General features: G+C 36.7%; 6 protein-coding genes across 10 annotated transcripts in view; 2 read left to right on the forward strand and 4 right to left on the reverse strand.

Moving 5' to 3' along the window:
* LOC133663577 (protein NipSnap homolog 2-like) overlaps positions 1 to 2,753 on the forward strand; it is a 42,791-nt gene extending 40,038 nt beyond the window's left edge. The window contains exon 13 of the transcript XR_009828379.1: positions 2,655 to 2,753. The gene's annotated coding sequence lies outside the window, so the exon portion shown is untranslated. The remainder of the gene's footprint in view (positions 1 to 2,654) is intronic.
* LOC133663578 (phosphoserine phosphatase-like) overlaps positions 1 to 6,415 on the reverse strand; it is a 20,708-nt gene extending 14,293 nt beyond the window's left edge. Inside the window, exon 1 of the mRNA XM_062068145.1 lies at positions 6,397 to 6,415. The gene's annotated coding sequence lies outside the window, so the exon portion shown is untranslated. The remainder of the gene's footprint in view (positions 1 to 6,396) is intronic.
* Positions 1 to 22,908, reverse strand: part of LOC133663576 (phosphorylase b kinase gamma catalytic chain, skeletal muscle/heart isoform-like) — a 29,520-nt gene extending 6,612 nt beyond the window's left edge. Inside the window, exons 1-10 of one of the 5 annotated variants that reach the window (XR_009828377.1) lie at positions 22,484 to 22,908; positions 19,156 to 19,265; positions 16,194 to 16,372; positions 15,894 to 16,089; positions 15,656 to 15,819; positions 13,005 to 13,095; positions 10,723 to 10,876; positions 10,240 to 10,365; positions 6,397 to 6,714; positions 2,328 to 3,000 (exon numbers count right to left, since the gene is read on the reverse strand). Coding sequence is in view for 2 of the 5 variants with exons in the window: in XM_062068139.1 (XP_061924123.1) it covers positions 6,448 to 6,714; positions 10,240 to 10,365; positions 10,723 to 10,876; positions 13,005 to 13,095; positions 15,656 to 15,819; positions 15,894 to 16,089; positions 16,194 to 16,372; positions 19,156 to 19,238 (1,260 nt within the window). In the remaining 3 variants the exon portion in view is untranslated. Of the gene's footprint in view, positions 1 to 2,327; positions 3,001 to 5,800; positions 6,715 to 10,239; positions 10,366 to 10,722; positions 10,877 to 13,004; positions 13,096 to 15,655; positions 15,820 to 15,893; positions 16,090 to 16,193; positions 16,373 to 19,155; positions 19,266 to 22,483 lie in introns of those variants that run through there. The other 4 variants (XR_009828376.1, XM_062068140.1, XR_009828378.1 and 1 more) reach the window with 4 other exon arrangements.
* Positions 22,909 to 24,918: 2,010 nt separating this feature from the next.
* On the reverse strand, positions 24,919 to 42,117 carry LOC133663945 (coiled-coil-helix-coiled-coil-helix domain-containing protein 2-like). The gene is made up of 4 exons (XM_062068685.1): positions 41,938 to 42,117; positions 32,288 to 32,534; positions 27,763 to 27,913; positions 24,919 to 25,242 (listed from the first exon to the last, which is right to left on the reverse strand). The coding sequence occupies exons 1-4, from the start codon at positions 41,985 to 41,987 to the stop codon at positions 25,232 to 25,234; spliced, it is 459 nt and encodes a 152-aa protein (XP_061924669.1). The 5' UTR covers positions 41,988 to 42,117; the 3' UTR covers positions 24,919 to 25,231.
* Positions 42,118 to 43,978: 1,861 nt separating this feature from the next.
* Positions 43,979 to 53,376, reverse strand: LOC133663946 (protein FAM98B-like). Its single transcript, XM_062068686.1, has 8 exons — positions 53,178 to 53,376; positions 52,901 to 53,007; positions 48,031 to 48,156; positions 47,671 to 47,915; positions 47,515 to 47,595; positions 47,334 to 47,450; positions 44,485 to 44,631; positions 43,979 to 44,409 (listed from the first exon to the last, which is right to left on the reverse strand). The coding sequence occupies exons 1-8, from the start codon at positions 53,219 to 53,221 to the stop codon at positions 44,257 to 44,259; spliced, it is 1,020 nt and encodes a 339-aa protein (XP_061924670.1). The 5' UTR covers positions 53,222 to 53,376; the 3' UTR covers positions 43,979 to 44,256.
* A 12,772-nt stretch (positions 53,377 to 66,148) lies between these two features.
* Positions 66,149 to 72,089, forward strand: part of LOC133663574 (BICD family-like cargo adapter 1) — a 47,735-nt gene continuing 41,794 nt past the window's right edge. Inside the window, exon 1 of the mRNA XM_062068137.1 lies at positions 66,149 to 66,470. Coding sequence (XP_061924121.1) covers positions 66,192 to 66,470 — 279 coding nt within the window. The 5' untranslated portion in view covers positions 66,149 to 66,191. The remainder of the gene's footprint in view (positions 66,471 to 72,089) is intronic.

Here is a 72,089-nt window from a genome sequence, read left to right on the forward strand (position 1 = left end):
ATTTAATGGACCACAATGGAAATAAGCCTTTTGGCTTTTTGTGCCATACATTTGCCTTTTAAAGCATTATGGATTCAATTATTTAAGATGTCAAACTTATCAATCAATGTAAGTAAGTATATATGTAATATATACATATTTTGTTCATTTTAAGCATACGTCGGCGCATTAATTGCGCACACACACCACAATGTTCGCTTTTTCTATGTAATATATACCTATTTTGCTCATTTAAAGCATACGTCTGCATATTAATTGCACACACACACCACAATTTTCGCTTCTTCCCTTCAACAACACTGACTACTACTCATGGCAACCTGAATGAGAGACATTGGACATAAAACAATCACTTACTGTACAATGGGTGCTCTCACTGGGATGACTGATGGGATGTTTATCTTCCTGTTAAAATGAAGAATTATTCATAATCCTCATGATGGGTTGGCTACCAAAGTTGACCAACTTCTCGATATATGTCCACAATCTTCTGCAATCCAGGCGAGAGGCATGATTTATAATCTAGAATTAACTTTCACCAACTCAGAGGCGATGCAGCAGCTTAGCATGTCAATATAGTGGCATAAGCTGGTTAGCTATAATAACAATATTGCTAATGCTTGGTTAATATTCAGGTCACAAGACGTAAAAAGAGTATTGTTGGTGCTTTTTGGATTTTTTTAGTTTAATGGCCGCAATGGTTCTCATTAGCTGAATTTTATTTACGAGTGAGAATGCATACAAAAAAAAAGTATCTTGTAAGGACTGTGAATGACAAGGAAAATTACAAAAAAAGCGCAATTCCCTCTAAATAAACATTTGTTTATTAGGTTTTAGACATAAAGATAGCCAAAAGTGCATCAAATATTGTTTCCCCCCAACAAGTAAAAAAAAAAAAAAGACTAAATAAATACAGAAGAAACCAGACAGCTGCAGTCCTGAATGACCCCAGTGAGATACGACCAACAAGCACAAAAGGGCTCATCAACCACCCACATTTCAATTGTTTCAATCTGGGTTAATTTGGAGATCAGTTTCTCCTACTTATTTTAGAAAGGCACCTCACAGTTCTTGAAACTTTGCAGAACAACCATTCAATGTCAGCCTAATCTTTGTCATTTTGAGAAAATAAAGAACATCTTTAATCCAGTGTTGCCTTCCAATTTAACTCAGAGTCTTCTAGCCAACCAAGTAGTGAATGCTACAAGATTCTTTTTTGGATTTGTTGAGGGTAGGTGACTGAGGTGCTACCCCAAATAGTCCACTTAGAGCAGGGGTTTTTAACCTTTTAGACCTCGGGGCCCAACTTTTCCACTACAGAGGGGCCATAGGTCTACTCAATTATTAACACTGAATATTCATTAATTATATCTAACCTACTTCTAATTTATAACTGTCAAATAATATGAAAGCATGTGTTTATCACAAAGAGTTTTATGAAGGCTTATGTCAGGCTGAGAACATAAATAATCAAATACACTGCAAAAGAACAGGCTCAAATAAACTGATGAAAAATAAATGTACATAGTTATGCAGTGCTAAAATAAAACAACTGAATTAATAATGTATGTTTCTTCACTAAAATGTCAAAGTCCTTTTTGTGCATGAGAAACTTCTGACTTTGGCTTCAGACTGCTAAAATATATACATTGGAACAAAATTAATACTATAGTAATGTTTCTTTAATACACTGTCAATAAAATTTAAGTTAATTGAAAATATAGCTTCACCACTTAAATCAGCTATAGACTTCTTCTGCTTGTTTGATATTATCATTACTGCCACAAGTGGTGGAAACAGGTATTACACCTGAGTATGCTGCAGGCCATACAGACCACAGTTGGGAAACCGATATTTTTTGGCTTCCCAACAATGGGTAAAATAACACTGACTTAGAGGATTCGGTTTACCGTATAAGTCGCCGTTTTTTTTCATAGTTGTGCGACTTATGTGTGAAATTAACACATTACCGTAAAATATCAAATAATATTATTTAGCTCATTTACGTAAGAGACTAGAAGTAAAAGATTTCATGGGATTTAGCGATTAGGAGTGACAGATTGTTTGGTAAACGTATAGCATGTTCTATATGTTATAGTTATTTGAATGACTCTTACCATAATATGTTACGTTAACATACCAGGCACGTTCTCAGTTGGTTATTTATGCCTCATATAGCATACACTTATTCAGCCTGTTCACTATTCTTAAATTATTTTAAATTGCCTTTCAAATGTCTATTCTTGGCGTTGGGTTTTATGAAAAAAAATTCCCTCAAAAATGCGACTTATGTTTTTTTCCTTCTTTATTATGCATTTTCGGCTGGTGCGACTTATACTCTGAAAAATTCGGTACTCCTTTCGCCAGTGACCACAGACAAAAGTGTTCATGTTTGTCCAGGCAGGGCCAAAATATATATATATATTAAATTAGCTGGAGCCTGTTTACGCCATTAAGACAAAATAAATCAATCTCCCGCATACTGGGATTTTCAGTATGCGACCCTCTGTGGAAAATGTTTGGACACCTCTGTTCTATGGTGGCCATTCAGAGGCGTAATGGTGTATGTAATACTTGATTTATTTAAAACATCATGCATTATGTGTCACACATTGTGTTCTAGTCAAATTGTAATGTTTTTGTGTGTTCCACAGGGCTTCGGTGGGCATGAAGAACCTCAGGAGAATTAAAGACAAGTTCCAGGCTTCATCTTGTGCAGTAATATTTGAAAAGCAATAAAGTGTAACATCAACATTGCCATTGATTTCATTTATTTAAAAACAGTTTGAGCTTTGCGACACAAACGTGTTTTTTGATCAAGCCGAGTTGTGTTGCCATGGTTGGATCATGTTGCATGATAGGTGTCACAACATGTCCGCAGCTCGATTTGAGCGATGTTGAAGCAGCAGAATGGAGAGGAGGGCAACGTTTTCTATGCCCAGTGACTCATTCCTTCATGCTCTTTACACATTCTTTGTTGGCCGAATCAAACACGAGAAGCTAAAAGCGACCAAAATAGCAAGGAATAATAAAGCCTTTAATATTTGCCGTTAAGACGTTACATTTCATTTTCACATGATGATGGGTGTTAGGAGTTAAATGATTAATTGTGTGTGAATGACAGCCAAGTAAACCGTCCAAATATGGTTTTCCAAAACAAGTCTGATAAGATACAAGTTAAAACTAGCAAGACGAGTGGTGATCATGCTTTTGACAGGTCCCTATGCATTTCAGCAAATGGCACTTAATATTTACTACTCCGCATGAATTAAAAGGTAAAATGACACATCCAAATACAAGTGTTTCTACTTTTGAAAATCGTTTCTTATTGTGATTAAATCTAGGGGCATGACTGGTATTTTGGTAGTCTTAAATCAAGGGTTGGGTAATGTGACGGCCGGAAAAACAAGTTGAACAATTTCGTAGCACGTCTGTATGAAGGTTTGACGCAGTAAATGTAAGTGATGTTTTTGCATTTTGAATTTGTGAACACATTTTTTTTGTCATTGAAATAAACATAGTGAGCAAAATGTGTATTTAAAAATTCAGTGTGTAGAATTTGTTTAGAAAAAAAATCACTATGAAAATTCAGTTCAGAAATTTTCTATGTAAAAAAAAAAAATTCAGTGGAGAAATATTCGTTTTAAAACTTTAAAAGGGGAATTGCACTTTTTTTTGTGGAATTTTGCCTATTTTTACAAGACATGACAGATGTATTTTTTTGCAATGCATTCTAAATAGTAAATAAATGCGATCAAAAGTCTGCTTACAATGGAGCCTAAAGGAGCCGCTCTATTCTACCTACAAAGCCCATAAAAACACCTCCATAAGGACTTGTATACAAAATGTAAGTATATATCAGGGGTCGGTGAGCCGCATGCGGCTCTTTAGCGCCGCCCTAGTGGCTCTCTGGAGCTTTTTTTAAAAATGTATGAAAAATGGAAAAAGATGAGGGAAAAAAAATAAGTTTTTGTTCTAATATGGTTTCCGTAGGAGGACAAACATGACGCAAACCTCCCTAATTGTTATAATGCACACTGTTTATATTAAACATGCTTCACTGATTTGAGTATTTGGCGAGCGCCGTTTTGTCCTACTAATTTTGGCGGTCCTTGAACTCACCGTAGTTTGTTTACAAGTACAACTTTCTCCGACTTTCTAGGACATGTTTTATGCCACTTCTTTTTCTGTCTCATTTTGTCCACCAAACTTTTAACGTTGTGCATGAATACACAAAGGTGAGTTTTGTTGATGTTATTGACTTGTGTGGAGTGCTAATCGGGCATATTTGGCCACTGCATGACTGCAAGCTAATCGATGCTAACATGCTATTTAGGCTAGCTATATGTACATATTGCAGCATTATGCCTCATGTGTTTGAGCTCATTTAGTTTCCTTTAAGTCATCTTAATTCAATTCATAACTCATGACACACTATCTGTATGTAATATGGCTTTTAATTTTTTGCGGCTCCAGACAGATTTGTTTTTGTATTTTTGGCTCTTTCAACATTTTGGGTTGCCGACCCCTGGTCTATATGTAATGTAGTAACAGGCACATTTACAATAACATTTGATATTCATGTATTTTGATCATTTTAAGCATACGCGGCGCATTAATTAAAAAAATGCATCATGACGTTCACTTTTTCCCCCCCACTAAATCACTGATTATTACTCACTGCAGATTTTATGAGAGCCAACAAGCATAATAAAACATCTCTTACTGTACGATGTCTGCTGTCATTAGGATGCCGACTGCTGGGATGTTCATATATTGCCATTTACATAAAGAATGACTCATAATCCTCGTGAAGAAAAGAGGGGTGGAACCAAGCGTCCTTTCCTGTCATTTGCCATTTCCAAGGCTAAATTGGCTGTCAAAGTGTACCACCTTGTCGGATTACATCCTCATCCTTCTACTATCCAGGTGAGAGGCATGATTTATGATCTACAAATAAAGTTTGACGAACAAGGAAACAGCTCATCAGTCGATCATGTCAACATTGGCATGCAAGCTTGTGATCACGGCGCTGGTATAAATAGTTTGTCTGTGTTAGCGCTTATAATAACAATATCACTAATACTTGGTTAATATTCAACTCACGAAATGTAAATGGAGTACTTTTGGTGCTTTTTGGATGGTTATTTATTGGGTTTTATGAGCGGAATAGAGGACCGCCCAGTGCCTCCGCTGTAAGCGGACTAATATTTACGTTTATGAGTCCGATAATATCGGACTGCCGATATTATCGGCCGATAAATGCTTTAAAATGTAATATCGGAAATTATCGGTATCAGTTTCAAAAAGTACAATTTATTACTTTTTAAAACGCCGCTGTGTACATGGGCGTAGGGAGAAGTACAGAGTGCCAATAAACCTTATAAATATAGGTCACACTGACGGTGGCCGTATAAACAACTTTAACACGGTTACAAACAAGCGCCACACTGTGAACCCACACCAAACAAGAATGACAAACACATTTCGGGAGAACATCCGCACCGTAACACAACATAAACACAACAGAACAAATACACAGAACCCCTTGCAGCACTAACTCTTCCGGGACGCTACAATTATACACCCCCCGCTTCCCCCCCACCTCAACCTCCTCATGCTCTTTCAGGGAGAGCATGTCCCAAATTACAAGCTGCTGTTTTGAGGCATGTTAAAAAAAATAATGCACTTTGTGACTTCAATAATAAATATGGCAGTGCCATGTTGGCATTTTTTTCCATAACTTGAGTTGATTTATTTTGGAAAACCTTCTAACATTGTTTAATGCATCCAGCGGGGCGTCACAACAAAATTAGGCTTAACAATGTGTTAATTCTACGACTGTATATATCGGTATCGGTTGATATCGGAATCTGTAATTAAGAGTTGGAAAATATCGGCAAAAAAGCCATTATCGCACATCTCTATTTATGAGTTATAAAGTAAAAAAAATATATACATCTGTCGTCATGATCGTGAACAGCAAAATAAAAAAAGTGCAGTTCCCCTTTAAGACAGAAACAATCGATCTTGTCTCAGAAGCAGCCAATGAGGCGCTTCAGTCCTAATTTTCCCAGAAGTGGGTCTTGAGCTTTGAAGCAACAAATATTTCTGCACCAAATTTTAAAACACTACATTATAACATAATAATTTTTTAAACAATGAAATTGTCAGCCCAATTTGACGTAAAAAAAAAAAAATGTTGGAAAAAAAAAAAACGCAAAAAATTCAGTTACATAAATTTAGTGTTCAAAACCAGCTTTAGTAATGAAGACACAAATGATCCTCTTTACTTATGGGCGGGCAAGCTAGCGTGTCAGTTTGTTTTGTTAAATAAGTGACAGACATGAGTATTGTTTACCTATTGTTAGCCTCCTTAAGTGGTTGGTGCCTCACCGTTTTTTCCTCCACGTAAAATTCACACCAGCCGAGATGACCGTTTTGTCATCACCAGAGGGGATGGACAGGCCCGTCCGCCTCGGCCGCCATGGACAGCAGGATGGCCTTGGACGTGTTCTCGAAAAGAGCCGCTCGGTTCTGCGTCTGGCCCTTCTTGACCCAGTGGCCGTACATCTTGAAGGCGCACGCGTCGATGAGCTTGCGGATGGGCTTGAGCGCGTACGGGTCGCTCTTCATCACCTCCTTGGTGACGGGCTTGGCTCTGCGGTAGTTGCAGTAGATGCGCATGGTGGCCAGCACCGTCATGCAGATGACCTGATGGACAAAGTGAGAGTTGAAGGTGTCGCAACCGTTTCGCACTAAAAATTCAAAGCAGGCGAGGGCCATTTGGACCATTTTCATTTTCAAAAACAATACAATATGTAGAATTTTTTTAAAGCTTTAGGGCTCCCTCAAATTCTAAAAAAATTTAAATTAAGTCTTACATGTCCTGTGTAGGGATGTCCGATAATGGCTTTTTGCCGATATCCGATATTCCAATATTGTCCAACTCTTTAATTACCGATACCGATATCAACCGATATATACAGTCGTGGAATTAACACATTATTATGTCTAATTTGGACAACCAGGTATGGTGAAGATAAGGTACTTTTTAAAAAAAATTATAAAATAAAATAAGAGAAATAAATTAAAAACATTTTCTTGAATAAAAAAGAAAGTAAAACAATATAAAATCAGTTACATAGAAACTAGTAATTAATGAAAATGAGTAACATTAACTGTTAAAGGTTAGTACTATTAGTGGACCAGCAGCACGCACAATCATGTGTGCTTACGGACTGTATCCCTGCAGACTGTATTGATATATATTGATATATAATGTAGGAACCAGAATATTAATAACAGAAAGAAACAACCCTTTTGTGTGAATGAGGAGGGAGGTTTTTTGGGTTGGTGTATTAATTGTAAGTGTATCTTGTGTTTTTTATGTTGATTTAATTTAAAAAAAAAACGATACCGATAATAAAAAAACCGATACCGATAATTTCCGATATTACATTTTAACGCATTTATCGGCCGATAATATCGGCAGGCCGATATTATCGGGCTTCCCTAGTACTGTGTATATTTTTTTCCCCCTCAATGCTTGAATCTCTATAGCACGAGTGTCAAACTCATTTCAGATCCGGGGCCACATAGAGAAAAATCTACTCCCAAGTGGGCCGGACTGGTAAAATCACGGCACGATAACTTAAAAATAAAGACAGCTACAGATTGTTTTCTTTGTTTAAAAATAGAACAAGCACATTCTGAAAATGTACAAATCATGTTTTGTTTTTTACACTTACATGTTGCGGTTAATAGTATTCTATCTTTATTTGTCGTTATTTATACTTTCTGAATAAATGATGTGATAATGTTCATCAGTTAACTCATTGGTGTTACTTTTCAATCTATCAAGATAAAAAAATAATACAAAAATCAAATTACAGGTTGTTATTTATGTTGTTTGCTCATTTTCCTTGACTGGTGCACTAACATGTGGTTTATTTTTTGTACATATGTAGCATCATCTACAGAGATACAAATAATTGCTATTGCGACATCTAGTGGACACATTTAGAACAGCTGTTTCTTACATTCAAAAATTTCGGCTCATTTTTATACTTAGCAAACTCATCCCGCGGGCCGGATAAAACCTGTTTGCGGCCCTGATCCGGCCCGCGGGCCGTATGTTTGACACCCCTGCTCTAGATCAACTTCCGATCTGTCGATATACATTTTCAGTAATTGGAGCCTTAAATAGGTCAATAATTCATAACAACATTGATTTTGATTCATTGCTATTTTTTTTTTTTACAAAGACAGTTAAAAAAAAATATTAAAAAATATTTTTTATTGTTTTACTTTACTACATTAAATCTCTAAAACGGCACCCGTGCTCTAGATTAACTTCCAATCTGTCGATATAAAGTTTTCGTAATTGGAGCCTTAAATAGGTCAATAATTCATAACATTGGTTTTGATTCATTGCCTTTTTTTTTTAACAGACAGTTAAAAAAAAAAAATATATATTTTTAATTGTTTAACTTTACTACATTAAATCTCTAGATCAACTTTAGATCTTTTGATATAAAGTTTTACATTTATTGTTATGTTTTATGCTGTTTTTGTTAAAGAAAACCCTTTTTTATGGCAAAAACACAAATATCCTCCTCCAAAGTAAAGTATTTGATGTGATGTTATTGTAGCCTTAAATAGGTCAATAATTCATAACATTGCATTTGATTCTTTTTTTTTTTTAAACCATGACAGTTAAACAAAAAAAACTAATATTTTCAGAAATCCAAACAGATCCGACTCATAAAAATGTTGTAAAAAAGTAATACTTTATTTATTTTTTTACTTTTAACCTTGAATCTCTAGATCAACATTAGATCTGTCAATTATAGTTTTTTTTGTTTGTTTTTATGCTATTTTTGTCATAGAAAACAGTTTTATTTTATGGAAAACACACAAAATAGGCGACATTTTTCCCAAAAAAATATCAGTGGAATATTTGATGTGAAGTAATTGGAGCCCTAAATGGGTCAATAATTCATAACAGCATTGCTTTTGATTCATTATACATTTTTGAACAATCCCACAAAAGTTATACTTTTTTTTTTTTTTTAACTTTCAACCTTATATCTCCAGATCTATCCGTCGATTATAGGTTCCAATTATATTTTTTTGTTTATTTTATGCCGTTTTTGTCATTAAATTTATTTTATTTTATGGCAAATCTACAAAATATGCAAAATCCCCCCCCCGCCCCCCAAAAAAAATAACGTAAGTAGAATATTTAATGTGAAGTAAAAATAGAGCCTTAAAAAGGTAAATAATTAATAACAACATTCATTTGGATTAATTTTTATTTTTCTTAACAGACAATTTAAAAAAAAATCACACTATAATACTCAAGGATACTAAAGGGCCCCTATAAAAGTGTTAAAAATAGGTCATACATTATTGTTTTTACTTTTCAACACTAAAGTCTCTAGATCAACTTTAGATCTCTCCGTTGATTATACATTTTCATTAATTTTATGTTTACTTTTATGCTGTTTTTGTAACAGAAAACTGTTTTATTCTATGGCAAACACAAAATATGCAATATTTTTCTCCCAAAAATATTTTTAAGTTGAATATTTGATGTGATTAGAGCCTTAAATAGGCGAATAATTCATAACGTAAATTTTGATCATTATTAATTTTTGAACAATTAAAGTTTTTAAAAATGAAATCCCACTAAGATTCTCAGGGAACCAAAAAAAGTAAGTCATACATTTTTAATTTTTATTATTTTCTTTCTACGCCAAAGTCTCTAGATCAACTTCAGATTTATCCGTCAATTATATGTTGTTGTTTTTTTAAAGTGTGTTTCTTTAATGCCGTTTTTGTCATAGAAAACGTTTTTTTATGGCAAACACACAAAATATGCAATATTTTCCCTCAAAAATATTTCAAAGTTGAATATTCGCTGTGAAGTAATTAAAGCCTTCAATGGGTCAACAATTCATAACATTGATTTTGATTCATTATTATTTTTTGAAAAAAAAAAAAATCCTACGTGGCAACTTTGTGTTATTAGAGTCGACTTTTTCTTGTTACATTTCACCTCTTTGCTCTTTTATTCCACATTTTTTTTCCTGTAATAGCATTTTTTAGAATGTGCCCCTTAAAAAGTTAGTTGCGGGTTGGAAATGGGCCCCGGGAGCCACTTTGGACTGTTCTGCAGTCATTCAAAAGTTTGTTTGACATTTGAGCAGGTGTTTAAGGGTATTTCAATCTTACCTTGAACTTCCTGTATGGACTGAACTGTCTGACTTCGTGCACGACATACTGGGAGAAGAAGGGATGATTGAGCGCGTCGATGACCGAGTAACGCTTCCTGGGGTCCACCACAAGCATCCGAGAGATCTGACAAAACACGGGAAAGAGTTGATCACTCTTCTGTCATTTCCACCGGGTAATACAGTAGGTAAGGTTGTATTTTTTTGCCTAATTTCTGTGAGAATCCTGCATGTGACTCAAGGTTCAACTTTATTGTCAATTCTCAACATGTACAAGACATACGAATATAAATTTAAATTTCAGCATTGGCGCATTAAGGAGTGGGACTATCCAGGACTAGCTGCAGTGTTCTAAAACAACCACCGGGTATCAGCGGTTTCTTTTTTCAGACTTTTAGACGCTTATAGTGAAGGATGAGGCAAAAACACAACCTTACCGACTGTACTGGGAACAGAAAAAGCAAATATATAATGGATGCCCAACCAAATCCTTGACAGTGTCTGAGCGGTCTTCCCACTCGGGCGATGAGAAGTCGTAACTCCCGGCTAAGATCATACGCAGCATCAGCATCTGTTTCCTGTGCCAGAAGGGCGGCGAGCCGGCCAGGAGTGTGTACATGATCACCCCAGCGCTCCATCTAACCAGACAGAAATGGCCGTGTCAGCATGTATTTATGACATATCATTTACACCAATAAACACACTTTGCCAGGGATGTCAACTTGTTTAGCACAGGCTGCCTTTTACTGTAAGCTCATGAGCCCTGTGTCAGCATTTCTACAAATCTGATTACACTATTCACACGTAATATTTATAGCTCGTCAGTATCTTAAATCAGAAAAATCACAGTAACAACTTGTTGCATAATTTGAATGACCTTTAATTAAATATGTTTACTGTCAGAATGTCACACAGGAACATTGTTTAAATGTTTTACTTGAATAATGTGTGCGCTCAAAATAAATATTGTGATTAATCTGCCTTTATGTGTGATTAATGCGATCATTTTTGTGATGAATCGCACAAGTTGACCTGCTAGCTTTGACAGCCCTGATAGGGGTGCACAAAAAAAATCCATTCACATCTGAATCACGATTCCTATTCATTCCAATTCTAAATTGATTCCTAATTTTCAAAAATCGATTAAAAAAATATTTGAAAATGTTTTTAGGCCTTCTCCATGCAACCAGAAGGAGTTCTTCTAACCCAGGCCTGGGCAATTATTTTGACTCGGGGGGGCCAAATTTAGAGAAAAAAATGTGTCTGGGGGCCGGTACATCTGATTTTTAGGAACACTAATACAAAACCTCACAATAATGTCTAAATGCTAAAAACGTTATGACAAACCGCCTTAAAAAAAACGGAATGGAATTTTATTTTTTTTTTTACTGAATGAGACACCCAGAATGTACATGAAAATAAAGAATGTTGGATTTACAATATTAACTAGTAACGATAAAACACTGAACAGTGTTTCCCATAAACTGCCAAGATACCTGTGGCGGTGGGGGCGTGGCTATGGGCGTGGTCACCGTGACATCATCGAGTAATTTGCATAATGTACTACAATGAAATGTTTTTCTCTAAAAAGGCTAAAAAAAAGTAGACTTACTAATTAATAATAACAGTTTTGTTTTAAACGTCCATCCATCCATTTTACAATATAATTACAACACTTTATGTACATATTTATATACAGATTTGAACAATAAGTTATTCACTGAAATATATTTATTAATTGTGGTTCTTACAAAAAATATATCTTATAAAATATAAAAGCTAAAATGTCTCTTAAAGCTCTGCCCCTTTAATTAGTGCATACTAAATAATTTTACTTTAGCCTACTACTACAACCATATTATTTACCAGCAACATAAAGTGAAACAGAGGCAGAGGTGTCCTGCCACAGTCAGTAACAACTAAACAGAAAACAGTAGTAGTCTAATACAAATAAGGCAACAAGAGAAGTATCCTACACTTCTCTTTTGTAAAGTAAATCTGAACAGCCTATATGGGCATCTACATCAACTATATGATTTGCCTGAGAAGCTGGACAGGACAAAAAAAATAATAATAATTTTTTATTTTTTTTTTTTTTTTTTGTATTTGTGGCGGACGTAATTCTTTCGTGGCGGGCCGCCACAAATAAATGAATGTGTGGGAAACACTGCTGAATATTGACAACATATGAACGTCACACCCCCTTTCGATCGACATATTTTACAACGCAACAAAAATCAAACAAACAGCAAAATATGAACGCGAAGGGTAAAAAAAAAAAAAAAAACACCTACAATCTGATATATCTGATATTAAATTTAGAACTTTCTTGTAAAAATCAGTGACTTAGATTACCATAGTAACTAGTATATAATGCAAACGCGCAGATCCCAACCATATAGTTCAAGACTTACGGTAATTTGAAAACATCAGTGCATATCATAATGGCAGCTACAGTTTCCATCTTAAAAATCTAAAAAAATTATTTGGGAAAAGCTTAACGGGCCGTATGCGGCCCCCGGGCCTTAATTTGCCCAGGTCTGCTCTAACCTGTAACCAGTTTTGAAAAAGTTGGATTATAATTATTATACCAAATAATACATTGTGAGAAACGGTTTAAATTAAGAATCGTGTTGAATGGAGAATCGATTCTGAATCGAATCATCACCCCAGGAATCGGGATTGGATCGAAGATTAACACCACTAGTCACTGATAATATATACAGAAAAAGACAGTATTCCAATCGCGAGGGAAGTGATTCTCACATGTCCACAGCAGTTCCGTATCCGTCATGGTCTGAGTCCATGGAGCACTCAATGATCTCGGGAGCCAGATAAACGGGAGTCCCACACACCTCTGCATGAAAGACAATGATTAAACACAAAGTGACACTTTAAGGACAACATGTGGCAGTTCGAATAATCCCATTCAACAGAAGTTGTGTAAACATTTTCTCTGAAGACTTTTAATGCGTGTTAATACATCACAACATATCATATCAACCCTCAGATCCAAGGCAAACACTAAGTGGAGTAATATTCCTGCAGGTATCTGCAGATCTAATTTAATTCATTTTAATGCAACATAAAATACATTTAATTCCCCTGTCCTAAACACTCACAAGTTTACAGTTTTCTTTATAAGCACAATTGTAAGTATTTGACAATTATAATGTTGAATAGTTGAAACGTCTCAATGAACAGTAGCCAAAGTAAGCACTGATGTACTCACAATATATAATAATGCAAGTAACCCTTTTAAAACACAATAAACATATTCCTACCATTGTAATTAGAAGGTCAATAATTTAATTATCCTAAATAAGTAAACAAACACAAAAATACAATGGACTCTAAATCTGCGTAAGCAGAAATTGCACTTGAATAAATATTGAGCATTTTGAAGTGCAGTTTTTCTCCCCAATTGGAAAAACTGTCAGGCGGCTTGTTTTTGTTAGAATAATTATGTATATATTATTACACTAACTTTAGTACGCTTAAAGTCCGTTGCTTTAGTTATTTAGCTATTGTGCTGAAGTTACACTTTTCTAATCTGTGCTAGGACAAAAACTTCTTGTCTGAGGGGTGGCCTCAGCCGTAGATGTTATCTTTGTTCTAACAGCCAAGGACTTCAACGACCTCAACGAAGATAAGATGACAGCACGCAGACGAAGCAGAGACTTCAAGGACCTCAACGAAGATAAGATGACAACACGCAGACGAAGCGGGGACAAGGCGAAATCACACGGCCCCCAGCACATTCCGTCACGTATTGTGCGTCCTGGACCTGCTTTGCATAATATATGTGACCACTCCTTTTAGAGGCGGCCTTAGTGTTGTTGACTGTGGAACTCTTGAATAAATAGAGGCACGCGGGAGCTGAACCTTACAGCGTAGGGTGAGACTGTGACTAAGTGTGCAGCTCCATGCGTTCTCCTCATGAGCTAAATTGAACTCTGTCTCTGCATGATTCCTTGCTTCTTGTCTGATTAATAGATGTCATCAGTGTTTGAACCTGACAGTTTTGTCATCTTTTTTGTTGCCAATGCCATCAGCTTCGTTTGCGCTGATGGGCTCATGTTGTTCATTCAGTTTGAAGATGAAATGTTAGAGTGTCCGCCCTGAGATCGGTAGGTTGGAGTTCAAATCCCAGCCGAGTCATACCAAAGACTATAAAAATGGGACCCATAACCTCCCTGCTTGGCACTCAGCAACAAAGGGTTGGAGTTGGGGGTTAAATCATCAAAATGATTCCCGGGCGCGGCGCCTCTGCTGCCCACTGCTCCCCAAGGGAATGGGACAAATGCAGAGGACAAATTTCACCACATCTAGTGTGTGTGTGACAATCATTGGTACTTTAATCTTAATCTAATCTTAAATATTCCCACAGGCTTTGTCATAATCTGTTTTACTCCTAACTAACACAGACATACTGTAGCCATTTTCGATGCCGTGAAAAGTTACCAAGTTTATTTTCATTTATCGCTCCTTTAATCGACTTATTGACTAATCTGCCCAGACCTTCAATTGTATGATTTTTTTAAATGCCTCTGGACATTGTAGTTACATATTATTAATGCCATTTAAGGCATTAATTTTCACAAAATCCATTTAATGACTTTTATAACTTTTTAATGACATTCGAAAGCTCTCGATTAAATGAACTGTGCTTGTTTCTACTCCTTTTCAGACAAGTGGTAAATATAACCAGAGATTAATTTAACTCTTGTAATAAGCATGTCAGAAACAAATAAACCATACGACTGTGATAAAAAAACAACTACAAATGCATGGTCGTTGACAACCACAATGTATCCCACTCCAATTCGGGTGGAATGACCGTTTGTGCCAGCTCTCTGTGAATTGATACATTGATATTGTTTATGTAGTATCTGTCAACTTGTGAAAGTACATGTCTTGAGAGCGTGGTGTGTCAACAAACATCCAATTCTATGCCCCATAGTTGCTTAGGGGTGATTCTTAGTTAAAAATTGGACATTAAAAGTTAGACCCAGAAACAGATGGCGTGAGAAGGGAGGCCCTAAAGGGTCCGGAGACATAAGGGGAAATGCAGGAATTCAGAGGAAGTAGCTGAATATAAACATCTAAACTCCAGCTCATGTTGGCCCCCATGACAGAAGTAGGTATAGTGTGTGGGCACAACATACAGTATATGGAACTTGTTACCTGTCCAAACCCACACGGTTCAGGGCCAGACTTGTAGGCGTCAACGTTAAAACAAAGGACGTAGAACAGGGGCTATAAAGAAGGGTGTGTTCTGGCACACGAGAGAGAGGTTAAGTCTTTGTTCAACGAACTTCACCGGCGTCATCCTTGATCCGTTACACAACCCTGCCGCCCTTCTGCCCGGAAAAAGGCGGCAAGGCCAACAATACACCACATTTACAAGCTCTAACCTTTGAGTTTCTGTCCTGATTGGAGTTGCACGGCGAAGCCAAAGTCGGTGAGTTTGATGTTCATCTCGTCGTCCAGAAGGATGTTCTCAGGCTTGAGATCTCGATGGACGATGTGCTGCTCGTGGAGAAACTGAACCACTTCCAGCAGAGCACGCATGATCTTCCTATGGAGAAAACCCTTAAGGCTGGTGAGGGTGAAAGCATGAAGACGAGGTATGGGGCGGATTTGTCGAGTCACCTTGTTTCCTTCTCACTCAGAGTCACTTTCTCTGTGAGGTAATCAAAAAGTTCCCCCCTCCTCATCCTGGGATTTATAAGACAAGTATTCAAATTAAATAACAGAGTTGTAAGTGGAATATTCTTACTTGAGCTTACGTACAGGTCAAAAATCAAGAAGTAGAAGGCATTGGATTCATAACAGTCTTTTAGCTGTACTGCAGGGAAATACTGAATTAGACATTTAAACAACTTGGCAAAGGTTAGTGAGACAACAAGTGAACAAAGTTAACAGTTGTGTTTGAGTTCCAAGTGTGCTTACTGATGTTCTCCTGTCCAAACACTTTCTTGAGGATGTCGATCTCCTTCACCGTTGAATCCCGGATCTCCTCGATCTCCTGCGGGGTCGTCTTGTCTGAAGGGGTGATGTCGATGATCTTCACGGCGTACTCCTGAGACGACCGTTTGTCGACGCAGCGACGCACCACACTGCTTACTCCCCTGCGTGGCAGAAGACGCCTTACATGTTTAATCTACGCTTGTGTTGCAAGTAGACTTGTTGACGTGCACCACCTACAAAAAATCTACAATTTTATTAGAAAATATGTTACGCAGCAGCAACATGTGTGGCATTTGAAAATGGATCTAGTAGAATATAGATCAGGCCTGGGCAATTATTTTGACTCGGGGGGCCAAATTTAGAGAAAAAATGTGTCTGTGGGCCGGTACATATATATATCGAAGCTGTGAAAATCTGACGTACAGTATGTCTGCTTGGGTCCTATTTTTAGGAACACTAATGCAAAACCTCACAATGTCTGATTGAATGCTAAAAACGTTATGACGGACCGCCCGAAAAAACGGAATAGAATTTTAAATTTTTTTAACAAATGAGACACCCAGAATGTACATGAAAATAAAACATGTGGGATTTACAATATTAACTATGAAGGATAAAACACTGAATATTGACAACACATGAACGTCACACCCCCGCTCGATCGACATATTTTACAATCAAGTGAAACGCAACAAAAATGTAACAAACACAGCAAAATATTAACTCGAAGGGTAAAAAATAAACCCACCTACAATCTGATGTATCTGATATATCACAAAGCTTTAGAACGTTGTTGTAAAAATCTCCTTCCGCGTCTGTCCCTGACACCCGCATTTCAGGCTGGCCGCTCTGTGGAAACGCTCCCCACCCACACTGCTTGGTGCCTCGTCTGAGCTGCTGTGACTTAGGTTACCATAGCAACTAACTAGATTACCATAGTAACTAATTAGATTACCATTGTAACTAGTATACTATACCAAAGCGCATATTCCAACCATTGAAATACTTTGTATAGTTCAAGACTCACGGCCATTTAAAAACATCACTGCGCATCATAATGGCAGCTGCAGTTACGATCTTAAAGATCTAAAAAATTATTTGGGAATGTCCGGCGGGCCAGATTGCAAAGCATAACAGGCCTTAATTTGCAGAGGCCTGATATAGATCAACATAATTGCTCAGATCAAGTCATACATTTATCCCGGCTACTTGTTGCTAGGCAGACTTTATAGGGCTTAACCGTGACTGCCCCATAAGCCAATAAAATATTTCCGGGAACAAACCAGGCACACTAAGGAAATTATTCCAAAAATAGCAACAAATATGGTGAATGTCGCTATTGAATCATTACTCTGTACTGAATATAAAATACATTTAGAAAATAAAAACTAACAGCCTTTTAAAGGCCAGCATTTTAAATATTATTGATATGTGCAATTACTGACTGATTTGTACGCTAACCGCTTTCCAGTCCGTAGTTTTCAGATTTTCCAGTGTCTACTCCACGTGTGCTGCTCTATACAGTGTTATCCCCATCTGTGGTGTGCCATTCCAGGGGTGTCCAAAGTGCAGCTAATTTTTTAGCGGCCCGCGGAGTATTCTAAAAATACTATAAAAATTAAATAAATAAATAAAAAGAACATAAAAAGGTGGAATATTTAATATTTTGTGTGTTTACAAAATAAAATAAACTATTTGACAAAAAGGTTATAAAACAAAAAAATTTAAAACAAATAATAAAAACTGAAGTTGAACCACTGATTTAATTGTTGAAAGTAAAAAAATAAATACAAATTAAGACTTATTTTTAACACTTTTATCAGTGGAGCACTTTTAAATTCCCAATAATTACAGTGGGATACTTTTTTAAACTGTCATTGCTCCAAAAAAGAATAATGAATTAAAAGCAATGTTGTTATAAATTATTGACCTATTTTAGGCTCCATCTTCCTCACATCAAATATTCCATTTTTTATTTTTGTGGGGTGGGGGACATACTGCATAATTTGTGTTTTTGCCATAAAACAGAATTTTCTTTGACAAAAAGGGCATAAAACAAACAAAAAAACATCTTACTTTATATCAACAGGTAGAGTTGAAGTTGATTTTGAGATTTAAGAGTTGAATAATGTTAATAAATATATCCATTACTTATTTATAACATCTTTATGATACATCAAAATGGCCCCCACATGCTTAAATTTTTTAGTGTGCAGCCCTCAGTAGAAAAATGTTTGGACAACCTTGCTATATGCTCTGTGCTGCCTCCTTAGCAACAAATAAAGCTGTTTTGAACTTGAATCTTGTGCATGACCGCATGAAGGAGAACATAAGAGTGTCCGCCCTGAGATCGGTAGGTTGGAGTTCAAATCCCAGCCGAGTCATACCAAAGACTATAAAAATGGGACCCATAACCTCCCTGCTTGGCACTCAGCAACACGGGTTGGAGTTGGGGGTTAAATCACCAAAATGATTCCCGGGCGCGGCGCCGCTGCTGCCCACTGCTCCCCAAGGGGATGGGACAAATGCAGAGGACAAATTTCACCACATCTAGTGTGTGTGTGACAATCATTGGTACTTTAATCTTAATCTTAATATTGGCTCAGTGTAATTCTACACCCTTGCAGCTACGACCAAAATGCTTCACACTGAATTGATGTTTTATTGCTTTCCAGCATTTGTGTCTCGTTCCTTCACTAATCAAAAGAGATGAAGTGATGTGCAGTAATGTGAAAACCCGCTCTGAACATACCTCACCAACAGTGTCGCTCAAGTAACAGCGCTACAGATGGAGGGGAATGACAATGAGGGCACTCATTGTCTACTCACATGCCTCAGGGATGTATGGAGCACCAAAGGCATGTTAACTAAATTCTCACTACATCTACTCTCATTGATTGTGGATAGTGAAAGTGATGTTTTAATCTAAAAGTACATACGGTACCTTCCCAGAATCTCCTTGGGGTCATACTTGTCATAGAACTCCTGGGCACCCACCCAGTCAGGGATCTCTTCTTCTTTCGTCATGATGGAGTGATCAACAGTCGTATGTCTCTAGACAAAAGAAGAGGCAACAAAATGTCAACACATCATTCCACAGGTGCCTACTGCTTCCTGCACCGCGCCTAATGTTGTGCATTGTTGTATGTGCCTCTTTAAAGCCAAGTGGGGGCGCTGTTCCGCCAGATATGTTTCCAGGTAAAACTAAGATAGACTATACAGCACACATGTCAAACTCAAGGCTCGGGGCCAGATGTGGCCCGCAAAGCCCTGGAAATAATGTGAGGCAATACAGTACTTCATCTTTCTTATTAAACATACTCGTTCTTTTCCAATTTTGACAGCAAAAAATACATGTACTGCATACAATTGCATGTCCTTTAAACTTGAGAATTATCTGACCATGCATAACATATTATATAAACCCAAGGACTCAGAATAAAACCAAATTCTGTCTTACCCAACAATGTTAGTATTTGAATATTGTTACTTCAAAACTTATACATTTTTAAATTTAATTAATTTAATTGACAAGCAATTCTATTATGGTCATACTTTTGTTTGCTAGCGGCTACGATTTCAGTACTATTGAAGATCTTTGCTCCTTCTCAACTCTGTGCTAATATTTGTTTCACAAAACACAACCAATAGTACGTTAATGTTAAATCTTACTTGTGAAAAGTAATCCCCCGATTCCTATTTTCAACAGTCCGCTCATTTGAGCAGGAAAACGCTGAACACCTGTCAACTGTCAGTTCAGGCCAGACCTGGGCAAATTAAGGCCCGGGGGCCACATGCGGCCCGATAAACTTTTCAATCTGGCCCGCCGGACATTCCCAAATCATTTTTTTAGATCTTTAAGATGGAAACTAGCTGCCATTATGATGTGCAGTGATGTTTTCTAATGACCGCAAGTCTTGAACTATACAAAGTATTTCTATGGTTGGAACCTGCGTTTATGGATGATATACCAGTTACTATGGTAATTGAATTAGTTACTATGGTAATCTAATTAGTTACTATGGTCATCTAATTAGTTACTATGGTCATCTATGTCACAGCAGCTCAGACGAGGCACCAAGCAGTGTGGGCGGGAAGCGTTTCCACAGACGCGGAAGGAGAGTTTCACAACAAAGTTCTAAAGCTTAGTGATGCATCAAATATATCAGATTGTAGGTGGGTTTATTTTGTACCCTTCGCGTTCATATTTCACTGTGTGTTGCATTTTTGTTGCGTTTCACTTGATTGTAAAATATGTCGATCGAAAGGGGGTGTGGCATTCATATTTCGTCTATATTCAGTGTTTTATCGTTCATAGAAAAATGTAAAATTCCATTACGTTTTTTAAGGCGGTCTGTTATAACATTTTTAGCATTCAATCAGACATTATTGTGAGGTTTTGTGTTAGTGTTCCTAAAAATAGATACATAAAAATAGACACATTTTTTTCTCTAAATGTGGCCCCCGAGTCAAAATAATGGGGCGGTATGGCGAAGTGGGTAGAGCGGCCGTGCCAGAAACCTGAGGGTTGCAGGTTTCGCTCCCCGCCTCTTGACATCCAAAATCGCTGCCGTTGTGCCCTTGGGCAGGACACTTCACCCTTGCCCCCGGTGACACTCACACTGGTGAATGAATGATGGGTGGTGGTCGGAGGGGCCGTAGGCGCAAACTGGCAGCCTCGCATCAGTCAGTCTACCCCATGGCAGTTGTGGCAACAAATGTAGCTTACCACCAACCCTTTTTCGATTACGCATGCACCTCCTGGTACCCTAGCACCTCCAAAACCCTCAAATCTGAACTCCAAACATCCCAGAACAAGCTAGTCAGATTACTTCTAGACCTCCACCCCAGATCACACCTCACTCCTACCCACTTTTTCAAAGTGGGCTGGCTCAGGGTGGAGGACAGAGTAAAACAACTTGCACTGAGCCTAATCTATAAAATCCGCTACACCTCCCTGATACCGAAGTACATGTCAAACTACTTCCTTAACGTAAATGACCGCCATAACCACAACACCAGGGGGAGCTCCACTAACCACGTTAAACCCAGATTCCGATCTAAACAAAGGTCTTAACTCATTCTCTTTCTATGCCACATCAATGTGGAATGCGCTCCCAACAGGTGTAAAAGAAAGGGCATCTCTATCCTCCTTCAAAACCGCAATAAAAGTACACCTACAGGCAACTTCAACGCTAAACTAACACCCTCCCCGGATTGTTAATAATCAAATGTAGTTACTTTTTCTTATGCTTTATGATCTCTCTCTCTCTCTCTCTCTCTCTCTCTCTCTCTCTCTCTCTCTCTCTCTCTCTCTCTTTCTCTCTCTCTCTATGTCCACTACTTGCTGTACATATCCTACCAAGTCAGACCTACACTGTTTCAATGTCCATTTCTCTGTTCTCAATTGTTGATGACTGAAGTGATAACAACCAAACCTAACCCCCCCTCTCCACATCCCACACCCCGGATAGTAAATAATGTAATTATTCAATGTATATACCCTGATGATTATCTTGTGTGATGACTGTATTATGATGATAGTATATATCTGAAAGTATATATCTGTATCATGAATCAATTTAAGTGGACCCCGACTTAAACAAGTTGAAAAACTTATTCGGGTGTTACCATTTAGTGGTCAATTAATTTGTTCGGAATATGTACTTCACTGTGCAACCTACTAATAAAAGTCTCAATCAATCAATCAATCAAACCACCATGTGTGAATGAATGATGGGTTCCCACTTCTCTGTGAGCGCTTTGAGTATCTAACAATAGAAAAGCGCGATATTAAATCTAATCCATTATTATTATTATTATAAATAATTGCCCAGGCCTGGTTTAGGCTGCTCGCCGGCTTCTCGTCACCACTTCAAGATGGCGGCCGAATTTCTCGCGTCACAGCAGCCAATGCTGCCTCTACTTATAAGATGTCTATAGTCAAATGTATTAAAACTAGTCATGTAAATATACATTCCAAACTGTTTTCCTATGATTCCCATGTCACGTTATGTCGGTAATAAAACACAATAAGTTCAGAGTGACACAAGTTAACTTTGGATGCAAAGCTGGTGCCTAATTGTTTGGCGGGACACGATGTCCGCCATTATTATGTTAACATCCGGATCTTACTTCCCCGAGTCCGTGCTGTACAAATGGTCAAGAAATTGACAAGATAGTTGAATTAACATGGTTATATCGACAATTCCCCCCGAATATTTGACAGGGCTTCGACGAATGTCAGTGAAGAGAAGCAGAAGTGTACTCACCGCGTCGCTATGAAAGAGTATGCATCATTGGGAGGAAGAAGACGAACAAGATGGAACTTCACAAAGTAGGGTGGCGGCCATGACAGATGAGCTCTAATGTCAAGACACCAAAAATAAACTTGCTTTTCAAGGCAGCAGCTCTCTCTGTGTCGGGAGTGTCCAACACCTGAAATAACCTTCATTTCTACCTTCCTTTCACTAGTAAAAAAATAACTCCCTAGGTCTTAATTAAGACTGTCCTGTATATCTAGTTATATGACTTATTTTAAAATTCCCCGCATGTCGTAATAATGTAGGACTTTACTACAAATATATTCTTTTTTTCTTTTCTTTTTTTTACAGTAATTTCGTAAACAGCGGCTTTATATATGAGTATATTGTCATCTCTTTGACTCTAGAAGTCTTCTGACTTCGACATGATAGAAGTGAGGTTCGCGAACAAATCGACTTTTTTGGACGGCTCTATTAAGTGAACGATGAAACCCGACTCCCAGTTGTGAGCCGTTTTTTTATGCACATGCCAAATGTTGCGTTGGCATATATATATATATATATATATATATATATATATATATATATATATATATATATATATATATATATATATATATATATATATATAAAATGGACATTGGAGTGTTACTTTCAAAGGCAAAATTAAAGTATTGCTAGAAACATAATTTTATATGGGACTTTATTGTATTATATGTATAGTACATGTTCCAAAAGGAAAAAAAGCATAAAAAACAGTATATTTAAATATACTAAATGTAAAAAAAAAAAAAGGGAATAAATATTCAAAATAAGATCATTAAATGAAATCTAGTTTGGTTACGCCATCATGAGCGCAACACAAGGTTGTAAAAGTTTCAACTACTACAATTCTAAATAAGATGTCAAAAGCAAACTGAAATGAAATACACACAGCTTAAAGATTGATCAATACCTATTTAAATTTAGTAATACATAAATATGATTTGTCAAAATATAAAAGAAATATACCTGAACAGAGCACTCATGATGGTTACACCAAAAAGTAACACTATGAATTGCGTTTTTCTAAGTTTTTGGGGCATTTTTATGCTATTTTCAAGCCTCTCCTTTTTATTATCGTTGATTTTAAATGGTCAAACTAATGCATATTATACATGCATGCCCTAGTAAACAAAAAAAAAGTCTTATTTATTTTGATTGTTACATTTTGAAGTACATTTGTGCAGGTGGGTGCGAATGTACCCATTACCAGAGCTGTACACACATATATATACATACAGTATATATACATATCAAATATATATATATACATATATATAAACTTAATATTTTTGATTGTATTTATTTGAATTCACTTTTCAGGTTCATTATTCTAAATCAGTGATTCTCAAACTGTGGTACAGGCCCCATCTAGTGGTTTGCCAAAGAATGACTTAATTAAATATTCAAACACAGTGTCACTGTTCAAACTGTGTGTAATATTACAGCGGCCAAAATCTTGTTAAATAAAACCTCTGCCCTGTTTGTAATGAATATTTAGGCCTACTACGCTACTGTATCTTAATGTTAGTCACGTGTTTTCTGAGGTGATACTTGGTGGAAAAAAGATTGAGATTCACTGTTCCAAATAGTTTAAGCATACACACACCAGGTATGGTATTACACTTTTGTACTCACAATTTTTATTGCAGTTGTATTTATACTTTTTTATATTCACTAATGCATTTGATTCCTACTCATGTGTATTTTTTTCTATACTGTTAGAAATTCAAGTGATGTCACTGCCAAAGCATTGAAATACAGCACTGCCTTATGGAATGTTTACTATAAAATATATTTTATATATATATATGGCCAATATTTCAGAATAATTCCCACCAATAGTCATTTTTGTGTAAATCTAATTGTTTTGAACTACGTCCTATAACTAGCGATTGTTTCCCAGAGTTAAAAAAAATAAAAAATTATACATATATATATATATATATGTATATATATACTGTTTAAAAAAGTAACTATATTAACCAGCCAGTATTTTGAACTACTCTTTGAAAGGAATCACTGATGACCTGTTCCCTTCAAAGAACCATGCATCCCATGTCCAATATCAAAGTCATTCTTCTTTCATACAATGTTTCAATGATTGTCTTATGACTTCTTGAGACTTACATAATTGAGTCAATCGGAGTCTTTTTAAGACAGTTTTAAATCTCTTGAACATGGCTTCAAAGGGAGTTTTTATACTATTTTCCTTAAAAATGATGGACTGTTGCCATTACATGACTGTAATGTGTATTAAATGTCCGACAGCTAACTGTTCAATTGAAAATGTTACCCATAAAACTTCATATTCTACGTGACTTCGAGAGTGTCCGTCATACTCCTGAATTTGTTTTACAAGACTCATGATCTGTATTAGCTAAAACAGACCACAAAACGGATATTTTCCAAGCGCTTTATTGTTCTAAAACCATTACAGGTGCTTGGTCAAGTAATTATGATGTTAACAATGCCGTTTTTTCCAGAGCAATCCCATGAAGCACTGGAGCTAATGAAATACAACAAAACATCCACTCAAAAAACACAATACTGTAAGATATAAACATTCATGATTACAAGAACTCTCCTAATGCGTGGAAGTATGGATTCTGTCTGATAATGATCAACTGTTATAATTAAATTTCACTTTTGGATCCGTTATTGATTGGATCATGTTGTCATCCGGCAATCCATTTCAGGGCCTCTGGATCGGATTCAAGACATACCTGTAGAGAAAAGAAGATTTAATTTTAATCAAACTAAACAATGAAAATGAATAAACATACTGTACAACCTTTCATTAATGTATGATGGATTATTAAAGCCACATGTAGAGAAACCTTTTGAGGTTCAAGTTGTAAATGTATGAGAATTAAGTCACAACTTTGCTACATTTAAAGAAAATAAAAATCTCATATTTTGAGACTTAAGTTGTAAATTTACAAGAATTTAGGACCAACAAATAGTAAGAGAACTTAACAGTGTTTTGAGATAAGAGGTGTCCCCTGGCTAATTGTTATGCTTTAAGTTAAAAGCAAACATTTGAGCGAGAAGCATCTTTCCCATTAGGTGGCGTAGCAAATGCTACAGCAAACACCGCAAGATCCGAAAAAAAAACCGATCCTGTCTTACTCGCTAACAATAGCTTGTAGCTAGAGATGGACGTAACTTTTGTTAAGAAGTGGGTGATATTCATTGAATTAAAAAAAGAAAAAATCAAAAAACAAGAGCGTAACTAGTCTGCACCATACTGAAGCGGAATGAGACGATAATACGGATTAAAGATGTTAAAACTATCTACACGACGGACATTTATCCATTTAAGGAAAAGCAGCTGGAAAGAGATACCGTAGAAGTCCACTCTCCATGATAAAAAGCTGTATATTATTAAAACACTTCATAAAGCTACTGTAGTGGTTTGTACTACATTCTGTTGTATTGTTTTTAATACTATACTGTGGAGGGTGGCATGGCATGCGGGCCTGAAACGGGACGGGGTTTGAAAAAAAAATTTAAAAAATTTAAAAAGTATTTATTTTTTTCCATAAAGAAATACAATCATGTGTGCTTATGGACGGTATCCCTGCAGACTGTATTGATCTATAATGTATATATTGTGTTTTTTATGTTGATTTAATTATTATTTTTTTTTTATTTCTTGTGTGGCCCGGTACCAATCGGTCCGCGGCCCGGTGGTTGGGGACCACTGTTGTAGACAAAAGCTCTAAAGCCTGTCTGCATAAAGCCAAATATTTTTAAAGTAATTTCGTGCATACTGTTGTAACGTGTGGCACTTTTGAGACACAAATATGTTGATTGACAGTCTTAAAAGTAACAGAGCTACTTCCTTCACTCCTTATGTTTGCAGTTGTATGTATAAAATAAGGGTGTAACGGTACATGTATTTTTATTGAACCGTTTCGGTACGGGGGTTCCGGTTCGGTTCGGAGGTGTACCGAACGAGTTTCCACACGGACATATTAAGTAGCGTAACACACGTTGTGTAAACAAAGCACACCGAGGCACAACACACGGCATGCTAGCAGCTAACGGGCTACAATAGACTGACCATACGTCCTCTTTTCACCGGACATGTCCTCTTTTGCGGAGCTGTCAGGGCGGAGTTTCTTAAATGCCTCAAATGCCCGGCATTTTGAGTTAGGGTTGCATGTATTTTCAATGTACGTTCAGGGTTAAGAAGGGGTTAAAAACAAAACAAATTCTGCGTGCAGCAGCATTGGTGAGGGAGGGGCAGAGACAGCGAGAGAGTTATGATAAACGTGCATGCGTCGCCAGGCTCTGCTTTTTATCCATAGATTTATCAGATTTAATTTTTTATTATCTATAGCAGGGGTGTCAAAAGTGTGCCCCGGAGGCCATTTGCGGCCCACAGCTAATGTTTTAAAGGCCCACGGCACATTCTAAAAATACTATTAAAATGAACAAAAACATAACAAAAGTGAAATAAAAAAGCTTAAAGGTTAAATGTAATTTAGAAAAAGTTGCAATGTTGACTAATAAAAGAAAGCTATTTTTTTTTTTCAAACTGTCATTGCTCAAAACATAATATTGAATCAAAATCAATGTTATTATGAGTTATTGACCTATCCAAGGTTCCCATTACTTCACATCAAATATTCCACTAAGAAAAATATTTTTGGTGGAAGATTTTGCAAATTTGGTAAATAAATAACCCCAAAATGTATATTTTGTTGTTTTCTTACTGTACCGAAAATGAACCGAACCGTGACCTCTAAACCGAGGTACGTACCGAACCGAAATTTATGTGTACCTACACCCGTAGTATAAAATATAAAAACTGCAATTTTGGAGAGAGAAATTGCTATGTTTTTTAATCAAACTCATGCAGCCCTAATATGGAAACACATAATGCAGCTGAGATGGGCTCCAGCACCCCCCGTGACCCCGAAAGGGACAAGCGGTAGGAAATGGATGGATGGAAAAATGGATAATTAGCTGCCAGCTTGTCAGCCGGTGACTAAAAATAACCAAAATTTGAATCTGCGTTTGTGATCAGCATTAAAAGGCATAAATTGGCAATGGCAACCATGTACTTTTTCGTGAAAATCGTCCAATACTAGTCGGTACATTCCTAATTGTAAGCTATTACATGCTTATACAAATATACACAGGGTGTGTTTTGAAATTTGAATTTTCCTTACCAGACACTTCTCAAGAAGCCCTTTTTTTCCTATGCAAATCTAAACTTGTGATCGCATACTTACTGTTTGCAAACTTGCACTGTTTGAGCACGTCGCTGAAGCCTTCGCAGAGTGTGAGATCGCTCTGGGACTGAGCGCACTCAATGAACTGTCTGAGCTCATAGGAACAGGCCTGCTGCTGCTGTTGCTGTGGTTGCGCCTGGTAGGAAGGTTCCTGACATACAAACAGGATAGAAGACTATATACATTCATCTGTAACATCATTTCCAAAAATAATATTGGAGTTTGCAGTAGAGATCGAACCGATAATTTTATTTTTTTAAGGGTCGATACCGATTATTAGCAGTCAAGGAGGCCGATAACTAGGGTTGGGTATCGAGTATCGATTGGAACCGGGACTAACTTTCCGATTCTCCCGTAATCGTTCAAAAGTTTAAATTTCGATTCCTATTTTCGATGCTGTCACGCCAATTTAGTCCGCCGACCGGAAAAAAGTATGTCCGCCGAACCGGAAGAAGAAGCCGCTGAACACAAACGAAGAAGCGCCCACCCCCGGAAGTGTTAGCATAGCCGAGCGAGTCAGTCAAGCTCAAGCATGGATAGCGGGCGTCGGCGGTCGAAAGTGTGGCTTCACTTTACAAAAAAAATTGAAATAACCGCGAAATAACAGAGCTCCATGTCCATCAAGAAACGAGTGGAGAGAGAGCTGCAGATGTACCAGGACGTTCCACCGATACTTATGTCTGATGACCCGGTGGAACCAACAAAAGACTTATCCTTTGCTGTCAGATCGCGCTTTCTCCTATTTATGCGTTCAAGCTTCTTCCACACTCAGCGAACGTGTATTTTCCACAGCAGGAGACACTATCTGTCCAGAACGCTCACGCATCCTGCCTGAGAAGGCGGATATGGTCATTTTCCTAAACAAGAACTGTCTCTGATTTTATACTGTACCTGCTGCTAATCTGGACTGGGTTTTGCAAGTTGTTTCTTATTGTTTATTTGCTTTTCTGCACCAGGTTAGCCCATCAGTGGGAGCACGGTCACATGTTTAAGTACCTGCAGCATCATACACTTGATTGTGTAAAGGTGTTTTCATGAGGTTTTCAAAAATAAAGCTCTCTTGAGGAAAGTGTACCCCTGGGAAAATGTATTCATAATATTTATATTCAAGTTCATAGATTTGATATTTATATTCTAGTTGAAAACAGCCCTGTGAGGAATTTATAGTAAAGTTCATAAAAAGTTAATAGAATTAAAATTGATGGAGAATGTCAGACTATTTCATTCAGAAAGACTGTAGGTTAGCTAGCTCATTTAAAATATCCTAAACTTTTTTTTGACCCTGCCTCTTAAAAGAATCGGAATCGAGAATCGGAATCGAAACAAAGAATCGGAATCGGAATCAGAATTGTTCGAATTCAAACGATACCCAACCCTACCGATAACTGATATTTAGAGCCGATATTCATTTGCGGTAAAAATGATTTAAACATGAATAGTAGATGTCAGTAAAAAGCTGGACAAGGCTTGAAGTTGTTTTAACATTTTTTTTAGAAGACGTCGGACCAGTAGCAACATAATGTTTTATGCGGCGCTAATGTTGTGGTTCATTTAGCACCAAAAACATCATGGAATTTCACAAGCACCTTTATTACGAGTGTCTAAGATGAGCATCGACATATGCTTTTCAAAATATGGGAAATCCCCTGGGAAAAATCTGTAAAAATATGGAATTTCTCTACAACACAATACTTCATCTACTTAATTTTTTTAGAAGTTTATGGATTTAATATATTGTAAGGTGTCCTCATGAGGAACCATGCAATATTGCTAACATATACAGTACAGGTCAAAAGTTTGGACACACTTTCTCATTCAATGGGTTTTGTTTATTTTCATGACTATTTACATTGTAGATTGTCACTGAAGGCATCAAAACTATGAATGAACACATGTGGAGTTATGTACTTAACAAAAAACGGTTGTGGAGGAGGGCGTGGTCGACGGGGTGTGTATGGCCCGGCCTCGAAGCCAGAGGCAGGTTAGAGTAGATTGCCCAGCTGGGGCTAATTATCTAATCACCTGTCGCCCTTATTAGCAGCAGCCGGAACGAGACACGTGTTTGAGTTGCGGGTGAGCAGACGCATGAGACCGAGAGAGGGAAAAGCAGAGACACGCCGGACTGAAAAGTCAGAGAGACAATTTGCTGGAAAGCAAACCATACTGCTGTATGAAAATAAAAGACTTGTTACACCAGACTACCGGGCTCACGAAGATCTATCGGACTCAGGAGAACCCTCCATGAGCAAAGACTCTCACAACGGTGAAATAACTGAAAACATGTTTTATATTCTAGTTTTCTTCAAAATAGCCACCCTTTGCGCTGATTACTGCTTTGCACACTCTTGGCATTCTTGAAGCTCATCGAGAGAATGCCAAGAGTGTGCAAAACACTCAATCATAGCAAAGGGTGGCTATTTTGAAGGAACTAGAATATAAAACATGTTTTCAGTTATTTCACCTTTTTTTGTTAAGTACATAACTCCACATGTGTTCATTCATAGTTTTGATGCCTTCAGTGACAATTTACTATGTAAATAGTCATGAAAATAAAGAAAACGCATTGAATGAGGAGGTGTGTCCAAACTTTTGGCCTGTATTGTAAATAAACAATTCTGGTCTCCTTTACGTAGATCAGGGGTCACCAACGCGGTGCCTGCGGGCACCAGGTAGCCCGTAAGGACCAGATGAGTAGCCCGCTGGCCTGTTCTAAAAATAGCTCAAATAGCAACACTTACCAGTGAGTTGCCTCTATTTTTTAAATTGTATGTATTTACTAGCAAGCTGGTCTCGCTTTGCCCGACATTTTTAATTCTAAGAGAGACAAAACTCAAATAGAATTTGAAAATCCAAGAAAATATTTTAAAGACTTGGTCTTCACTTGTTTAAATAAATGCATTATTTTTTTTACTTTGCCTCTTATAACTTTCAGAAAGACAATTTTAGAGAAAAAATACAACCTTAAAAAGGATTTTAGGATTTTTAAACACATATACCTTTTTACCTTTTAAATTCCTTCCTCTTCTTTCCTGACAATTTAAATCAATGTTCAAGTAAATGTATTTTTTTTATTGTAAAGAATAATAAATCAATTTTAATTTAATTCTTCATTTTAGCTTCTGTTTTTTCGACGAAGAATATTTGTGAAATATTTCTTCAAACTTATTATGATTAAAATTATTCTGGCAAATCTAGAAAATCTGTAGAATCAAATTTAAATCTTATTTCAAAGTCTTTTGAATGTCTTTTAAAATTTTTGTTCTGGAAAATCTAGAAGAAATAATGATTTGTCTTTGTTAGAAATATAGCTTGGTCCAATTTGTTATATATTCTAACAAAGTGCAGATTGTATTTTAACCTATTTAAAACATGTCATCAAAATTGTAAAATTAATCTTAGTCAGGAAAAATTACTAATGATGTTCCAAAATTTTTATTTTTTCAAAAAGATTCGAATTAGCTTGTTTTTCTCTTCTTTTTTTCGGTTGAATTTTGAATTTTAAAGAGTCGAAATTGAAGACAAACTATGTTTCAAAATTATATTGTCATTTTTTTCGTGTTTTCTCCTCTTTTAAACCGTTCAATTAAGTGTAAATATCATTAATTATTAATAATAACATAGAGTTAAAGGTAAATTGAGCAAATTGGCTATTTCTGGCAATTTATTTAAGTGTGTATCAAACTGGTAGCCCTTCGCATTAATCAGTACCCAAGAAGTAGCTCTTGGTTTCAAAAAGGTTGGTGACCCCTGACGTAGATTGTCGTTGAAATTTTTTTCAAGCTGGTTGACATCCTTTCTTCCTGGATGATACAGAAATTATGAGAATGTGTGAGCTGCTGCCTGATATTCTTTGCTTATATAATAAGTCTATTTGTCAAGATATTTACACAACGTTTGAATTTCTGGCAGAAATGTATTCTTCTGTCGCCCTAATGTCCATCCATATCTGTCGCTTTATTTGATTGAATCACGGAACATGAAACCCGTGGCGGTCTTTTAACGAGCCCACGCTGCCAGTGTTGTGGATGGAGGCTTGTTGATCGATGCAATAGCACAAAGAACCCCAAAACTGAACCAGTAAGACATCATGAAAAGACAAAAACTGGTTTTCCTGGCAAAAATTGGAAGTGTTGACGTACTGCAAGTGTTCAGCACTGCAAGGAGAGGAAGGGCCGGAGAAGATTTCCCACAAGAACTCAAAGAAATGCCATGTCAGATATAAAAACATATTTGGGGAGAATTATTGATGACAGTAATTTGTCAACTTAAATGAAATATGTGGTTCTAACAAAAAGGGAACTTTTCTCATGCTGGTGTTTGAGCAGTGGTTATTACCTTCTACTTCACTAAATATTTGTTTATATACTAAATGCTGGTATCACATGTATATATTGTATCGGAAACAAGGGCCAATACGGATTTACATCAAAATGAACAATATCGGCACCCATTATCGGTCGATCTCTAGTTTGCAGAGGTGTTCAACTGCGCTACTTAGGGACTGCTTATAGTGATGGTTATTAACCTGGTATGTGACGTCCGGCCGCGCGGGCTCGGAATTCCCACCGCCGCCGAAGGCCCCGGTCATCGCGTGGCCAAGGGTGTGCCCGACCGCAGAGCCTACCGCTACCCCGGCAGCCGTAGTCGCCATCTGGGCAAACATACCAGGCTGCTTGGGTGCTGCAGCTGGAGCAGCCAAAGCAGATGGGGGAGCCTGCATGGGCGCAGGTGCGTAGGAGGGACGAGGTGGTGGCGGTGGAGGTGGTGCACGGCTGTGAAGACATTTTCAGAGGAATAAATTGCGATCCTAATAATCAATAAAACTAAAACAATGCAATTGGGTAACAGTAGAAGAGAAAGTCAAACACAAATAGATGGAATAGACATTGAAAGGGTAGAAGAAACCAAATTTAGGGGTGTAATAGATGATTAAATAAACTTGAAATATAATAAAAATATACATTTATCTACGGTATTTTCTGACTATAAGGCGCACTTAAAATCCTTTCATTTTCTCAAAAATCGATAGTGCCCCTTATAACCTGGTGCGCATAATGTACAAAATAATTCTGGTTGTGCTTACCAACCTCAAAGCAATTTTATTTGGTACACGGTGTAATGATAAGTGTGACCAGTAGATGGTAGTCACACATAAGAGATACGTGTAGACTGCAATATGACGCCAGTAAACAACACCAAAACTTTAAAGGTTCCATTGAAAATAAAGAACATTACACACAGCACTTAAAAATCTGTCAAAATGTTTTAGTACGACTTTGAAGCCGCACCGCTTGATGGATTGTCGGCCCATTACGGCTACCGTAGCCAGAGATACAAGTATTACTATGGTGTGTGTATAAGGACCGCAAAATGGCACGCGTTTTGTTTCACTACATTATGCAAAACCAACTTGCTGATGTGTATTTGAGATCTGCATAAGTCCTGAAAATTTGCGCACGTCCACCACTGTAGTCCGTGCTGACACCGTAGTCGATTAGCTTCTTCTTTTTCACTATCTTCTTGTTATGAGACATTCACCCTCTGCTGTTGCCATTTTTTATATAAAGTAGCGTAAAGTTCTAACTTATATATTGCTATGAAAGCGCTAAAACATACTGGTGTAGTGGGTTTACATAATTCACTCAAGGAACTTTAGTTATTAGACAGTTGTGGTCGGACGTTTTTTCACGGGACACATTTCCGGCGTTGTTGCACTAGTGAGCCACGGATGAGGAGATGCTGCTCCGTTATTGATTGAAGTAAAGTCTGATTGTCATTAAAACAGTTAACTCCATCTTTTGACACTTCTTCCACTCCCGTCCTTGCACGCTACACAACAAAGATGACGGGGAGAAGACGCTAGCAAAAGTTTTGAATTTAGAAAAAAATCATGATATGACCTAGGGCTGCGTGCTGTGCACTCTTGGCCTTCTCTCAATGAGCTTCAAGCACACCTGTGAAGTGAAAACCATTTCAGGTGACTACCTCTTGAAGCTCATTGAGAGAATGCCAAGTGTGTGCAAAACAGTAATCAGAGCAAAGGGTGGCTATTTTGAAGAAACTAGAATATAAAACTCCATATGTGTTCATTCATAGTTTTGATGCCTTCAGTGACAATCTACAACGTAAATAGTCATGAAAATAAAGAAAACCCATTTAATGAGAAGGTGTGTCCAAACTTTTGGCCTGTACTGTATATGTGTATATAATATGCAGTTAGGGCTGGGCAATATATCGAATATACTCGATATATCGCGGGTTTGTCTCTGTGCGATATAGAAAATGACTATATTATATTTGCGTATACGTTCTCACGCAGTTGCTTTTAGCAGACAGAAAGAAGGTGCGAATCTGGTTATTTCACCTTTTTTAATTAAGTACATAACTCACATGTGTTCATTCATAGTTGTGATGCCTTCAGTGACAATCTACAATGTAAATAGTCATGAAAATAAAGAAAACGCATTGAATGAGGAGAAGGTGTGTCCAAACTTTTGGCCTGTACTGTTATGTTTCGATTAACTTGTCAGGATTTGACTGTCTCAAGTAAGGGTGTGGGAAAAAATAGATTCGAATTCAAATCGCGATTCTCACGTTGTGCGATTCAGAATCGATTCTCTTTTTTATTTAATCTATTTTTAATTTTTTTCATTTAAAAATGTTTTTGTTTGTTTTTAATTAATCAATCCAACAAAACAATGCACAGCAATACCATAACAACGCAATCCAATTCCAAAACCAAACCCGACCCAGCAACACTCACAACTGCAATAAACAGAGCAATTGAGAGGAGACACAAACAAGACACAGAACAAACCAAAAGTAGTGAAACAAAATGAATATTATCAACAACAGTATCAATATTAGTTACAATTTCACCATAGTAGTGATTAAAAATCCCTCATTGACACTATCATTAGACATTTATAAAAAACAAATAAAAAAACAATAGTGTCACAGTTAGGGTTGGGTATCGAGTATCGATTGGAACCGGGACTAACTTTCCGATTTTCCTGGAATCGTTCAAAAGTTTAAATTTCGATTCGTAGTTTCGATACCCAGTCCGCCGACCGGAAAAAAAGAATAAGTCCGCCGACCGGAAGAAGAAGCCGCTAAACACTAACGAAGAAGCGCCCACCGCCGGAAGTGTTAGCATAGCCGAGCCTATGTAGCCGAGCGAGTCAGTCAAGCATGGATAGCGGGCGTCGGCGGTCGAAGTGTGGCTTTTACTAAAAAAAATGAAATATCGGCGAAATGTAACACGTGCGACAGGACTGTTTCGTGCTTAGGAGGGTGCACGTCGAACATGATGAAGCACCTCCGAGTACAAATAAATGCATGTCCTGTCTTCGACGCGCTGCGCCAACCGTCCTCCTGTGCGTCTTCCTCTGGCTTCGACGCCCAGCCTGGCACCTCGGTGACTGCATTGCAGTCCGAATCCGGTAAGTAAAACAATATATATGCAATAAATAATGTGTTTTGCGCCAACGTCGAGGCAGCTAACAAATTAGCCTGCGTATTTTTTCATAGACAATTTACAGCCTGCTAACCAGGCTCCGCGATGTGCTCAGCGTACTCTGTTCACCGTAGGGGCAATGGGGAAGATGTCGGTGCCACAGACGGAAGAGTGCCACAGAAAGGTCACTGCACACATAGTAAAAAGACTGCATCTCTTTTCACAGGTGGAATCTCCAACATTTAGGTTAGTTAAGCAATAACGTTAGAGCTAAGCTAATTGATACTGGGCTAAACAGTAACAGCAACATTACGTGTTTGTTTATGTTTGCAGGGATATGGTGAAAACTCTCAACCCAAAATACATACCACCTTCCAGGGACTACCTGTCAAACACAATGATCCCGGCATGGTACAAGAAGAATCGGAATCGTTCGAATTCAAACGATACCCAACCCTAGTCACAGTGCCTTACACTTGCATCGCATCTCATAAGCTTGACAACACACTGTGTCCAATATTTTCACAAAGATAAAATAAGTCATATTTTTGGTTCATTTTATAGTTAAAGCAAATTTAAAACGATTTAGAGAATCGTTTTGAATAGGGAAAATATCGTTTTTGAATCGAGAATCGCGTTGAATCGGACAAAAAAAAAAATCGATTTTCAATCGAATCTTGACCTTAGAATCGATATTGAATCGAATTGTGACCCCAAGAATCGATATTGAATCGAATCGTGACCCCAAGAATCGATATTGAATCGAATCGTGACCCCAAGAATCGATATTGAATCGAATCGTGGGACACCCAAAGATTCACAGTCCTAGTAGCCAAGACTGAAAAGGGATTAGTACAGTAACAGTCCAGTTGAAAACGCACTACAAAAACCAAAAAGGTTAGACTGTATTTAAATGTCCTATTAAAAACTGTTACAGCCACGTTAATTAGTTTGTTGTGACATTAAACATGTTTTGTTGTTGTTTTGTTGTAACGTTAGAGCTAAGCTAATTGATACTGGGCTAAACAGTAACAGCAACATTACATGTTTGTTTATGTTTGCAGGGATATGGTGAAAACTCTCAACCCAAAATACATACCACCTTCCAGGGACTACCTGTCAAACACATTGATCCCGGCATGGTACAAGAAGAATCGGAACCGAGAATCGTCAGGAATCGGAATCTTTCGAATTCAAACGATACCCAACCCTAGTCACAGTGCCTTACACTTGCATCGCATCTCATAAGCTTGACAACACACTGTGTCCAATATTTTCACAAAGATAAAATAAGTCATATTTTTGGTTCATTTTATAGTTAAAACAAATTTAAAACGATTTAGAGAATCGTTTTGAATAGGGAAAATATCGTTTTTGAATCGAGAATCGCGTTGAATCGGAAAAAAAAATAATCTATTTTGAATCGAATCGTGACCCTTAGAATCGATATGGAATCGAATCGTGACCCCAAGAATCGATATTGAATCGAATCGTGACCCCAAGAATCGATATTGAATCGAATCGTGACCCTAAGAATCGATATTGAATCGAATCGTGACCCCAAGAATCGATATTGAATCGAATCGTGGGACACCCAAAGATTCACAGTCCTAGTAGCCAAGACTGAAAAGGGATTAGTACAGTAACAGTCCAGTTGAAAACGCACTACAAAAACCAAAAAGGTTAGACTGTATTTAAATGTCCTATTAAAAACTGTTATAGCCACGTTAATTAGTTTGTTGTGACATTAAACATGTTTTGTTGTTGTTTTGTTGTAACGTTAGAGCTAAGCTAATTGATACTGGGCTAAACAGTAACAGCAACATTACATGTTTGTTTATGTTTGCAGGGATATGGTGAAAACTCTCAACCCAAAATACATACCACCTTCCAGGGACTACCTGTCAAACACATTGATCCCGGCATGGTACAAGAAGAATCGGAATCGAGAATAGTCAGGAATCGGAATCGTTCGAATTCAAACGATACCCAACCCTAGTCACAGTGCCTTACACTTGCATCGCATCTCATAAGCTTGACAACACACTGTGTCCAACATTTTCACAAAGATAAAATAAGTCATATTTTTGGTTCATTTTATAGTTAAAACAAATTTAAAACGATTTAGAGAATCGTTTTGAATAGGGAAAATATCGTTTTTGAATCGAGAATCGCGTTGAATCGGACAATTTTTTTTTATCGATTTTCAATCGAATCGTGACCCCAAGAATCGATATTGAATCGAATTGTGACCCCAAGAATCGATATTGAATCGAATCGTGACCCCAAGAATCGATATTGAATCGAATCGTGACCCCAAGAATCGATATTGAATCGAATCGTGACCCCAAGAATCTATATTGAATCGAATCGTGACCCCAAGAATCGATATTGAATCGAATCGTGACCCCAAGAATCGATATTGAATCGAATCGTGACCCCAAGAATCGATATTGAATCGAATCGTGACCCCAAGAATCGATATTGAATCGAATCGTGGGACACCCAAAGATTCACAGTCCTAGTAGCCAAGACTGAAAAGGGATTAGTACAGTAACAGTCCAGTTGAAAACGCACTACAAAAACCAAAAAGGTTAGACTGTATTTAAATGTCCTATTAAAAACTGTTATAGCCACGTTAATTAGTTTGTTGTGACATTAAACATGTTTTGTTGTTGTTTTGTTGTAACGTTAGAGCTAAGCTAATTGATACTGGGCTAAACAGTAACAGCAACATTACATGTTTGTTTATGTTTGCAGGGATATGGTGAAAACTCTCAACCCAAAATACATACCACCTTCCAGGGACTACCTGTCAAACACATTGATCCCGGCATGGTACAAGAAGAATCGGAATCGAGAATAGTCAGGAATCGGAATCGTTCGAATTCAAACGATACCCAACCCTAGTCACAGTGCCTTACACTTGCATCGCATCTCATAAGCTTGACAACACACTGTGTCCAACATTTTCACAAAGATAAAATAAGTCATATTTTTGGTTCATTTTATAGTTAAAACAAATTTAAAACGATTTAGAGAATCGTTTTGAATAGGGAAAATATCGTTTTTGAATCGAGAATCGCGTTGAATCGGACAATTTTTTTTTATCGATTTTCAATCGAATCGTGACCCCAAGAATCGATATTGAATCGAATTGTGACCCCAAGAATCGATATTGAATCGAATCGTGACCCCAAGAATCGATATTGAATCGAATCGTGACCCCAAGAATCGATATTGAATCAAATCGTGACCCCAAGAATCTATATTGAATCGAATCGTGACCCCAAGAATCGATATTGAATCGAATCGTGGGACACCCAAAGATTCACAGCCCTAGTAGCCAAGACTGAAAAGGGATTAGTACAGTAACAGTCCAGTTGAAAATGCACTACAAAAACCAAAAAGGTTAGACTGCATTTAAATGTCCTATTAAAAACTGTTATAGCCACGTTAATTAGTTTGTTGTGACATTAAACATGTTTTGTTGTTGTTTTGTTGTAACGTTAGAGCTAAGCTAATTGATACTGGGCTAAACAGTAACAGCAACATTACATGTTTGTTTATGTTTGCAGGGATATGGTGAAAACTCTCAACCCAAAATACATACCACCTTCCAGGGACTACCTGTCAAACACATTGAGCCCGGCATGGTACAAGAAGAATCGGAATCGAGAATAGTCAGGAATCGGAATCGTTCGAATTCAAACGATACCCAACCCTAGTCACAGTGCCTTACACTTGCATCGCATCTCATAAGCTTGACAACACACTGTGTCCAATATTTTCACAAAGATAAAATAAGTCATATTTTTGGTTCATTTTATAGTTAAAACAAATTTAAAACGATTTAGAGAATCGTTTTGAATAGGGAAAATATCGTTTTTGAATCGAGAATCGCGTTGAATCGGACAAAAAAAAAAAAAAAAGATTTTCAATCGAATCGTGACCTTAGAATCGATATTGAATCAAATTGTGACCCCAAGAATCGATATTGAATCGAATCGTGACCCCAAGAATCGATATTGAATCGAATCGTGACCCCAAGAATCGATATTGAATCGAATCGTGGGACACCCAAAGATTCACAGTCCTAGTAGCCAAGACTGAAAAGGGATTAGTACAGTAACAGTCCAGTTGAAAACGCACTACAAAAACCAAAAAGGTTAGACTGTATTTAAATGTCCTATTAAAAACTGTTATAGCCACGTTAATTAGTTTGTTGTGACATTAAACATGTTTTGTTGTTGTTTTGTTGTAACGTTAGAGCTAAGCTAATTGATACTGGGCTAAACAGTAACAGCAACATTACATGTTTGTTTATGTTTGCAGGGATATGGTGAAAACTCTCAACCCAAAATACATACCACCTTCCAGGGACTACCTGTCAAACACATTGATCCCGGCATGGTACAAGAAGAATCGGAATCGAGAATAGTCAGGAATCGGAATCGTTCGAATTCAAACGATACCCAACCCTAGTCACAGTGCCTTACACTTGCATCGCATCTCATAAGCTTGACAACACACTGTGTCCAACATTTTCACAAAGATAAAATAAGTCATATTTTTGGTTCATTTTATAGTTAAAACAAATTTAAAACGATTTAGAGAATCGTTTTGAATAGGGAAAATATCGTTTTTGAATCGAGAATCGCGTTGAATCGGACAATTTTTTTTTATCGATTTTCAATCGAATCGTGACCCCAAGAATCGATATTGAATCGAATCGTGACCCCAAGAATCGATATTGAATCGAATCGTGACCCCAAGAATCGATATTGAATCAAATCGTGACCCCAAGAATCTATATTGAATCGAATCGTGACCCCAAGAATCGATATTGAATCGAATCGTGGGACACCCAAAGATTCACAGCCCTAGTAGCCAAGACTGAAAAGGGATTAGTACAGTAACAGTCCAGTTGAAAATGCACTACAAAAACCAAAAAGGTTAGACTGCATTTAAATGTCCTATTAAAAACTGTTATAGCCACGTTAATTAGTTTGTTGTGACATTAAACATGTTTTGTTGTAACGTTAGAGCTAAGCTAATTGATACTGGGCTAAACAGTAACAGCAACATTACATGTTTGTTTATGTTTGCAGGGATATGGTGAAAACTCTCAACCCAAAATACATACCACCTTCCAGGGACTACCTGTCAAACACATTGAGCCCGGCATGGTACAAGAAGAATCGGAATCGAGAATAGTCAGGAATCGGAATCGTTCGAATTCAAACGATACCCAACCCTAGTCACAGTGCCTTACACTTGCATCGCATCTCATAAGCTTGACAACACACTGTGTCCAATATTTTCACAAAGATAAAATAAGTCATATTTTTGGTTCATTTTATAGTTAAAACAAATTTAAAACGATTTAGAGAATCGTTTTGAATAGGGAAAATATCGTTTTTGAATCGAGAATCGCGTTGAATCGGACAAAAAAAAAAATCGATTTTCAATCGAATCGTGACCTTAGAATCGATATTGAATCGAATTGTGACCCCAAGAATCGATATTGAATCGAATCGTGACCCCAAGAATCGATATTGAATCGAATCGTGGGACACCCAAAGATTCACAGCCCTAGTAGCCAAGACTGAAAAGGGATTAGTACAGTAACAGTCCAGTTGAAAATGCACTACAAAAACCAAAAAGGTTAGACTGCATTTAAATGTCCTATTAAAAACTGTTATAGCCACGTTAATTAGTTTGTTGTGACATTAAACATGTTTTGTTGTAACGTTAGAGCTAAGCTAATTGATACTGGGCTAAACAGTAACAGCAACATTACATGTTTGTTTATGTTTGCAGGGATATGGTGAAAACTCTCAACCCAAAATACATACCACCTTCCAGGGACTACCTGTCAAACACATTGAGCCCGGCATGGTACAAGAAGAATCGGAATCGAGAATAGTCAGGAATCGGAATCGTTCGAATTCAAACGATACCCAACCCTAGTCACAGTGCCTTACACTTGCATCGCATCTCATAAGCTTGACAACACACTGTGTCCAATATTTTCACAAAGATAAAATAAGTCATATTTTTGGTTCATTTTATAGTTAAAACAAATTTAAAACGATTTAGAGAATCGTTTTGAATAGGGAAAATATCGTTTTTGAATCGAGAATCGCGTTGAATCGGACAAAAAAAAAAATCGATTTTCAATCGAATCGTGACCTTAGAATCGATATTGAATCGAATTGTGACCCCAAGAATCGATATTGAATCGAATCGTGACCCCAAGAATCGATATTGAATCGAATCGTGGGACACCCAAAGATTCACAGCCCTAGTAGCCAAGACTGAAAAGGGATTAGTACAGTAACAGTCCAGTTGAAAATGCACTACAAAAACCAAAAAGGTTAGACTGCATTTAAATGTCCTATTAAAAACTGTTATAGCCACGTTAATTAGTTTGTTGTGACATTAAAATGTTTTGTTGTCACGTGATGGTGGTCGGCACAGTATGACCTTGGTTACTCAATTGTTTTAGTTTAACCCTGTAGGACAATTTGTTACAAATAGAAATCATCGTAGTTTAAAAAACATATACCTCCCCATAAAAGTGGTATATTATACGTTGAAGTTATTATTTCTTTAGCATTGTTGCGAGTCCAGTCACCATCATGCTGTGCTAAAAAGGGCACGCTGTCTGTCACAATGTCTTCGTTTTAATATTAGTCGGCGACATTAAATGTTACCTGGCTGGAGGAGCCATCCTCGATGTTCGGCTTCTGCTTCCTCTTGGCATATTCAAAGTATAAATGTGGCTGTTGTTCAAGTGTTGTCTGGAAGAAGTCAAGAAGGTACTGCGCCACACTCGTCCGGCTAGCGTTTATACTAGCGACCTTTAGCTATTCCGGAACTTTCGGTGTTACATCATTCACCTTCCGAGTGACTTCCGGTATGACACGACGACAATAAGGACACTTGCATCACTATTTTCATTAAGATGCTCAATGTTTTATTTTACAATTATGACTTTTCATCTCATAATTTCGATTTTTATCTCATAATAATTACTTTTTATTTTATACTTCCTTTTCTTATCATTTCGATTTATTATCTCACAATCATGACCTTCTATTTCATAATTTCGACTTTATCTCAGCTACATTTGGGCTCATAATTTAGACGTTTTTTCATAAATATACTTTTTTTCCCCTCACAATTTCGATTTTATATCACATAATTTGACTGACTGATGACTTTTATGTCATGATTTCGACTTTTTATTTTATGACTTTCTTTTCTAATTTATAATATCATAATTAAGACTTTTGAATCTCCTAATTTAGATTTTCATAATTTATGTTTAGTGATTTGAATTTTTAATCTCATAATTATGACTTTTTCTTAATAATTTAGATTTTTTTTTAACCTAAAAAATATGACTTTTTATCTTATAATTTTGACTTTCTTATATAATCATTTCTATCTCATAATGTCGATTTCATGTATCTCATAATCATGAATTTTTATCTCATTATTTCGACTTTTCTTTATCTCATAATTATAACTTAATATCCCGACTTTCATTTTTTCCTAATGTCGACTTTCTTCATCCACAATTGTTCTCATCATTTCAATCTTACAGTTATGACTTTTTATCTCATAATTTCGACTTTTATCTCATGACTTTTTATTTTATGACTTCCTTTTCTCATGATTTCGATTTATTATCTCACCATCATGACCTTCTATTTCATAATTTCGACTTTATCTCATAATTTAGACGTTTTATTTCACAAATATACTTTTTTTCCCTCACACTTTCGATTTTATATCACATAATTTGACTGACTGATGACTTTTGTCATAAATTCGACTTTGTATTTTATGACTTTGTTTTCTCATGATTTAATTTATTATCTCATAATTATGACTATTGAATCTCATAATTTTGATTTTCATATTTCATGATTTATGTTTAATAATTTGGATTTTTAATCTCATAATTAAGGCTTTCCTCATAATTTCGATTTTTTTTTACCTAAAAATTATGACTTTCTTTTCTCATAATGACTTTTTATCTTATAATTGTAACTTTCTTATATCATTTCTATCTCATAATTTTGATTTCGTTTATCTCAAAATCATGAATTTTTATCTCATTATTTTGACTTTTCTTTATCTCATAATTATAAGTTAATATCCTGACTTCCATTTTTTCCTAATGTCGACTTTCTTAATTCACAATTGTTCTCATAATTTAGATCTAACAATTATGACTTTATCTCATAATTTCGACATTCTAACACACCATTTTGACTTTTTATTCCATGATTATGACTTTTTATCCTATAATTTTGACGTTATTTCATCGTTGCTATCTCATAATTTTGACTTATCTCAATTATTAAATTTTATCTCATAATTATTATATTTTATCTCACTATTTTGACTTTTTATTATTTCATAATTATGACTTTTTATCTCATGACTTCCATTTTCTCATGTCGACTTCCTTAATTCCTAATTTCAACTATCTCATAATTTCGATCTTACAATTGACATTTTTAATTTAATAATTTCTAATTTTTACTCATAAATATGACTTAGTGGGTTTTTTCAGTGGCAAAAACAGCTCCCATAAAAATATATAAATGTAGTTACTCATTATATTACATATTATTAGTATACCTTTAAAAGACAAATTATCAGACTTTTTAAAAAAAAAATTTAAATAATAAGAGTTAGATTTAACATGCATAAAAACATGTTATGAATGACAAGACAACCCAGCATTATTTTGTTTAATGAATGGCCTCATTTGAAAGTGTGAAAATAGAATGAAAAATCTAATCAATTTAATTTATGTCTCCCAAAAGATTACAAAGCATATACCTGCACATTACAGGTTCGACAAGGTTTAAAAAACGTAATAATATAGTGCAACAGGTAGTTTCCTACCAAATAATCATAAATAATCATTTGTTGCATTCCACTGGCATTTTTAGAGTTCTTTTTTACACAAAAAGAAAACTTCCGCTAGGCTGTAAACTGTAAACATTTACACACTACTCCCTCTTCCCCTTTCTCTTTTTCTTTGGATTGTCTCTCCACTGACGGCGTCCACCTCCTTGTCCTGTTCGTCTCTCTCCCCAGCTTGGCATCGGTGCCTCCATTTCCCCAGGTCGACCCCCTCTGTCCGGCACTTGGCCCATAAGTTTCTAGTCATAACAGAAGAATTGTCTTGTCTGTAACTCTGTGTCTAGCAGACTTTCTAATGAATAAAATTGTTTTACCTTGTAAACATTTGTAGTTATTCCAGCTTTGATGGGCTGGATACAGGACTGATCCTCTCTGGCAGCCAATAGGAGAGGGATGGAGACTCGGGACGAAACAGCAATCGATGCGAGAGGTGGGACAGAGGCCAGCGCTTCACTACGCTCCTGTGTAAACATAAACAAAATGTTGACAGAGGGGGAACAAAGTCATCAGTCAAGCTTTGTAAAAAAAAAAATTAAAAGGCGGAAAAAAATAAAAAATAAAAAGACTACAAAAAGAGAGTAAAAGTGCCAACATTTAGAGAACAATACCTGTGTATATTTTTAATAGTATTTGACAAAAAGGATGCCATAAAGCAAGTGAAGTTGGCCCTCTTTATTGCAAATATTAAAACAAAACAGACATTCATTTTTACGATTTTTAAGTTATTCTAAAATACATTTTGTGACAAGTGAAGTCATCAAGACCCCCACCTTGTCAAAATCTCCCCAAACTTGTCCCATTCATTTGTGCTGCATTTTTTTTGTCTATTATAGTTTTGTTTTTTTACAATAGTCATATTATTCATAAGTAACTAGTCCCCCATCTTGTCCAAATCTCCCTAAACTTGTCTCATTCCATTGTTTTTGTCTAAATCTTTCAGTTTTTTATGTTATTTACGTTTCTTTAATCATAACCAGCCTCCCCACCTTGCGCAAATTGGCCCAAACTTCAGGGATGTAAGCAGCCTTTGAGGGGAAAAAAACAGGAAATTTGAGAAAAAAATAGGAACATTTCTTTTAGCACAAATTGCTGCCACGCAATCTCCAAAATAAATGTTAGTAATAAATAAATGATAAATGGGTTATACTTGTATAGCGCTTTTCTACCTTCAAGGTACTCAAAGCGCTTTGACAGTATTTCCACATTTACCCATTCACACACTGATGGCGGGAGCTGCCATGCAAGGCGCTAACCAGCAGCCATCAGAGGCAAAGGGTGAAGTGTCTTGCCCAAGGACACAACGGACGTGACTAGGAAGGTAGAAGGTGGGGATTGAACCCCAGTAACCAGCAACCCTCCGATTGCTGGCACAGCCACTCTACCAACTTCGCCACGCAGACGACATTTCCTGCAATTAGGTGCATTTCTACACAATATTTTATCTTTAGATTTAATCTCATCTACCAAAGTCTTTTGGCTGTCCTATAAAGGAGCACTTCAAATCCTTCCATTTTCTCAAAAGTCGACAGTGCGCCTTATAACTCCGTGCGCCTAATGTACGTATTAATTCTGGTTGTGCTTCGTGACCTCGAAGCAATTGTCTTTGGTACATGGTGTAATAAGTGTGACCAGTGGGAGGTGAGGGGAGTATTGAGCAGCAGCGGTGGCCGCGCCCGGGAATCATTTTTGGTGATTTAACCCCCAATTCTAACCCTTGATGCTGAGTGCCAAGCAGTCCCATTTTTATAGTCTTTGGTATGACCTACAGATCTCAGGGTGGACACCTTAGATCTACATCAACAATATAGAAATAGAATAGAATAGAAAATACTTTATTGATCCCTGGGGGAAATTCAGCACCACAGTTCGCTCACAATAGACAATAATAATTATAAATAATATAATATAATATATATATATATATATAATATATGAATAATATAAATATATACTCTACATTTAAGTGCAGTCAAGAAGGAACATACGCATTATACAGTCTGATGGCTGTCGGTATGAAGGACCTCCTGTGTCGTTCCGTGTTGCATTTTGGGAGTCTGAGCCTTCCACTGAACGTGCTCATTCTCTCTGCAAGGTCCGAGTGTAGTGGGTGGGAGGTGTTGTCCATAATGGCTAGGAGTTTTGCTAGACTTCTCCTCTCTGACACCACCGCCAGAGAGTCTAGCTCCACTCCCACCACGTTACTGGCCTTCTCTACCAACTTGTCCAGTCTGTTTCAATATGATTTGCTTGAGTGGCTGGACAAAATAAAAATAAAAAAAAATAAAAATGTATTTTTGATTATTTTTAATCGATTAAGATTCGTTAAAAATAGGAATCACAATTGATCTGAAAATCTTTTTTTTTTTTTTTGACACACCTAAAATTTGCACTTAAATAAGAACCGATTAAGCTGCGGTCAGTGTAGGCAGTACGGTGGAACAGGGGTTAATGCACGTGTCTCACAATACTAAAAGATTCTGAGTAGTCCTGGGTTCAATAATAATAATACCTGCGATTTATATAGCGCTTTTCTAAGTACCCAAAGTCGCTTTACATGTTAAAAACCCATCATTCATTCACACCTGGTGGTGGTAAGCTACTTTTTGTAGCCACAGCTGCCCTGGGGAAGACTGACGGAAGCGTGGCTGCCAATTTGCGCCTACGGCCCCTCCGACCACCACCTATCATTCATTCAACATTCATTCACCGGTGTGAGCGGCACCGGGGGTAAGGGGGAAGTGTCCTGCCCAAGGACACAACGACATGGTAAGAGGCGGGGAGCGAACCTGCAACCCTCAGGTTTCTGACACGGGCGCTCTACCCACTACGCCATGCCGCCCGATCCCGGGCTCGAGATCTTTCTGTGTGGAGTTTGCATGTTCTCCCCGTGACTGCGTGGGTTCCCTCCGGGTACTCCGGCTTCCTCCCACCTCCAAAGACATGCACCTGGGGATAGGTCGATTGGCAACACTAAATTGGCCCTAATGTGTGAATGTGAGTGTGAATGCTGTCTGTCTATCTGTGTTGGCCCTGTGATGAGGTGGCGACTTGTCCAGGGTGTACCCCCGCAACCCAGAAAAAGACAACCGGTGGAAAATGGATGGATGGATGGATAAGCTGCGGTCTTTACAGTTCAAATTGTAGTGTGATTACTCATTCCTACCTCCTGCTCGTCTCCCCATGCAAACGACTGGAGAGAAACCTGAAAGCGTTTGATCATCATTTGCTGCCGGCAGCCGTAGTCGTCGGAAAGGACTCGATTTATTTTTTCGAGCCGCGTCTGAGGAAGAGAGAAGACGCGTTACCTTATCGCCAGCTACTGGGGTCGAGCGCACGCGACATACCCACTGCTCTGAGCTGAGGCTGGCGTTAAGAAGAGGCTCCGACATGGTTCCGCCAGGAAGACGAGCAACCCTCGACTCCACCTGCATGAAAACGAATGTAATCACTACAGAGCTTTTCTTTGAATTCATAGGGAGCATGATTTCTACAATGGTCACCTCATGCAGCACATCAGGGTAAGCAGTGGAAGCGTCCATGTTTAGAGCGTGAAGCAGTAGTATCCATTCCGCCTGCATCTCAGCAGAACTTTGAATATTATTTGAATCACCATATTCCTGAGAAAGCGCCGTGGTATTCGCCACCCTCTGCTCTTTTTCAGACTCCTCGCCACTCGTTTCATCCTGGGGATGCAGCTCCTTGTACTTGATTATATGAGCAGCTTCCAATTCAGATACTAGGAACTCTGGGGAAGTTTTTACAGGTCAACACGTTGGATATGCCACACATTCCTGGCTTGTGTTGAGGCTTGCAATTACCTTAAACACAAAACCTCATGGCTTCTCCTTATTGTTGCTCACCAGTGACTTTGTTGAGGGTGTTGGGCTCCAGCATCTCGGATGTCTCCCCGGTGAGAGGAGAGTGCAGGTCTGAAAGCATGTTTCTCAGCTCTCTCACCAGCAAGACGCTACTTCCCCCACCTGAATCTGCAAGAAAGGAAAAGTTGTAGTATGTAAACCAGGGGTGCGGCCGGTAGCTAGTTTGTTTTTGCTAATTTTGCATGTATGCACCTCGGCCCTAAATATTGTGTTACTTGACGAATGATACCTAAGCTAATTTTGTAGGTATACACCTCAGTCATATTTTGGTACTTGATGCATGCCAACTAGGGATGTCCGATAATATCGGACTGCTGATATTATCGGACGATAAATGCTTTAAAATGTAATATCGGAAATGATCAGTATCGGTTTCAAAATTATCGGTATCGGTTTCAAAAAGTAAAATTTATGACTTTTTAAAATGCCGCTGTGTACATGGACGTAGGGAGAAGTACAGAGCGCCAATAAACCTTTGCGTGCCGGCCCAGTCACATAATATCTACGGCTTTTGACACACTTACAAGTGAATGCAAGGCATACTTGGTCAACAGCCATACAGGTCACACTGAGGGTGGCCGTATAAACAACTTTAACACTGTTACAAATATGCGCCACACTGTGAACCCACACCAAACAAGAATGACAAACACATTTCGGGAGAACATCCGCACCGTAACACACCATAAACACAACAGAACAAATACCCAGAACCCCTTGCAGCACTAACTCTTCCGGGACTCTACAATATACACCCCCTGACCGCTACCCCCTACCCCAGAGTAAAGCAACTTGCACTGAGCCTAGTCTATAAAATTAGCTACAACTCCCTGATATCAAAGTACATGTCAAACTACTTCCATAACGTAAATGACCGCCATAACCACAACACAAGGGGGAGCTCCACAAACCACGTTAAACCCAGATTCCGATCTAACAAAGGTCTTAACTCATTCTCCTTCTATGCCACATCAATATGGAATGCACTCCCAACAGGTGTAAAAGAAAGTGCATCTCTATCCTCCTTCAAAACCGCACTAAAAGAACACCTCCAGGCAACTACAACCCCAGACCAGTGGTTCTTAACCTTGTTGGAGGTACCGAACCCCACCAGTTTCATATGCGCATTCACCGAACCCTTCTTTAGTGAAAAATAAATTTTTTTTTTTTTTTTTCAAATTCAAGACAAAATTATGTTTTTGGTAACACTTTAGTATGGGGAACATATTCTAAGTAACAAAGACTTAATTTAGAGTTTTTTGGACACGAGGGGAACATATTCTAAGTAACAAAGACTTAATTTAGAGTTATTTGGTTAGGGTTAGGGCAGTGGTTCTTAACCTTGTTGGAGGAACCGAACCCCACCAGTTTCATATGCGCATTCACTGAACCCTTTTTTAGTGAAAAATAAAATGTTGTTTTTTTCAAATTCAAGAAAACGTCATGTTTTTTTACTGGTGCACAAAATGAACTGTGCATGAACATCACCTTGTTCAAAGAACAAAACCAACACAGTGCATGAACTCACAACAAATTACACACATTACCATGAATTGATCGGGTGTTACCATTTAGTGGTCAATTGTACGGAATATGTACTGTACTGTGTAAACTGTACTGTTTCATATAATGTATTCTCTTCCTTTGCAATCTGCTAGTAAAAGTTTAAATCGATCAATCAAACAACCTGCAAATCAGATGGAAAATTAGAGGGAACATTGTTTGGGGGTATCCATAATAAGCCGATAGGGAGAGGTTTTTATTTACATGATAAGTCGGATGTGTCTTTACCTCCGTGGCGGAGGCTCCGCCGAACCCCTGAGGCCGACTCACCGAACCCCTAGGGTTCGATCGAACCCAGGTTAAGAACCACTGTTCTAATCACATCAAATATTCAACATTAAAATATTTTTGGGAGAAAAATATTGCATATTTTGTTTGTCATAGAATAAAACAAAGTGTTCTTTAACAAAAACAGCATAAAAGTAAACGTTAGAGGGTTAGGGTTATAAGAAGGCCATGCCGAATAAGGCATTAATAAGTACTTAATAATGACTAGTTAAGAGCCAATATGTTACTAATTTGCATGTTAATAAGCAACTAATTAATGGTGAATATGTTCCCCATACTAAAGTGTTACCATGTGTTTTTACTGGTGCACAAAATGAACCGTGTATGAACATCACCGTGTTCAAAGAACAAAACCAACACAGTGCATAAACTCACAACAAATTACACACCTGCAAATCAGTGTGACTTCTGCTGTTGCCGTATCCGTAATACGCCGATAGGGAGAAGTTTTTATTTACACGATGAGTCGGGTGTGTTTTCACCTCCGCCGAACCCCTGAGCCCGACTCACCGAACCCCTAGGGTTCGATCGAACCCAGGTTAAGAACCACTGCCCTAGACTAACACCCTCCCCCCTCCCCATCCCACCTCCCCGGATTGTAAATAATCAAATGTATACACTTGTTGTTATGCTTGCTGAACTCACTATGTTCACTGCTCACTGTACATATCCTACCAAGTCAGACCTACACTGTTTCAATGTCCATTTCTCAGATGATATAATTGTTGATGACTGAAGTGCTGATATCAACCAAACCTAACACCCCCCGCCCCACATGCCACCAAATAATGTAAATAATTCAATGTATATACTCTGATGATTAAAGGCCTACTGAAATGATTTTTTTTTATTTAAACGGGGATAGCAGATCTATTCTATGTGTCATACTTGATCATTTCGCGATATTGCCATATTTTTGCTGAAAGGATTTAGTATAGAACAACGACGATAAAGATTGCAACTTTTGGTATCTGATAAAAAAAAGGCTTGCACCTACCGGAAGTAGCGTGACGTAGTCAGTTGAACATATACGCAAAGTTCCCTATTGTTTACAATGATGGCCGCATGAAGTGAGAGAGATTCGGACCGAGAAAGCGACAATTTCCCCATTAATTTGAGCGAGGATGAAAGATTTGTGGATGAGTAAAGTGCAAGTGAAGGACTAGTGGGGAGTTGAAGCTATTCAGATAGGGAAGATGCTGTGAGAGCCGGGGGTGACCTGATATTCAGCTGGGAATGACTACAACAGTAAATAAACACAAGACATATATATACTCTATTAGCCACAACACAACCAGGCTTATATTTAATATGCCACAAATTAATCCTGCATAAAAACACCTGCGTGTTTGTTATGCTAGCTCCTAGCTCCTCTGCTAGCTCCTAGCTCCATAGAACACGCCAATACAATTCAAACACCTGATCAACACACACAATCACTCAGCCCAAAAGACCGTTTACCTAACCCAAGGTTCATAAAGCTTATATATTTTTAAAAAGTTACGTACGTGACGCGCACATACGGTCAAGTTATCGAATGTTTAGCAGCCAAGGCTGCATACTCACGGTACCTGATATTCAGCTGGGAATGACTACAACAGTAAATAAACACAAGACATATATATACTCTATTAGCCACAACACAACCAGGCTTATATTTAATATGCCACAAATTAATCCTGCATAATAACACCTGCGTGTTTGTTATGCTAGCTCCTAGCTCCTCTGCTAGCTCCTAGCTCCATAGAACACGCCAATACAATTCAAACACCTGATCAACACACACAATCACTCAGCCCAAAAGACCGTTCACCTAACCCAAGGTTCATAAAGCTTATATATTTTTAAAAAGTTACGTACGTGACGCGCACTTACGGTACGGTACGTGTTATGCTAGCTCCTAGCTCCTCTGCTAGCTCCTAGCTCCATAGAACACGCCAATACAATTCAAACACATGATCAACACACACAATCACTCAGCCCAAAAGACCGTTCACCTAACCCAAGGTTCATAAAGCTTATATATTTTAAAAAAGTTACGTACATACGCAAAAAAAAGCCAAAGCTGCATACTCACAGTAGCACGTCTGCGTCTTTGTCATCCAAATCAAAGTAATCCTGGTAAGAGTCTGTGTTGTCCCAGTTCTCTACAGGCGTCTGTGTATCCAAATCAAAAGTCCTCCTGGTTAGAGTCTCTGTTATCCGAGTTCTTCCATCTTGACTGCATCTTTCGGGAATGTAAACAAAGAAGCGCCGGCTGTGTACTGTTGTGGCTGACTACGTTCGAAAAATACGTCCATTTCGCACCGACAACTTTCTTCTTTGCTTGCTTGGCTTCCTTCTCCATAATGCAATGAACATGATTGAAACAGATTCACGAACACAGATGTCCAGAATACTGTGGAATTATGAAATGAAAACAGAGCTTTTTCGTATCGGCTTCAATGTGGAAGGCATACCCGTGTTCGCCGGGCTACGTCACACGCATACGTCATCCTCAGAGGCGTTTCGAACCGGAAGTTTAGCGGCAAATTTAAAATGTCACTTTATAAGTTAACCCGGCCGTATTGGCATGTGTTATAATGTTAAGATTTCATCATTGATATATAAACTATCAGACTGCGTGGTCGGTAGTAGTGGGTTTCAGTAGGCCTTTAACTTGTGTGATGGCTGTATTATGCTGATATATTTGTACCATGAATTGATTTAAGTGGAGCCCGACTTAAAAAAGTTGAAATGAAAAACTTATTCGGGTGTTACCATTTAGTGGTCAATTGTACGGAATATGTACTGTACTGTGCAACCTACCGATAAAAGTTTCAATCAATCAATCAATGTATTCAAATCGATTAAAGGGCCATTCCGCCGAATCAGTGGCATTGTCATGATCCCCACAAGTGTACAGGTATACCATAACATAACCAGAATAAGTGTATCGTAAGTATATCATTATTAAACTAGTAATACTCAATAGACGCGTGTTTTTAGGACAACTTTATACCTTCAAGGTCCGGACACAAACTCTTCAACTGGGATGTAAGCCAGGTGAGCAGCGGGCATGGGAGTTCATCACAAGTACACCTCAATAAGCAGCGAGCACCTGGATACCTGTGCAGTTAATAATAATAATAACATAAATTACAAAAATGAAGTTTGTGTTTGTATGGCATAAAGAGACAATAAGCAGAAATGTGATACATTTCAATTAAGCTAAAGTTAGCGTGATAAGGACCTATGAGAAGTGAGCGACTACTTACCAAATATTATTTATTACTTACCCCAACACTTTAATTGCAGAAACTGTCCCGACATTCCTCTCCATTGTTATTGAAACGTTTACTGTAAATAGTCGAGGATAAAGTTGGTCTTTTACTATTTAGTAAGTCGTGTTTTGATGGTAGTGTGCTGCCCTTCTACGTTTATTTTAAGTAAACCAACAGCATGTTTGTAGCTCACTGCCCCCTGCCGCCCGGAGAGTGAACATACAACAACGACGCTGTAGCTGTTTAAAAACAACAATAATAATAATGTCTTTATTACATTATTATTTTTTGGACACTGAATTTATGTGACTGTTTTTTGCGTGGAAATTTTGTGGACTGATTTTTTTTTGTCATTGAATAATAATATGTGGGCAAAATGTACTAAAACGAACAGCAAGATTGAAGCATACTGCCACCTGCCGTTCGGAGAATGAACATACAACAACGTGGTATATATATATAGAGAGATTTTTAAAACAATATGAAGGTTTATTTGTGTGTTTATCACAAAAAGTTTTTTTTGGACACTGAATTTATGTAACTGATTTTTTTTTGCGTGTGAATTTTGTGAACTGATTTTTTTTTTAAATTGTGAGCAAAATGTGTGAGTTAAAAAAATCAGTTTGTTAAAATACAGAGTGTAAAAATTCAGTGTGGACCAAAAAAATCAGTTTATAAAAAATAATTGCAGAATTACTTTAAAATTTAAGGTAATTTAAGATCTAAGCAATCGATCCTCTCAGAACCAGCCAATTAGGTGCTTCCGTCTTAATATACCGGAAGTGTGTGGAGGTTATCTTGTGTCTTTCTTACGAAATATTTTTTTTTCGTTTTACACTGAATTTATGTAACTGTTTTTTTTTTGCGTGTGGATTTTGTGAACTGATTTTTTAAAATTGTAAGCAAAATGTGTTTGTTTAAAAATTCAGATGGTTAAAATCCAGAGTGTAAAAATTATGTGTAGAAAAAAAATCCATCCATCCATCCATTTCCTACCGCTTATTCCATTCAGTTTATAAAAAATAATTGCAGAATTACTTATTACTTCAAAACTTAAGAGTCACATCTGGTAATTTAAGACCGAAACAATTGATCATCTCAGAACCAGCCAATGAGGGGCTTCAGTCTTAATATACCGGAAGTGCATGGAAGTTGTCTTTATTAGGAAATATTTTTTTCTTTTTAAAGACTGAATTAATGCAACTGAATTTTTTTGCTTTCGAATTTCGTGAAGTTTTTACATCAAATGATGTGTGTGTTTAAAAATGCAATGTTTTAAAAGCGAAAACTGATCTAAAATTCAGTGTATAAAAATGCAGAGTTTTAAAATTCAGTGTATTAAAATTCAGTGTCAAAAAAGCTTTTGTAATAAAGACACAAATTAACCTCCATAGAATTTAATTTTTCTGCACTTAATTATTTTTCACACTGATTTTTTACACTGAATTTTAAAACAATATATTTTGACAAACGGAATTTTTAATCACACACATTTATTTTCTCCCAATTTTCTATACAGTAAAATTGTCAGCATAATTTGATGTAAAAAAAAAATCTGTACACAAAAATCCAACGGAAAAAAAAAGTTATGTCCCATAAAAAAGCTATCGTAATAAAGACACAAATTAACCTCCATAGAAGTTAGTTATGAATTTTGAAGCAATTAATTTGTCTGCCCTTAATTTTTTTCACACTGATTTTTTTACATATATTTTTTTTACACTGATATTCAAACACTGAATTTTAAAACACTATATTTTGACGAACGGAATTTTTAATCACACACATTTATTTTCTCCCAATTTTTTATTCAGTAAAATTGTCAGGATAATTTGATGTAAAAAAAAATAAAAAAATTATGTACACAAAAATCCAACGGAAAAAATTAAATTATGTCCCATAAAAATAGCTATCGTAATAAAGACACAAGTTAACCTCCATAAAACAATACAAAATAATTAATAAATAGAAAATAATATGCGTGGAAATCAATTATATATTGAGAGTGGATATAAATGATTAATAAATTAAGAGACAATTAGCTGAATAAGACGATGATTTTAGTTAGTGATGATAATGTAATTCATAATAGTCCTATATTATGCAACTTCATTTTTTGTACTCAAATAGACATCCCTTTATTAAAAAAAAAAATATGACAAGGGATTTTATTTTTATTCCACTAGGTGTCTCTAGAGATCTGAAATCTTGTGCCTGTTTGCTAGTCAACCTTTCAATTATGTAATTTGCACCATCTTCCAGGACTAGTCGTTGAGAGGATAGTCAAAATAATACTCAAAAACAGAATTATCTTATGATTTAAAAGAAGAATATAGTCATGCAGGTACAGTGCGTGTATGCTTGCTGCCCCCCTGCCGGGCCCTTCCTGCCATATGTGCTGATGTTTTTGGTCCCATGGACAACAAAGCTTTGCCATGCGTCAGGATGCGCAGTTTTTTTGTACATTTGATTCCCCCTGGCATTACCCCTTTGCAATAAAATGCTCTGGGGGCCCGACCTCCGACCCCCGAACAATACAAGCAGACGCTCTCCCTCCGCTTGGCGGCCTTGATCATGCAAGGCGAGGCTTGGTGGGCGGACACACTGCGGCGTGCTGGCACCCTGCAGGGAAACGAGCCACATCGATTGTCATCTGCTAACAAGAACTGCGGAGGGGCGTGGCTTAAATCAGGGCTGACGAGGGCCCCACAATGAAAAATCAAAGGGCCATTTTGACATGTTTCATTTTCAAAACCAATACAATGTATATATTTTTTGGTAACACTTTAGTATGGAGAACACAAATTCACCATTAATTAGTTGCTTATTAACATGCAAATTAGTAACATATTGGCTCTTAATTAGTCATTAGTAAGTACTTATTAATGCCTTATTCTGCATGACCTTATATACAACCAGTAAGCCATTAACTAAGAGTCTTCCCTCAATAAACTCAGAATTATTGCTTATTAGTAACCCTAACCCTAACCCTAACCCTTATATGTTCCCCTAATGTCATACAAATAGGGATGTCCGATAATGGCTTTTTGCCGATATCCGATATTCCGATATTGTCCAACTCTTTAATTACCGATACCGATATCAACCGATACCGATACTGATATATACAGTTGTGGAATTAACACATTATTATGCCTAATTTGGACAACCAGGTATGGTGAAGATAAGGTCCTTTTTTTTTTAATTAATAAAATGAAATAAGATAAATAAATCAAAAACATTTTCTTGAATAAAAAAGAAAGTAAAACAATATAAAATCAGTTACATAGAAACTAGTAATTAATGAAAATTAGTAAAATTAACTGTTAAAGGTTAGTACTATTAGTGGACCAGCAGCACGCACAATCATGTGTGCTTACGGACTGTATCCCTTGCAGACTGTATTGATATATATTGATATATAATGTAGGAACCACAATATTAATAACAGAAGGAAACAACCCTTTTGTGTGAATGAGTGTAAATGGGGGAGGGAGGTTTTTTGGGTTGGTGCACTAATTGTAAGTGTATCTTGTGTTTTTTATGTTGATTTAATAAAAACAAAAAACAAAAACAAAAAACAACAACAACGATACCGATAATAAAAAAACCGATACCGATAATTTCCGATATTACATTTTAAAGCATTTATCGGCCGATAATATCGGCCGGCCGATATTATCGGACATCTCTACATACAAATGTAAAAAAAAATTGTTTTATATGATCTCAAATAAGTATTTAACGCTTAAATCTCTAGATCCACTACAGGTCTGTCGATTTAATGTTTTTTGTTGATTTTTAATGCCATTTTGTCAAAACTTAGTTTTTTATGGCAAAAACACAAAATATGCAATCTTTTTCCCTCAAAAAATTAAAAGTGAAATATTTAATTTGAAGTAACTGAAACCTTTAATATGTCATTAATTCATAACACCATTGATTTTAATTCATTGATATTTTTTCAGCAATGACAGTTTTTTGTTTTTTTTTAAACACAGTAAAATTCTTGGGGACCCAAAAGAGCCCCTCTCATAAAAGTGTGAAAAAAGTCATATATATATATATATATATATATATATATATATATATATATATATATATATATATATATATATATATATATATATATATATGTATATATTAATTTCAACACCTTTTTTTTTTCATAGAAAACTTTTATAGGACAAAAACACAAAATCTGCAATATTTTCCCTGAAAAATATTTTTAAAGTGGAATTGGAGCCTTGAATAGGTCAATATTTTTTAACAACATTGATTATGATTCATCATTATTATTATTATTATTATTCAAGCAATGATAGTTATTTAAAAACATTAAAAAGGGCCCCACTAATAAAAGTGTTAAAAATAAGCCATCCTTTTTTTTCTCTTTTTTTTTTACTTTTACAACTTAAGTATCTAGATACATTAGATCTATCTGTCAGTTATAACTTTTTTATTTTTTATTTTTTTTTAATGTGTTTGCTTCATGTCTTTTTGGAAATTAAAACCTACAACAGAAAGTATTTCAAAGTACAATATTTGCTGTAAAGTAATTGGATCCTTAAATAAGTCAATAATTCATAACACCATTGATTTTTAATTCATGACAGTTTAAAAAACAAAACAAACAAAAAAAACACCTCTAAAATTATTGAGGACCCAAAAGGGCCCCACTTCTAAAAGTGGTCAAATTTGTTTTGAATTTGTTTTTTTCTACTTTCGAAACTTAAGCCTATAAGTCAACTTCAGATCTATCCGTTGATAACACGCTTTTTTTTTTTTTTTTTTTTTAAATTGCAAACACAAACTGCAACCAAAACTATATTTCATGTAAAGTAATTGGAGCTTTGAATAGGTCAATGCTGGGAAGAAGTGGATATTGTTAATTGAATTAAAGAAATAAATCATCAAAAATAGGACTCAGCCTGTTGCCAACTTGGAGCCTAGCAATTCGAGTCTGCTTCAGACTGAAGCAGCCACAAATGTTAGCTTATGCTGCTAATGTGTAATGTTACAGCGGCCAAAAATATTAAATATACTTGTTAAATAAAACCTCTACCTTGTTTTAACAAATACTTTGGCCTACTATGCTACTGTATTTTAATATTGGTCATTATGGCGGTATTTGGAGAGCCATGTTTTTTTTAGGTGGTACTTGTTGAAAAATGTTTGAGAACCTATGATCGAGGATTAACTTTCTCCAGCTCAGAGGCAATGCAGCAGCTCACCAGCTCAACATGTCAGTGTAGCAGCATAAGTTAGCTAGCGCACCCTGTGAAATAGTTTGTCTCATTATAACAACATCGCTAACACTTTGTAATTATTTTTGGGTCACAAGATATAATATATATATATAGTATAATATATATTTATGTATGTATATATAATATATGTAGAATAATTTTCCCTGTGGATATAATAAAGTTTGTCTAAGTCTATAAATGGAGTATTGTTGGCGGTTTTTGGATGTTATTTTTAGCTGCATTGTTAGCCACCTCGTACTAGCCATATTTTATGACTTAGAATGTGTTTAAAAAAAAGAAAAACATACAGTATGTGTTCTTGTCTTACATAAGGATTGGGAATGATAGGCAAAATAAAAAAAAAGGTGCAGTTTCCCTTTGAGAATTTGACATGAGTTTTAAAAAAGCTGGTTTCAACCATGTATGTGTGTGTGTGTGTGTGTGTGTGTGTGTGTGTGTTCTGGTAATGCTTACTTAATGGGGACATTGCTCTGTTTACACAGTCACCTTTAGGGGACCTCTGACGGTATGGGGACAAAAAAACAGGGTCCCCTAAAGGGAAACCTTTTTAAATGGTAGTCAGACCCATTCTGAAGATGCCTAAGTGATTTTTTTAAGCTTTGGCCCATAAATCATGTTTACTGGTTAGTTTGAGTGTGAGACATTTGCACAGCAGCCCCCTCTTCGGGCTGTAGCTGGTACTTAATCACTTCCACCTGGTCCCCATAACGAAGGTTAAACCGGGGATGGCAAGCATTGAAGTTCTATGTGTACAACCGCATTACGGCCTACAAAAGGAGATTGCAGGTAAAACAGTAGATTAAGAGATAATCAGCAAGACTGGTTAAGTAGAACAGTTTTTTATGTTCTTTATGTTCAATGTTGTTAAAAATAGAAAGTAAAAATAAAAGTTTAAATGAGTTTGTATTTTATTTCTGTGGTTTAAGGTAAGATAAGATAATCCTTTATTGATCCCACACAGGGGGAAATTTGGGTTACTTTGTTTACGTGTTTCAAATATTGGTAAAAGAGAAAATTAACTTTCTTGAAAAGTAAAACATTTGTTATTCTGGCATTAAAGGACTACTGAAATGATTTTTTTTATTTAAACGGGAATAGCAGATCCATTCTATGTGTCATACTTGATTATTTCGCGATATTGCCATATTTTTGCTGAAAGGATTTAGTAGAGAAAATCGACGATAAAGTTCGCAACTTTTGCTCGCTGATAAAAAAAAGCCTTGCCTGTACCGGAAGTAGCGTGACGTCACAGGAGCTAGTATTCCTCACAATTCCCCATTGTTGACAATGGAGCGAGAGAGATTCGGACCGAGAAAGTGACGATTACCCCATTAATTTGAGCGAGGATGAAAGATTCGTAGATGAGGAACGTTACAGTGAAGGACTTGAGAGGCAGTGATGGACGTATCTTTTTTCGCTCTGACTGTAACTTAGGTACAAGCTGGCTCATTGGATTCCACACTCTCCTTTTTCTATTGTGGATCACGGATTTGTATTTTAAACCACCTCGGATACTATATCCTCTTGAAAATGAGAGTCGAGCACGCGAAATGGACATTTAAAGTGACTTTTATCTCCAAGACAATACATCGGTGACACACTTAGCTACTGAGCTAACGTGCTAGCATCGTTCTCAAATGAAGATAGAAACAAAATAAATAAACCCCTGACTGGAAGGATAGACAGAAGACCAACAATAATATTAAACCATGTACATGTAACTACACGGTTAAAAATTCTCAGCCTGGTAAGGCTTAACTATGCTGTTGCTAACGACGCTAAGGCTAATTTGGCAACTTAGCAACCGGACCTCACAGAACTATGTACTCTCTCCTTTTTCTATTGTGGATCACGGATTTGTATTTTAAACCACCTCGGATACTATATCCTCTTGAAAATGAGAGTCGAGCACACGAAATGGACATTTAAAGTGACTTTTATCTCCAAGACAATACATCGGTGACACACTTAGCTACTGAGCTAACGTGCTAGCATCGTTCTCAAATGAAGATAGAAACAAAATAAATAAACCCCTGACTGGAAGGATAGACAGAAGACCAACAATAATATTAAACCATGTACATGTAACTACACGGTTAAAAATTCTCAGCCTGGTAAGGCTTAACTATGCTGTTGCTAACGACGCTAAGGCTAATTTAGCAACTTAGCAACCGGACCTCACAGAACTATGATCAAACATTAGCGCTCCCCCTACGCCAGCCAGCCCTCATCTGCTCATCAACAGCCGTGCTCACCTGCATTCCAGCGATCAACGGCGCGACGAAGGACTTCATCCGTGGGTTTGGCGGCAAGCATCGGCTAGGCGTCCGGGTAAGTAGTCCTTGTTGTGTTGCTGTAAGTATTGTAATGCCCCGCAGTGGAGAAGGAGTCACACAGACGAGGATGCGCTGCTCAATCGCTTTATTAACAAGCGGTAACTGGTTGTAGTTCAAAAAGTAACGCACACACATACACGAGCTGCTGTTAGCCAAAACTCACGCTCACACACACTCAAGTTCTCCGCCAACTCACTCGCGCATGCACGTTCCCCAAACCCTTAAAGACACAGTACACTAATGCAAATATCACAGATATTACAGTATTGTATTTAGCCGCTAAGACACCGATCGATCCCACCTACAAACGTTCTTCTTTGCAGTCACCATTGTTCATTAAACAAATTGCAAAATATTCACCAACACAGATGTCCAGAATACTGTGGAATTTTGTCAAAGAAAACAAGAGGCTTTTCTATCGGGTCCGATGGGGTCCAACCACTTCCGTTGCTTTTGTGACGTCACGCGCATAAATCATATCCAAAGGAGTTTTTCAACCGGAAGTGTGGCGGGAATTTTAAAATTGCACTTTATAAGTTAACCCGGCTGTATTGGCATGTGTTGCAATGTTAAGATTTCATCATTGATATATAAACTATCAGACTGCGTGGTTGGTAGTAGTGGGTTTCAGTAGGCCTTTAATAGTACTGTGATTCTGTATGGTATCCATCCTTAGTTAAAACTAATATATGTTTCCAAAAACAAAATCTTCTTCAGTGTTCCTTAGGATGACATTTTCATACAGCATGATTATAAAACATTATTACCTTAAAGTATGATTCACATTCAGAATTTTCCATCCTTCTATATATGGTAGTTGGAGTTGCAGACAACTTCATTACTGCTAAATAGCAGTTTTCAGTAAGAAGATGCAGGATTTGCTTTAACATTTAAAGTGGTGAAACGTCCTATAAGAGGACAGCTGTAGTGCTGTATTCTGAGGATCATGTCATATTTAATTTGAACTTTTTTTTTTTTTTTTAATGGTCCATAGTAGTCACGTACAAATTTGTGTGAATTATGCAAAATTATTTAAATTTGGTCCCCATGAACCATATTAAACTCTTTTTCCCCCAGGGTCCCCAGTAAGACTGATCAGCACATTACTTCATCAATCCAGAGATTTTGGCCATTTTACCAATTTTTTTTTTCGTGCCTCCACAACCTGTAAAAAGGGTGGTACCCACCTCTAGTAACGCGCTACATTTACTCCGTTACATCTACTTGAGTAACTTTTGGGATAAATTGTACTTCTAAGAGTAGTTTTAATGCAACATACTTTTACTTTTACTTGAGTATATTTATAGAGAAGAAACGCTACTTTTACTCCGCTCCATTTATCTACATTCAGCTCGTTTCTCGCTACTGATTTTTATTGATCTGTTAATGCATGCTTTGTTTGTTTTGGTTTGTCAGACAGACCTTCAAAGAAGGATCTATCGCATGCCTCCGTTTCACCAATCAAATACAGTCACTGGTGACGTTTGAATCCATTTCACCAATCATATACAGTCACTGGTGACGTTTGACTCCGTTTCGCCAATTAAATACAGTCACTGGTTACGTTTGACTCTGTTTCGCCAATCACATACAGTCACTGGTGACGTTTGACTCCGTTTCGCCAATCAAATACAGTCACTGGTGACGTTTGACTCCGTTTCGCCAATCATATACAGTCACTGGTGACATTTGACTCCGTTTCACCAATCAAATACAGTCACTGGTGACGTTTGACTCCGTTTCGCCAATCAAATACAGTCACTGGTGACGTTTGACTCCGTTTCGCCAATCATATACAGTCACTGGTGACGTTTGACTCCGTTTCACCAATCAAATACAGTCACTGGTTACGTTTGACTCCGTTTCACCAATCATATACAGTCACTGGTGATGTTTGACTCCGTTTCACCAATCATATACAGTCACTGGTGACATTTGACTCCGTTTCGCCAATCATATACAGTCACTGGTGACGTTTGACTCCATTTCACCAATCATATACAGTCACTGGTGACGTTTGACTCCGTTTCGCCAATCAAATACAGTCACTGGTTACGTTTGACTCTGTTTCGCCAATCATATACAGTCACTGGTGACGTTTGACTCCGTTTCGCCAATCAAATACAGTCACTGGTGACGTTTGACTCCGTTTCGCCAATCAAATACAGTCACTGGTTACATTTGACTCCGTTTCACCAATCATATACAGTCACTGGTTACGTTTGACTCCGTTTCACCAATCAAATAAAGTCACTGGTTACGTTTGACTCCGTTTCACCAATCAAATACAGTCACTGGTGACGTTTGACTCCGTTTCACCAATCAAATACAGTCACTGGTTACGTTTGACTCCGTTTCACCAATCAAATACAGTCACTGGTTACGTTTGACTCTGTTTCACCAATCATATACAGTCACTGGTGACGTTTGACTCCGTTTCACCAATCATATACAGTTACTGGTGACGTTTGACTCAGTTTCACCAATCATATACAGTCACTGGTGACGTTTGACTCCGTTTCGCCAATCAAATACAGTCACTGGTTACGTTTGACTCCGTTTCACCAATCATATACACTCACTGGTGACGTTTGACTCCGTTTCGCCAATCAAATACAGTCCCCGGTTACGTTTGACTCCGTTTCACCAATCATATACAGTCACTGGTGACGTTTGATTCCGTTTCACCAATCAAATACAGTCACTGGTTACGTTTGACTCCGTTTCCCCAATCATATACAGTCACTGGTTACGTTTTACTCCGTTTCCCCAATCATATACAGTCACTGGTGACGTTTGACTCCGTTTCACCAATCAAATACAGTCACTGGTTACGTTTGACTCCGTTTCACTAATCATATACAGTCACTGGTGACGTTTGACTCCGTTTCACCAATCAAATACAGTCACTGGTGACGTTTGACTCCGTTTCACCAATCATATACAGTCACTGGTGATGTTTGACTCCGTTTCGCCAATCATATACAGTCACTAGTGACGTTTGACTCCGTTTCACCAATCAAATACAGTCACTGGTTACGTTTGACTCCGTTTCACCAATCATATACAGTCACTGGTGACGTTTGACTCTGTTTCGCCAATCATATACAGTCACTGGTGACGTTTGACTCCGTTTCACCAATCAAATACAGTCACTGGTTACGTTTGACTCCGTTTCACCAATCATACACAGTCACTGGTGACGTTTGACTCCGTTTCGCCAATCATATACAGTCACTGGTTACGTTTGACTCTGTTTCACCAATCATATACAGTCACTGGTGACGTTTGACTCCGTTTCGCCAATCAAATACAGTTACTGGTTACGTTTGACTCTGTTTCACCAATCAAATACAGTCACTGGTTACGTTTGACTCTGTTTCACCAATCATATACAGTCACTGGTGATATTTGACTCCTTTTCGCCAATCAAACAGAGTCATGTGACCGCCTTTCAGCGGCAAAACAACAAGTTTAAGCTTACATGAACTCAATGTCAAATTTGAGGAAGCACATGGCGGTAAGTAACGTTAGTAGATATTTTGGCTGTCACCGTAGGCTGATGTTAGCTTCCCTGCTATAAATCACTGTCAAATGTACATCGTGTGGGGACATTTATTAACGCACTGCAGCCTCATAGACAGACAGACAAAGACACACACCCACACACCCACACACACACACACCCACACACCCACCCCCCCCCCCCCCCCACACACACACACGCATGCATACAAACACCAATCAGAAATGTGTTCCCAGGTGCAGCCCACACCTGTCAGTTTATGGTTTGCGTAAAGGCTAACTTATTTTCCTTTGTAAGCTCTGCCTACTGAGCCTATGCAGTGTTTCCCATAAACTGACAAGATACCTGTGGCGGTGGGGGACGTGGCTATGGGCGTGGCTATGGGCGTGGTCACCATGACATCATCGAGTGATTTGCATAATTTACTACAATGATTTGATTTTCTCTAAAAAGGCTCAAAAAATGTATACTTACTAATTAATAATAACAGTTTTGTTTTAAACGTCCATCCATCCATCCATCCATCCATCCATTTTACAATATAATTACAACACTTTATGTACATATTTATATACAGATTTGAACAATAAGTTATTCACTGAAATATATTTATCAATTGTGGTTCTTACAAAAAATATATCTTATAAAATATAAAAGCTAAAATGTCTCAAAGCTCTGCCCCTTTAATTAGTGCATACTAAATAATTTAACTTTAGCCTACTACTACAACCATATTATTTACCAGCAACATAAAGTTGAACAGAGGCAGAGGTGTCCTGCCACAGTCAGTAACAAATAAACAGAAAACAGTAGTGGTGGTAGATAGACACAGAGCTTCATCAAAAATCTGATCCACTGAACAAAGAGCTCCAAAAATCTTGAACTTTAGACTGCCATCAGTTTTAAACCCTACACTTAACCATGTGTTTCCTACTGCCTGCAGACTTTGCACCCTTTGTTATATACACATGTTGTGTTTATAATATAAATACATTTAATAAAGTCAAATACAAATAAGGCAACAAGAGAAGTATCCTACACTTATCTTTTGTAAAGTAAATCTGAACAGCCGATATGGGCATCTACATCAACTATATGATTTGCCTGAGAAGCTGGAGAGGACAAAAAATAAATAAATAAATAAATAAAAACAATTTATTTTTTTTTTTTAAATTTCTTAATTTTTTAATTTTAAAAAAAAATGTATTTGTGGCGGACGTAATTATTTTGTGGCGGGCCGCCACAAATAAATGAATGTGTGGGAAACCCTGCTATGGTGCTGTTAAGTTATTGTGGCTTGATTTGCCTTAATTTTTTTATGTTAATGTATTATTATTTAATATATATAGTTGCTTAAGAGATATTCCTGGCTCTGAATTTGCTCATTGCAATTTTTATGTTTTCGTGCATTATTTGTTGCCGTCATCATTAAACGAACAGGTTACTCATCAGTTACTCAGTACTTGAGTAGTTTTTTCACAGCATACTTTTTACTTTTACTCAAGTAAATATTTGGGTGACTACTCCTTACTTTTACTTGAGTAATACATCTCTAAAGTAACAGTACTCTTACTTGAGTACAATTTCTGGCTACTCTACCCACCTCTGGTCCCCACAAGTGATGATCAAAAAACTTGGTCCCCATCCCAAATGATAACCAGTATGTGTGTGTGTGTGTGTGTGTGTGTGTGTGTGTGTGTGTGTGTGTAGGGTGACGCTGTCGGTTGCCAGGTGACACAACCGACGCCCGGGTGGGTGCTTGCAAGTCAGCTGCCGGTGACACCATAGCCGGGGCCTCTCCCCCTTCCATCCTCCCCCTCCCTCCCTCCCTCCCTCCCACGCAGGCAGGCAGGCAGGTGTCGCGGTGCTTCCATTGCCAGCGTCTCTGCCTCCAAAGATGCACCGTTTTCAACCGGCGGGCGCCACCATGAAACGCATACACGAGTGGGGCCTGGCGGCCGAGCACATGACCCTAGAGGAGGACTTGTTCATGGACTACGGCCAGCAGGAGGAAATGGTCGCTTACCAAGACCCCGGTCAACTTGTGGCGACTTTGAAACAAAAGCAGGAAGACGTTATTCTGGCAGCCCAGCTGGGGAACGCGCTGCTCCTAGAAAACCGTCACCTTAAAGAGCAGAGCGACCAACTCCACAAACAGTACGCCGAAAAACTGGAGGTAAGACTTTTATTTTGGTCGTTTTTTGGACACCCCCGGTGTGTTTAAAGACAAACAAAATGTCACGTTTCATGTTTAATTTCGATTAAAAAGCTCGTGGAAAATACACCAATATTTTTATTTTTTTCCACTTTGAGGTTTTATTTGTTTTAAATATGGCGATTTGTTTTGTTGCCAGGTCAGCACAATTTAGCTAAGTCTTACTTTTCTGGTGCTTAGTTTGACCAAATTAAATACCGGTCACAACATTAGACGTTATGAAATAAAAACCCAGTACCAATAAATGGATTTAAAATGTCTATATGGAGGTTGATTTGTGTCTTTATTACGAAATCTTGGGACACTGAATTTATGTAACGGGAGTTTTTTTTTTGCGTATTTGTTTTTTAACGCTGGCAATTTCATTGAGGAAAAAAAAACTGTGAGCAATACATGTTTAAACATTCAGTTTGTCAAAAATAAAGTGTTTTAAAAGTCGGTGTAAAAAAAATAAATATCTATGTATAAAAATTCAATGCAGAAATATTCGTAGAAAGCCGAAGACTCACTTCCGGTAAATCAAGTATGAACCAATCGATCCTGTCTCAGAAGCAGCCAATTTCATTGAATTGAAAAAAAAATGTAAGCAATGTATTTATGTTTAAAAATTCAATTTGTTCAAATATAGTGTTTTAAAAAATCAGTGTAAAAAAAAAAAATACATGGCGGTAGAAAATGGATGGATGGACATGTAAAAATATTCAGTGCATACATTTTTGTATTTTTTATTTTTTAGTTGTAGTGAAGTTTTTAAAAAAATGTTTAATTGAACAACAAACACACATTTATAATTCAACACAAAAATCAAGGAAAGAAAACAAAGGCAAATGCAGATAGAGTAATAATACTAAAAAATATGGGAAAAAAAAGACAAAAAGGGCTACCTAAATCACTTTAAATGTTTTTAACAAAGATATCAATTTAAGGGCTTTTGTACTCTTAATCATTCTCCAAGATTTGAATTCAGTGCAGAAAAATGTGTTCAAAACTCAAGACGTACTTCCGGTTTCATGTTTAATTCAGATTAAAAAGCTTGTGGAAAATACATCAATCTTTTTTATTTTTTTCACTTTGAGCTTTTATTTTTTTAAATATGGCGATTTGTTTTGTTGCCAGATCAGCACAATTTAGCTAACATCACAACTCTTACTTTTCTGGTGGTTAGTTCGACAAAGGTCACAACATTAGACATTATCATATAAAAACCCAGTACCAATAAATGGATTTAAAATGTCTATATGGAGGTTGATTTGTGTCTTTATTACGAAATCTTGGGACACTGAATTTATGTAACGGGAGTTTTTTTTTTGCGTATTTGTTTTTTAATGCTGGCAATTTCATTGTGGAAAAAAAAACTGTGAGCAATACATGTTTAAAAATTCAGTTTGTCAAAAATAAAGTGTTTTAGAAGTCGGTGTTAAAAAAAAATCTTATGTATAAAATTTCAGTGCAGAAATATTCATAGAAAACTCAAGACTCACTTCCGGTAAATCAAGTATGAACCAATTGATCCTGTCTCAGCAGCAGCCAATTGAAAACAAATTGTAAGCAATGTATATATGTTTAAACATTCAATTTGTTAAAATATAGTGTTTTAAAATTCAGTGTAAAAAAAATAAAAAATACATGGCGGCAGAAAATGGATGGATGGACATGTAAAAATATTCAGTGCATACATTTTTGTATTTTGTATTTTTTAGTTGTAGTGAATTTTTTAAAATGTTTTTTTATTGAACAACAAACATACATTTATAATTCAACAAAAAAATCAAGGAAAGAAAAACAAAGGCAAATGCAGATAGAGTAATAATACTAAAAAATATGAAAAAAAAAAAAAGACAAAAAGGGCTACCTAAATCACTTTAAATGTTTTTAACAAAGATATCAATTTAAGGGCTTTTGTACTCTTAATCATTCTCCAAGATTTGAATTCAGTGCAGAAAAATGTGTTCAAAACTCAAGACGTACTTCCGGTTTCATGTTTAATTCCGATTAAAAAGCTTGTGGAAAATACACCAATCTTTTTATTTTTTTCCCTTTGAGCTTTTATTTTTTTCAATATGGCGATTTGTTTTGTTGCCAGATCAGCACAATTTAGCTAACATCACAACTCTTACTTTTCTGGTGGTTAGTTCGACAAAGGTCACAACATTAGACATTATCAAATAAAAACCCAGTACCAATAAATGGATTTAAAATGTCTATATGGAGGTTGATTTGTGTCTTTATTACGAAATCTTGGGACACTGAATTTATGTAACGGGAGTTTTTTTTTTGCGTATTTGTTTTTTAACGCTGGCAATTTCATTGAGGAAAAAAAAACTGTGAGCAATACATGTTTAAACATTCAGTTTGTCAAAAATAAAGTGTTTTAAAAGTCGGTGTAAAAAAAATAAATATCTATGTATAAAAATTCAATGCAGAAATATTCGTAGAAAGCCGAAGACTCACTTCCGGTAAATCAAGTATGAACCAATCGATCCTGTCTCAGAAGCAGCCAATTTCATTGAATTGAAAAAAAAATGTAAGCAATGTATTTATGTTTAAAATTTCAATTTGTTCAAATATAGTGTTTTAAAAAATCAGTGTAAAAAAAAAAAATACATGGCGGTAGAAAATGGATGGATGGACATGTAAAAATATTCAGTGCATACATTTTTGTATTTTTTATTTTTTAGTTGTAGTGAAGTTTTTAAAAAAATGTTTAATTGAACAACAAACACACATTTATAATTCAACACAAAAATCAAGGAAAGAAAACAAAGGCAAATGCAGATAGAGTAATAATACTAAAAAATATGGGGAAAAAAAGACAAAAAGGGCTACCTAAATCACTTTAAATGTTTTTAACAAAGATATCAATTTAAGGGCTTTTGTACTCTTAATCATTCTCCAAGATTTGAATTCAGTGCAGAAAAATGTGTTCAAAACTCAAGACGTACTTCCGGTTTCATGTTTAATTCCGATTAAAAAGCTTGTGGAAAATACACCAATCTTTTTATTTTTTTCACTTTGAGCTTTTATTTTTTTAAATATGGCGATTTGTTTTGTTGCCAGGTCAGCACAATTTAGCTAACATCTCAACTCTTACTTTTCTGTTGGTTAGTTTGACAAAGGTCACAACATTAGACATTATCAAATAAAAACCCAGTACCAATAAATGGATTTAAAATGTCTATATGGAGGTTGATTTGTGTCTTTATTACGAAATCTTGGGACACTGAATTTATGTAACGGGAGTTTTTTTTTTGCGTGTTTGTTTTTTAATGCTGGCAATTTCATTGAGGAAAAAAAAACTGTGAGCAATACATGTTTAAACATTCAGTTTGTCAAAAATAAAGTGTTTTAAAAGTCGGTGTAAAAAAAATTAATATCTATGTATAAAAATTCAATGCAGAAATATTCGTAGAAAGCCGAAGACTCACTTCCGGTAAATCAAGTATGAACCAATCGATCCTGTCTCAGAAGCAGCCAATTTCATTGAATTGAAAAAAAAATGTAAGCAATGTATTTATGTTTAAAAATTCAATTTGTTCAAATATAGTGTTTTAAAATTCAGTGTAAAAAAAAAAATACATGGCGGTAGGAAATGGATGGATGGACATGTAAAAATATTCAGTGCATACATTTTTGTATTTTTTATTTTTTAGTTGTAGTGAAGTTTTTAAAAAAATGTTTAATTGAACAACAAACACACATTTATAATTCAACACAAAAATCAAGGAAAGAAAACAAAGGCAAATGCAGATAGAGTAATAATACTAAAACATATGGGAAAAAAAAGACAAAAAGGGCTACCTAAATCACTTTAGATGTTTTTAACAAAGATATCAATTTAAGGGCTTTTGTACTCTTAATCATTCTCCAAGATTTGAATTCAGCGCATAAAAATTCAGTGCAGAAAAATGTGTTCAGAACTCAAGACGTAATTCCGGTTTCATGTTTAATTCCGATTAAAAAGCTCGTGGAAAATACACCAATCTTTTTATTTTTTTCCCTTTGAGCTTTTATTTTTTTCAATATGGCGATTTGTTTTGTTGCCAGATCAGCACAATTTAGCTAACATCACAACTCTTACTTTTCTGGTGGTTAGTTCGACAAAGGTCACAACATTAGACATTATCAAATAAAAACCCAGTACCAATAAATGGATTTAAAATGTCTATATGGAGGTTGATTTGTGTCTTTATTACGAAATCTTGGGACACTGAATTTATGTAACGGGAGTTTTTCTTGCGTATTTGTTTTTTAACGCTGGCAATTTCATTGAGGAAAAAAAAACCTGTGAGCAATACATGTTTAAAAATTCAGTTTGTCAAAAATAAAGTGATTTAAAAGTCGGTGTTAAAAAAAAATCTTATGTATAAAATTTCAGTGCAGAAATATTCATAGAAAACTCAAGACTCACTTCCGGTAAATCAAGTATGAACCAATCGATCCTGTCTCAGAAGCAGCCAATTTAATTTAATTGATTTTTTTTTTGTAAGCATTGTATATATGTTTAAAACATTCAATTTTTTAAAATATAGTGTTTTAAAATTCAGTGTAAAAAAAAAAAAAAAAAAGTAAAGATATTCAATGCATAAAAATTGAGTGCAGAAATATTAGTTCAAATCTCAAAACTTACCTCCAGTAAATTAAGACTGAAGCAATCGATCAGAACCAGCCAATTAGGTGTTCCATCCATCCATTTTCTACCGCTTGTCCCTTTTGGGGTCGCGGGGGGTGCTGGAGCCTATCTCGGCTGCATTCGGGCGGAAGGCTGGGTACACCCTGGACAAGTTGGCCAATTAGGTGTTTCAGTCGTAATTTACTTGAAGTAGGTCTTGAGTTTGAAACATTTCTGCGCATAATTTTTCTACATTTAATTTATTTTACATTTTCACACTAAATTTATATACGCTGTATTTAAAACCCCCCACTATTTTAGCAAACTTGATTTTTAAACACACACATGTTGGCCACACATTTTATTCAATTAAATTGTGTCTTTATTACAAAGCTTTTTTGGACCCTCAATTTATGAAACTAGGTTTTTTGTGTCTTAATTTTGAGAGCTGAATTTTTTTTTTCATCAAATTATGCTGACAATTTTATTGGAAAAAAAATAGTGAGCAACATATGTTTGTTTAAAAATTCAGTTTGTTATAATATAGTGTAAAAAAAATCACTGTATAAAAATAAATGTGAAAAAAATCAGTGCAGAAATATTCATTGCTTCAAAACTGGGAGTCTTAAATTTTGAAAATTTTATGCACTGAATTTTTACACACTGAATTTTTGTGCATTACATTTTTTTACACTGATTTTTTTCAGTTTTTTTTTTAACACTGACATTTTACACAAACCCAACAGTCCTGAGAGATATACACACTGACTTTTAAAACGCACACATTTCAATGAAATTTTCAGCATAATTTTATATAAAATAATGCAGTTCACAAAATTTGAAAGCCAAAAAATTACGTAGTTACATAATTGAATGAAAATAAACACTGAATTTTTACACACTACATTTTAAAACACTGTATTATACGAAACTGAATTTTGCCCATACATTTTTGTTCAATTAAAAAAAAA

The sequence above is a fragment of the Entelurus aequoreus genome, linkage group LG13 (assembly GCF_033978785.1).
Source record: "Entelurus aequoreus isolate RoL-2023_Sb linkage group LG13, RoL_Eaeq_v1.1, whole genome shotgun sequence".
Taxonomy (NCBI): Eukaryota; Metazoa; Chordata; class Actinopteri; order Syngnathiformes; family Syngnathidae; genus Entelurus; species Entelurus aequoreus.

What these genes read in the sequence shown, in the direction of transcription:
- LOC133663945 (XM_062068685.1), bottom strand. Translation starts at nt 41,987, where the DNA reads ATGCCAAGAGGAAGCAGAAGCCGAACATCGAGGATGGCTCCTCCAGCC. An exon ending in AGGATGGCTCCTCCAGCCAG is followed by an intron (nt 32,535 to 41,937) that starts GTAACATTTAAT and finishes ATGTCTTCACAG; the next exon opens with CCGTGCACCACCTCCACCGC. An exon ending in GGCCGGACGTCACATACCAG is followed by an intron (nt 27,914 to 32,287) that starts GTTAATAACCAT and finishes TTTGTATGTCAG; the next exon opens with GAACCTTCCTACCAGGCGCA.
- LOC133663946 (XM_062068686.1), bottom strand. Translation starts at nt 53,221, where the DNA reads ATGGAGAGGAATGTCGGGACAGTTTCTGCAATTAAAGTGTTGGG. An exon ending in ACCCTGATGTGCTGCATGAG is followed by an intron (nt 47,596 to 47,670) that starts GTGACCATTGTA and finishes GTTTTCATGCAG; the next exon opens with GTGGAGTCGAGGGTTGCTCG. An exon ending in GCCTCAGCTCAGAGCAGTGG is followed by an intron (nt 47,451 to 47,514) that starts GTATGTCGCGTG and finishes TCTCTTCCTCAG; the next exon opens with ACGCGGCTCGAAAAAATAAA.